At 54.1% G+C, this 60,681-nt stretch overlaps 6 protein-coding genes across 6 annotated transcripts; 3 read left to right on the top strand and 3 right to left on the bottom strand.

The window, feature by feature from the left end:
- The first annotated feature begins 19,479 nt into the window (after positions 1–19,479).
- LOC136021894 (C-C motif chemokine 4-like) lies at positions 19,480–20,505 on the top strand. Its single transcript, XM_065694570.1, has 3 exons — positions 19,480–19,584; positions 19,722–19,836; positions 19,981–20,505. Exons 1-3 carry the CDS (start codon positions 19,512–19,514, stop codon positions 20,084–20,086), a joined length of 294 nt encoding a protein of 97 aa, XP_065550642.1. The 5' UTR covers positions 19,480–19,511; the 3' UTR covers positions 20,087–20,505.
- Positions 20,506–21,286: 781 nt separating this feature from the next.
- Positions 21,287–22,521, top strand: LOC136022008 (C-C motif chemokine 26-like). Its single transcript, XM_065694812.1, has 3 exons — positions 21,287–21,418; positions 21,840–21,957; positions 22,316–22,521. The coding sequence occupies exons 1-3, from the start codon at positions 21,346–21,348 to the stop codon at positions 22,407–22,409; spliced, it is 285 nt and encodes a 94-aa protein (XP_065550884.1). The 5' UTR covers positions 21,287–21,345; the 3' UTR covers positions 22,410–22,521.
- Positions 22,522–30,375: 7,854 nt separating this feature from the next.
- Positions 30,376–34,933, bottom strand: LOC136022122 (coiled-coil domain-containing protein 183-like). The gene is made up of 15 exons (XM_065695055.1): positions 34,867–34,933; positions 34,644–34,765; positions 34,404–34,478; positions 33,836–34,030; positions 33,641–33,745; positions 33,339–33,461; positions 32,840–32,968; positions 32,639–32,699; positions 32,458–32,558; positions 32,223–32,369; positions 32,011–32,171; positions 31,481–31,640; positions 31,071–31,340; positions 30,876–30,972; positions 30,376–30,485 (listed from the first exon to the last, which is right to left on the bottom strand). Exons 1-15 carry the CDS (start codon positions 34,931–34,933, stop codon positions 30,376–30,378), a joined length of 1,923 nt encoding a protein of 640 aa, XP_065551127.1.
- A 7,516-nt stretch (positions 34,934–42,449) lies between these two features.
- On the bottom strand, positions 42,450–42,945 carry LOC136021972 (vitamin K epoxide reductase complex subunit 1-like). The gene has a single exon (XM_065694739.1). It carries the CDS (start codon positions 42,939–42,941, stop codon positions 42,483–42,485), a length of 459 nt encoding a protein of 152 aa, XP_065550811.1. The 5' UTR covers positions 42,942–42,945; the 3' UTR covers positions 42,450–42,482.
- Positions 42,946–47,300: 4,355 nt separating this feature from the next.
- Positions 47,301–49,082, bottom strand: LOC136022121 (uncharacterized). The gene is made up of 5 exons (XM_065695054.1): positions 49,016–49,082; positions 48,793–48,914; positions 48,553–48,627; positions 48,293–48,373; positions 47,301–48,205 (listed from the first exon to the last, which is right to left on the bottom strand). Exons 1-5 carry the CDS (start codon positions 49,080–49,082, stop codon positions 47,573–47,575), a joined length of 978 nt encoding a protein of 325 aa, XP_065551126.1. The 3' UTR covers positions 47,301–47,572.
- Positions 49,083–52,445: 3,363 nt separating this feature from the next.
- On the top strand, positions 52,446–53,245 carry LOC136021946 (C-C motif chemokine 3-like). Its single transcript, XM_065694670.1, has 3 exons — positions 52,446–52,591; positions 52,816–52,924; positions 53,049–53,245. The coding sequence occupies exons 1-3, from the start codon at positions 52,519–52,521 to the stop codon at positions 53,134–53,136; spliced, it is 270 nt and encodes an 89-aa protein (XP_065550742.1). The 5' UTR covers positions 52,446–52,518; the 3' UTR covers positions 53,137–53,245.
- Positions 53,246–60,681: the final 7,436 nt, after the last annotated feature.

Here is a 60,681-nt window from a genome sequence, read left to right as displayed (position 1 = left end):
CGCCACCACTGCAGTGCAAGGGGGTAATAAAATGGGGGTCGAGGACCTCCCAGGGTGGCTGGGGGGAGCTGAGAGGTGAGGAGAATGGGGAGCGCACCCCTTGTCACCGCCGGGATGGAGACATCCAGCTGGGATTGGTCACTTCTCACCATCCTGGGGGGATTGGGTCCTTTCCCCATCCCCACTGCAGCCAGGGTGCCCCTTGTCTCCCCGGCCCCCTCTGCAAGTGCCACCGAGGGGGTTCAGCCTTGTCACCCCACTCCCTGCAGCACTGTGCATACAAGGCTGCAGCCCCCACACACGGCTGCAGGTGGCTGGGGACCCCCTGTGCCCCCACTGGGGATGGGGGATCAGTCACTGCATTGCCCCTCTCCCTTGTGGGCTGCCTGGTCCCCTCCACACCACACATCCAGGGACCTTGTAGCAGGGCTGCGCAGGGATTCTCTTTGTTCTGGGTTCCTACGGCCGATATGGAGCCATGGGAGAGAAGGGGTTTTGGGGAGCATCACTGACTTCACACCCTGGGAATGAGGGTATATTCCCCTCAACTGCATGGCACAAAGCAGGGATGCCAGTATTTGGGGACCAAGTCCCTATTGCAGCCATTCCCTACATGGTTCACATACCGCTGTGAACATGGAGCAGGGTCTGGTGCCCAAGCGAGTGGGTTTTCCTGCCCCCACCAGCTACAGAAGCATCCTGGGTGCCTTCGCCCTTCTTGCTCTCCTGCTGTATATTTCCAAATCTCCCTTCACCAGGAAATATTGGCCAGCACGTTCATCCTGGCAGCCTCATTTACAGTGGAAGTGCATGAGACATCTCCATTAATGCCAAAATAATTCACAGCAATTAATGGGATTGACCTTGAGCAGTGACAGGAGCTGAAGATACCCCAAGAAGCTGCAGCCTGCTAGTGCTGAGGAAAGGGGGATAGACCCTGGGCAGAGCCCCTATGTACTCCCAGCACCTTTGGGTGCTGCTGGGAGGTCTTTGCAAATGATGCTGGGGGGTGGCAGAGGCCAAGATGAGGAGGGAGATGGGGTCTGCCCCGCAACCCACCTCCCGGAGCCCTGTGGGAAGGGTAGAGCATCATTTTAGGCAGACAGAAAAGGTCCATTTGCAGCAGCGAGCAGCCCTGTGCCACCACCCAGTGCCCGCCGCCTGTGTACGTAAACCCCATGATTTATAAGCCAATTTCCCGATTGCTTTGGGGAGGGGAGGGCTGACTCAAGGGCCTGAATCCCCAGGGATGCTGGAGCAGCAAAGAGAGGGAAGCAGTGGCCGGGCCATGATTCATCCCTCCCCAGCCTGCCCAGAGAGCAAAGGCGCAGAGCCTCAGTTTCCCTACCCCAAACCAAGGATTTGGATGACGTTGGGACCATGCCGCATCCTGTCCTGTCATGGGAGCCTTTTCTGGCTGATGGATGAGGGCTTTTAAAGCAGGGTGTTTGGGTGCCATCCCTCCTGCCTTCCCACACCGCCGCTGGCAGGTTCTTGGCACCACTGTTGGGATATTTTTCAGCTCTTACAGAAATCAGTATTTTTACCCCAGTTGGATTTTATTTATGGCTCCTGCTTTGGCAGACAGAGGGGCTGGGGTGGGAAGGAAGCTGTAATCTCTCTTTCTCAAGTGAGGACCGAAGCTGGGGTTGCCACTTGTACTGGGGAGATGCCGGAGACAAATCCTGCTATTGCAGTGGGAGGCTGGGCAGGGAAGGTCAAAATGTGACTCCAGGGGAGAGTCCTGTGTGTCTTTGTGGGGACCCACCTGAGCGTCTCCTGCTGTTTCAGACATACAAAGCACTGGAAAACCCAAGGATGGATTTCCCAGCACCAGTGACCTCTCACTACACATCGTGCTCACCCCCAGTGGCACTGGATTCACTCCCAGTGACACTGCATCCACTCCCATCACATCCACTTCCATTGCAACATCACCCTACATGGGGAAGGATTTTGGGGTGCAAACCCTATGGGCTGGAGGCACTTTGAAGCCACCAACCTCCATGTGGGTAAATCCTGGCTGTGAGAGCAAACCTGAACCGAGAGCACTTGTGCAGAAAGCATCCACAGTGCCGGGACAGCCCGGCCTCTCCCGGTAATCCCTGGCCTGCATTTCACCTGCGTGTAATCCCGGGGCAGCACTAATCACTGGGATAACAGTGCCTGGTAGGCACTAATCACCAAATCCAGCCCTAATCCCTGTGGGAGCCTTTGTGGAGGTGTCATGGTGGGGACGAGCTGCTGAGGCAGAGGGCACAGGGGCTGCTGAGAAGGGACCACAAGTGATGGATAAGGGGTCCAGGGGGATGCATCTTTCCCCTCACATGGGGAAACTGAGGCACCCACGAGGGTGATGCCCACCATGGCACATCGAAGCTTTCCCCAGCTCCACTGCATGTCTCATTGTGATGACACGATGGAGCCATGAAAGGCATGGAGCACCCGTGGGGTGCAACGGGGAATGGGGCATGGAAAAATGCAGCATTGAACCCCACATTCTGGGGTGGGTTTAAAGCCAAGAGCCAGGGGGTTTGCACCAGGACGGCTCAACCTGGGCTGTTATTTTTCACTCCATAACCTCCAAAGACAATAAATCAGCTATAAACCAGCGGGAAACAAACTGTAAAAGGCCTGGGAATGCCTCAGGACAGTGAAACCCTCAGCCCAAGCCTCTGGTTTTCCCATTATTTTCCAATAAAGATTAATACAGGCAAGGAAGTTCCTTGCCCACAAGCAGCTCTCTCCGACAGCAGCTGCCTTGTTAGTGGCTGGAGCACTCACAGCCTGGCCCCATAGCTAATTCTGCACAGGAATGGCTGATCCTGGAATGTGATTAAATATATATATATCAATTCCCTCCCCTTCAAAGCAGCACCCAGAATACATTTGTATCATCTGCCTTTCCTTACAGAGCTTGGATAGTGACACAAATATAGAAATCCTGTAATTGCCATCAATTAATATTATATTATTATAAAATAAGGGGGGGAAAAGCCTGTTACTGCAATTAATTGTCCAGCCGGCTTCCTCGTGAGGCTCATGGCTTGTTATGTGGCTCCACAGTTCTGTCCTGCTCTTCCCTTCTATCTCGACCCACTTGGGGACTGTCCCTACCCCAGGGCCTCCCCATGGGTCTTTTCTCCTCCTGGGGTGATGCTGGCAGAGGGCAACGGGTGGGAGAAGCAAGAAGCAGGCTGATATTTCAACGCTGAGATGCTGCAGGTCCAGAGCACACCCCATGGCATCCGTGACCACAGATTGTTTTGACTTTCCAGTGCCCCAAATAGTATAATGGTACATTAGATATCAAATGCAATATTTATAATATTAAAATGAATATTTTAATAGCGTATAAAAGTAATGGAAGGGTGAATCAAAGCAGTAGCACCAAAGCCCTTTCCTTCTTGCGAGATAAAAATGTTTCATTTCAATTTTACTGTTTGGATTCGTCTTTGCTTCGAATTTTACATTCTATTAAAATATTAATTCCAGGCTATATCATAAGCCTTTAATATTTTATCTGCTGTAACAAGTCAACATTATCAAAGTTGTTGGGGCTCAGCATGGGGGAATGGGGGAATGAAAGGGTCCCCTGAGCAGAAAACCCTGCAGGCCCAGGGGTTCAGAGGGGAACATCTCAATAGAGCAGCAGTGATTTTCTTTTCCCCTTTTCCTTACAAAAATTTTTACTCCATGAGGAAATTTCTCAATTTCCATCTTTTTTCCCTGTGTTTCCAAGCCAAAAAGGAAAAGATGCTGATGCCAAAGCTCTTCTGTGGCCGGGTACCAGGCTGTGCTCCAGGCACAGGGTGAGAGCATCCATCGCACACTGACACATCCCGTGTTACAACGGAGCATCCCAGCATCCCCACAGAAACGTGACGAACACATTCCCCCAGTGCTGGGGATTCAAAGCAGCTAATTACAGCAGCTCGTTAGGAGGGGGCGGTTATCTTGGCAGCCAGGGATGCCAGCAATAGCGTTTCCTTTCTTGCCTTGCTGTTTGCTTGCTGGGGTGGTTTTTTTGTGTGTCCCCAAAAATACAAAGCCCGGTGGAGATTCGGGGGAGGATTTAGATGTTTGGATGAGCTCAAAAAGCAGCTTCTTCAAAATCATCACTGGGCTGATGGCAGTGCTGAGGCCACGAGCAGCTGGTGCTGGGTGCTGTTAGATGCGGGGAGCAGCATGGGGAGGGCCAGCCTGTCATTTTGTTGTTCTTTTGGAGGGGATGAGAGGATTTGCAGCACTTAAATGCCAAACCATTGAGCAAGGCATCATCAGACACCAGGAAATCAAAGGCAACAGGTTCTGCCTTAAGCAAAAGCACATTTAGCATCCCCAGCCGTGGGATTTTGGTGATGGCTGGATCCTGACCTGCATATCTCCAAAGTCCCTGTGGTGCCTGGAGGTGCAGGAATGCTGATGGGAAAGGTGGGAGCACTGTTAGGCTCAGTGCCCAGGGCCCTATACTCCCTGTGCATACATACCCATATGGAGCAGGCTGGAGGGCAGCAAGGAGGTGCAGGGTAGGTGTCTGCAAGCCCCTGCCTGCAAAGGGACTCTGCTCTTGGAGGAGTTACTTCCACCCAGACCTCACCAACACCTATGCCTATATATAAGACATATAAAAAAAAAAGCAGAATTGCTTCTTTTCCTGCCTCACTGCACATACTGTGGCTTTCTGAGACCTAGCAAGGGTGCAGGAGAGCGTGTAGGGATCATGTCCGCAGGATGGGTCCCCATCAGTATTCCTGCGCTCTCACCAGGGGACACTGAACTGCCTGGATGCATCTTTCCACCCCCGTGTCCACCCTCTTCCCTGTCTCTCTGGCCAAGATGGAAAGACAGGGAAAAGCACTTAAGTGAATGAGAACAGTCCATTTGCTTTGGTTTCCCAGTCACCCCCTCTCAGGCAGTTAAGGGACCACAGGGGCAGGGAGGATTTGGGGCTGCAGAGCCCTTCATGGTGCTGCAGGGATGAGCTCACTGTGGGGTACAGCACTGGTGTGGGTCATGCCTGGCCCAAGGTTGACAGCCTGGCAGTGGCCAAGCAGGATGAGATCCCACCAGCTCTCTGAAGCGGGGGTGCTTACCAGGGGAGCATGTAACGGCCAGTTCAGATGAGAGCAAAGGTCTGTTTGAATCTGGTTGCTGGGACAGTCAGCTGTTACATGTCTAGCCAGCAGCCATTCCTTCCTGTCTATCCTCTCTCTGTCCCTCCATCTACCTACCCATCCATCCATGCATGGATGTACCTATGTACCATTTTCTTGTCTGCCCATCCATCCATCCATTCATCCCTTTCCATCTTTTTCCTGCCTATCCACCCCTATCCCTTCATCCTTCCATCTCTCCATCCCTCACCCTGTCCCTCCACACATCTCTTCACCCATGTCTCCATCCCTTTCTCCCTCTATTCCTCATCCATCCATCCATCCATCCATCCGTCCATCCAGCCATCCCAGCCAAGCAGCAGCCAGGCTTCCCTTTCCCCTTTACTGGACCTGTCACAACAGCACCCATCAGGATGGAGATGGCTCCAGGGGAAGGTGCTGGGAGAAGGGCTGATGCCAACTGAACATCCCACAGCCTGCCTTGTTTTTGGAGGCACTGCAGTGCATTGGGATGAGTTTACTCCTGGGCATGGGGTGATGGCACCTCCAGGGTCTCACCACCACACGCATCTCCTACAGGACCCCCATTACAGAATGGCCCCAAGCTGGGCAATGACTGCAGCCCAAAAGGCACCTAAGCATCTCCAGTGTCAGACGCCAGCAGCAGGAGGGGGGTTTCCCCCGTGCCCCCTCCCTGCCTCCTCCCATGGGATATGGTTCAACACCAGCAGACACTTCTGTGGGGGATCTCCCTCCAGGGCTGACAATGGAGTGCTGGAGCGCTAATTGCAAGCAAGGAGACATCAGCACAGCCCTAATTTCCCCCAGAGGCTTGAAAACGGCTACTGGGGCTCTGCTATGGGTAGATGGGCATCTGCCCACTGCAACTAATGGGAACCTCCCCTGTCCACCACGCTGGGAGGCGAAACTGGAGCCAGGCTTTTATCCCGCAGCTCGGAGCAGCATTCCCGGCTGACGTGTTCAGTGGGATAATGATGGAGCAGCTGCTAATTCATCTGGGTCAGCCCCAGCACTGCCTAATGGCCATCCCAGTAATGGCCAAGGTGTCCCGGGGTTACAGATTCCCATCTGGAGCAGGGCCCACTGAAACCCTTTCCTTCCTGCCATTAGTAGCTCCCAGCTGGGATTTGGGCTGCTCCCATCCCTCCAGGGTGGAAGAATCCCCTGGAAGACCATTTAGGACCATGAATTTTTCAGGAGCTCATTTAGCAGCAAACATTTTCCCATCTGGTTTTGTGCCAAGTGGATTAACCCCTTCCACAGCCCCGGGTGGGGGTGGAGGAGGCAGAGCCTGAGTGGGAATGGGCTGCTGTGATTTGGGGGGGGGTACAGGGGGAAGGCAGAGGTAGGAGCTCTTGGGCTCAGCTCCTTGCTTTGCTCTCTGGGACCTACAGCAACGTGTTGCCTGCATCAGCATGGGCTCAAGCTGGCAGGGAGCAGGCAGCAGCAATTTGGTCTCATCTGAAATATGCCCAAAACCATCATCAAAATCATTCATTTTGCACCTGGGCATTCACAGGGTGCAAAAACCTACCAGAAAACCCGTGCAAAGGGCTTTGCCTGCATCCCCCATCACCTGCGCTGAGCCTTTGGGACCGCATGCAGTCCCGTATCCAACAGAAAGGATCTGCAGGCCAGGGCTGGGAGGCATCAGGGAAAACAGCATTTGCGCCATATGCATTGCTGAAGCCTGAATAATTATAGAGCTGGGGTCAAAAGAGCTTCCTTCAACGCCATTTCTCTGCTCAATATGCAGCAGCCATTCAAAATAGAATAAAGCCCCTAGAAAGTCCACACATGGAAGGGAAGGATGGGGCATGGCCAGGGAAGAGGGAACGTTTTCCAGCAGGATAGTTGCTGGGCTGTCTCTGGAGCTGGCAGGGAAAGGGTCACAATTCTGTGGCAAAAGCCAGTGTCTGAGGCTTCTAGCAATCATTTCTATCAGCTCAGCACTATTTTGAACAAAACACTCCTGACCTTGATGGTATCTGGCCAAAGATGATTCAGTATTTGGCTACAGGTGGTCACATCTCAATTAAGGCCCTTGATGTCTTCAGAGACTTGTCTAATGCATCTTTTACATTGACCTTGCTAATGGGGCTGGATGGGGGGGGGGGTGTTTTTTATGACATCTACAGCCCTTTTTGAGCCTTCTTGAGGTGTCCGATAGATGATCACATCCCACCACAGTGGGGTGTGGAGGGTGAGCAACCAGCTGCTTGCTCCCATAGGAAAGCATTTCCCCATCCTCAACGAGGGCAGATGCTCAAGTCCCCCTGTACAGGGAGCATGGATGCATGAGAGGCTGAACCCTATTTGCAGGCTTCTCTCTGCCTTTCCTCTGGCATCCCCCAGGGTTTTGGTGATGCCATTTTGCCACCATAGCATCCTTTTAACACAGATCTCAGCCATCAGGAGAGCTGTGCTCGTCCTTATAAAAGTGCCCATGAGGGGAACCCCAGGCTGGCCCATGGGATGGCACAACACTGCTGCTGCCCAGGTTTCCTCTCTATCATCAGACATCATTCTGGCACACACAGAACTCTCTCAAACCAGGCAGTGAGAAAAATAGGAGTATGCAAGGGCAAATGGAGGCAGCGGGTTTCTGCTTGTCTGCACAAACAGCATCGCTCCCATCTCCCTGTACCGGTGACATTAAAAGGAGTTGAAAAAACCCTCATTTTCTTCACCCAGAATAGAAAAAATGAAAAAGACATTTGCACCCTTGAAAGATCTGTGTTCCCCCTCCAGAAACCAGTGCGGGCTCCATGGAAGTGCTCAATGCCAGCCCTCCCAGTGGCTTGATTCCCATCAAAAAAAAGCCAGGCCAGTGGGTATGTGAGCCCCTGCTCAGTCCTGCTCCGCCCATTAGTGATCTTAATTAGTTCTTGTACTACCTGCTCTTAGTTATAAGCCTCTGAGACCCATAAGCAGCAGCAAGGGCTGCAGCTGAGCAGAGGGACCCCAATACCAGTTTCTCTGCACTGCAGAGCTGTGATTTGAGCACTGGGTCCCTGTGGATGCGCTGGTCCTGGATGAACCCAGAAGAAAACCCTTCCTAATCCCAAAAGCAGAGCTCAGTGGGAGTGGAAAGGACCCAACCACCCCTCAGCCCCCATCCTCCTTACGGGCTATAGGACCCCCAGACCAGGACCAGCCCAGCAAGCAGCCCCCAAGGCCCTGCATCTCTAGTAGTAATTAGTGGTGGCCCCTGATCAATTCTGGCCCTGGGCCCGAGGCTCACCTCTCCATTGTGGCAAGCTCTACTTCCTTCAGGACCACAGGGCTCGCTGTCTCCCCATCTGCCTCCCCAGAGCTCTCTGGAAAACACACCGGCGCCAGCGTTATCAGCCCAGCCGCGAGCCAGATCTGCTGGAGCGTTAGTGCCATCCCAGGAGCCTGCTCTCTATTTTTAATCCCACTAAAAAGCAGGCAATTTGTCACTTAAGTCTCCATCCCAGACTCCCACTTACCCGGGCAGGAGGTGAACAACAGATCCGGCAGCATCTCCTGCATGAGCAGCCCTAAAACCTGGCTATCAGGAGGATGCTTTCCTCTTCAGGGTGGTCCCAGTCCATGGGGCTGGGCTAGGACCCTGTTCTAGTCCTCATCTCTTATTCCCTATTCCTCATTCCTTATTCCTTATTCCTCATCCCTTATTCCTTATCCTTTATTTCTTATCCCTTATTCCTCATCTCTTATTCCTTACTCTTTATTCCTTATCCCTTATTCCTCACTCTTTATTCCTTATCCCTTATTCCTTATTTCTAAGTTCTCGCTCTTCATTCCTTATTGATTTTCTCATTCCTTCTCATTTCCATCAGGCCATAATTTGGGGAGGGGGGACAAGCAGTAGTTTCCAACCATCCCAAAGCAGATTTTTCCTCTCCCTTTTCTAACACTGGTGAAAACTTGGGCAAGAAACCCCATTTCCCATCACTCTGCTGCTGGCCCATCTCAGGGGTGTAGTGTGGCCTCCTCTAAAGCTCCTGGAACAACCTCCAAAGCACATCGGGTTTCCTTGGCAAACCCAATCTGATCACGGTGCAGCCTGTCCAGGCGGGCGATGGCAGATAAGGGCTCGGTGCTGCAGAGAAGGGGAAGCTCTCCAGAAGGAATATTAAACCTCACGACAGATGGATTGCAGGTTTATCAGCGGCTTTTGATGGTAATAGATTTTTGTAATAACCCAGCTTTATTACTGGAAACAATGTGAGGATGCAGAGTGGCTTTAAGGCTTTGCTAAAATCATTTTCCAGCCACTGAAACTCCCTTCGCCCATCACTAGTGCTTCATCTGAGGATGCTGAAAGGGCTGGGCAGAAGATGGGGAGGTGAAGAAATCCCAGCCCAGTAAAACCACTGCTTCAGTGGAGTGGGATGCACTGGTGAAGGAATGTGTCCCCAAGCAGCGGGTACACATTTGGGTGGCACAGGGACAGGATGGGTGCATCCCACCGGGGCAACTTTTGGACCCTGCCCTCACAAGGCACTGCGAGTGTCAGGGAATACACTCTGGCAAATAACTGAATGCCCATTCCTCTTGTCCACATCCCAGGTTACGTGCTTGATAGGAGATACTTGCTCCTCTTTTAGTCAGTAAACTGCAGCCTCCAGCCATCCCCAAGGGATGCTCCATCCCGCAGCACCCTCAGACCCTCCTCAATCCTTGTGATGGAGGGGGAAGAGGCTGCTCAAGGGCAGCACTGCAGAGTGGGGCAACAGCCAAAATCCTGGAAACTGGGGATGGAGTGAGAAAAAGGGGCAGAAAAACAGGCAAGAGCCAAGCAGCAAGTGTGGGGCATCAGTGTCCCCCAGGAACATGCGGCTCCATGACTGCAACCAGCTTCTGGCTCTGGGTTTGGGCAAAGAGACGAAAGAAAATCCCCCTCTGGGACCATGAGGTTGGATGATTTTAATCACCCACATAGGGTTGTTTTTCTGGGTTTTTGGCTAAAGCCACCAGAGCTTGACCTTGAACCAGTGTCTTGTTTCCAACCCAAAACTGCAGGTTTTCAGCAAAACAGAAATAGCAGCCGGATGAGTGCTGCTCTTCTCCAGTACTGGAGCAAAGGCAGCTTTACTGGTACCCAAAATACTCTGAATCGCCTCTATGGCCCCAGACTTGGGGGGAGATTCGCATGTGCCACATCTGGCTGGAGACACCCAGGAGCAGTGGAAGCAGAGCACCCATACCCATTCCATCACTACTGATGTCCCACATCCATCCCTTTAATGCTGACACCCTATTTGGAGCCTAATCATGGTGGGGAATGAGGAATCAAGGACCCCCTTTGGTGTGTCCCAAGTGGCTCCAAGTGGTCCAAGCCTGGCTCCAATACAGCGGCATCACATAAGTGCTATTGAATTTTTTCCCCACCGTTTCTGGGAATTGCCGGTTAAGGCTCTTAGATAGTGCACACACAGCTCCTAATCTTATTCACTTGCCATTTACCCTGGGAGCAGAGCATGAAGCAGCAGCTCTTCCGGGGTGCGCAGATACGGGGTATCACATTGTTTGTGAGAGGGAATAATTCATATTAATACGAGGTGTTAGAAAATGGGTCTTTGCACCCCAAAATAACTCAAAGGAAAGGGAAAAGCAGAAGCCAAGCTGTGCTGTGCACAAGGATTAATCTGCTCCCTGGCTTATAAACATCATTCCACAGATACCCACCTAAGCACCAAAATACCTGCCTGGTACGTGGGAGATGCTGTGTCTCCTGGAGAGAACACTGGGGGTGAAATATTCCCTGTTCCCTAGGATTTCTGGGCCCAAAGACAGATCTGGTGACACCAGAAGCATTCCCACACTTGACTGAACTTCTTCAAGTTGCTCGTGAAAGTAAATAAGAAGGGAGGAAAGCTCAGATTTGGGTTTTGCATCAGCAGAGAGAGATGCTCTGCCTTGCAATCACTTCTTCTCTTTGAAGTGGCCTTCAGGGATGCTGGAAATACCCTGAAATCCAAGCAGCCCTCACCAAAAGGTTTCCTTTCAGCCCCTAAAAAGTTATCATTTAATTAAATCCAAACGAAAATGCTTTGATTAGAGCTCAAGACAGAAGATTCTCTTTCTTTTAAAACCTTCCTATTAACAAAAAAACCCCAAAGGCCGTGGGGGTGTGGGAGCTCCTGCTGGGTTTCAGGCAGAACAGTGATGAAGCAGCATTGGTGGTGGATTGATGTGGTACCCAGCCGGGCATCATCCTCAAGGGGCAGATGGAGGAGAGGTTTGTAAGTGAAATCCTTTCTGCCACATTCTACCTTTTGCTAACTTTCCATTCTTTTTTGGCTGGAAAGCTTCAAACACAGACCCAGGTCCTGTCATTCCCATCCATCTCCTCCCGGTGGGGTTGGCAACCCTCTGTGGGCTGAGCTCTGCTCACACTGATGGCAAACCAGGGGTGTAGATCCCAGCAGTAATAGCAGGAAAGGTGCTGACACCCACTTTACAACTTCTCCTGACCCCAGCTCCTGGTTTTTCCTTATTGATACGATTTTCCTCCTGGCTCATTTCAAGCCTGAGTTCCCCAGACGCTCCCTGACATCTGCTGATATCCCTGAAACTGGAGCCCGAAGCAGCTGGGAGGCTTTGCAACCACAAATGATGCTATTTTCAGGCCATGATGGGATCAGGAGGGGTTTTCCCACCCTGAGCTCAATGCCTCACAGTGGGGTGCTCGCATCAACCTAAGGGATCCGGGGCATCATTTGGGTGAGTTTCCCACTTCCATTTTGTACAGGGACAGCACAGCCCCATCACAGGCTTAGGCCTGGCAGGAACCCCTCCAATCTATGTACCAAATGAATCTAGGATTGTGTTTGCAGGCAGGAGAGAAGCTCCTGAAACAGGGTGTGTGGGTGAAACCTAACTTACCCCAGACTGTAGGGCTGGCCTGTCCTGGATGAGACCAGTGGTCCCATGCCTCATCATTCAGAGATGCAGTCGATGAGGGGAAGAGGAGCCACCGGCACCCAGCACATCCCACAGGCCTGCCACCTTCTCCACATGCCTTCTCATCCTGCTAATTTCAATCATGGAAAACTCCACCTGGTTAAAATAGAAAGTCAGCAATATTATTTTTCCTTTTTCCCCCCCCTTTTTTTTTTCTCCCTGTGTGCATATTGAGTGTGCAGTGGATGTAAATTGCGTTATCTGGATGGCTTGCTGGCTTAGCACAGCCTGCGTTTCACCGTACTAATGACTTTTTACACTCCAGGTAAAATCAGAACAAGACAAGAAGGTTTTAGAAAGCTCGTTCTGACAAATTCCTCACTGTAATTACTGGAGCAGAAAGAACTCATCAGCAGTACATGCCATTGCTCCGGGCACTGAAAGTCTCGAGTGGTGAATGGCCCAGATATGGAAACTGCAGCCACCGCCGCATCGCTGTGCGGCACAGGGCCCGGCAGGTCTCCACGCCGAGGCAGCGAGTGGAGCTCATCCCGGCTTTCCCTGCTGACAGGCCCCTCCATGGACCAGGAGCAATTTTATACATGAGTGATCCGGCATAATCCCCGTCCTCCTGGGGCCAGGGAATGCTGTGCGGTGTGCAGGAGTGTCAGGTCCCATGCTGGCTTTCTTGGTGATTAAAGACACTGAGATGGGCTTTGAGACTATGGTTTTATTCTCTGGGTACCACTCACTGCTTCAGGGGATGGAGAGTGGGGACCCCCCATGCCTGTTCCCACTGCTTGCCCAGGCTCCAGCTCTGCTGCAGAGGGGAGGAAAGGCATGGAGGGCTTTTGCTGCAAATACATCACAAACAAGAGGGGGGAATAGATAAATTCCCTTTCTGGCTGGTGGGAAAGTGTCTGGCAAAGCAGTTTGCTGGCTGCAGGCTGCCAGCAGCCACCAGCAGGCATGAAATGCCCTCCCTGTTTCACGGCATCCCTGGCTCAGGAGGTGCTGGAGGACCAGGTTGGCCACAAAACCTTGGCTGGGAGGGTAAAGCCAGTAGGATGTCCCTGGCTGCAAGAGGACAGGGCAGCACAGCTCACCGGCCTGCTGGCACGGGCTTTTGGGATGGAGAGAGGAGATGAAGCATTGCAGGGCATCCCTGGCATCATCCCAACCCCAGCATTGCATCCTCACCTCCAACACCTGGTCCAGACCCAGTGCCCACATCCAGACACCAGTTCCAGCACCCACGGGGTGCTTCGCTTGCACAAGCAATAGTTTGCCTAAGGAAGGGGTCGGGAGGCGTTCTGGGGGCTGCGAACAGGCTGCAAATGTGCCTCTCCCGCATCCCCCAGGTCCTGCCAGCGCCTGGCCCAGCAGGCGAGGAAAACCCATCACGGCTTGGCTTTTACCGCCCTCTCCAGTCCCCCTCCAGCTAAAGCAGCTCCCAGAGGGGGAAAGAACCTCAAAGCACGGGAGAGCGGGGCCCAAAGCCCAGGGCTGAGCTGTGCTGGGACCCCCAGCTCTGTCTCCAGCCCCAGGGATGGCCAAGACGAGCCCTCCCCATCCCTGACCCTCTCCCAGCGCCCATCCCCATGCTGGGGACCGCGGTGGCAAAGGATGAGCCTTGCACATAGGATGGGAGACGTGTGGTCAGGCTGGAGGCTGCGGATGTCCCCCAGCACAGGGGCATGGGGACATGGTCTAGGAGGGGACTACAGTGGCACACGAGTGCCCATTCCCTCCCCTCCTGCCACCCCTGGCCATTGCTGTCACCTAAAAGTCATTGGGGATTAATAGTGGATTAGACTCTCAGGCACATGTGGCTTTAAGCACTGAGAGTGAAGCATTAACAACACAGAGCCCCACACATTAGAGCAGCGGGGGGCAGGTCGGGGGGCAGGTAGGGGGCAGGCAGGCAGCTTTCTGCCCCACTGCCTGCAGCCAAGAGGGTTTCACAAGCACCAGGGCAGGAGGGCAATTTCCGGCCCAGAGGAGGATGAGCATGGACCAAAAGCTGGATGGATCCAGGGCTCCATTTGCTGCCCTTGGTGGCCAGTTCATCAGAACGGGGGGGTGGGGGGTGCCGTAGTGCTGATGAGCAAAGATGCTCTTTTTGGAGCATCCTGAATCTCCAGAAAGGTTTTCCTGGAGATTCTCTTGGATCGCTGGTTTGGAGATGTAGCACCCAGGCCAAGCACAAGTTATCCCACCCCTCTCCAACCAAGCTCCAAACAGGGGGATAGGGAAGCAGAGCCTTTCCTTTCAGGAGACTCCTTCCCTTCCTTCAGTGTCCCTGCACCCCAATCTTGGTACTGAGCCCTGCTGCAGGCAGTGCTGTGCCTCCCACGAGCCCCCATGTACCTACAGAGCAGCGCTGGAGCCCATGTGGAGGATGGATCCCTTTGCTCTTCATCTCTCTCTATCTGCTAATTAAATATTGATGGCACTTAAATATTCATAGAACATTTTGGCTCTGGGTTTTTATCTGTCTTCAGGCATACACGAGGTCTTTGATGTGTTATTTTTCTGGTCACCCCAGGTCCCCGAAGCCTCCAGACGAGTCAACACTCTCTTGACATTCCGCCCCTTCCCTCTTCCATGTGTGGCTGATAAGAGTTTCAGTTCTTTCATGCCCAGCTTCTTTTCCCGCTGTATCCCCTCTCCTATTCTGTTTTCCCCCAGCATGGAGCATCTTGTCTCCCCTCGAGGGATGCTGGCACCAGGAGAGCTGCTCTTCATTCCCCACACACCACAGGGACGGAGAGGATGGCCAGCGGCAGTGATGGTGGTGCTATAGGATGTGGGGAATGGATCTGATCCCCCTCCATCTTCCTCTTCCGTCTGGATTTCTCCCCAGATGGCTCCCATAGGGCTGGGAGTGTCTGAGAGCATTGTGGAGTCTCCAAAGGAGAAGGACCTGAGGCCATAGGGCTGGCTGAGCCCTGCTGCTCTCGGTGCACCTCCATCGAGCAGGAGAAGCCCCGGTGGGTCCCTGACGGCGGTGTGGGCACATCCGGACCCCGAGAGCACCGGAGCAGCACCCCGTGCTGGGGACCCCGAGGTGATGGAGCAGGAGCACCCACGCACTGGGATGGCACTGGCTGCCGTTCCTTGTGCAGCACTGACATCTTGTGTCAACCGGAGGAAAAACATCACCAAGGCCCGGAGGGATGCAGGAACCCCTCCAGCGATGCTGTGCTCCAGGCCAGCACCGCAAACCCTGCTCTGCCCTCCCATGCCCAGCCCGGCAGAGCCAGCGCATCCATCCAGCAGGAACATGGGCTGGAGCCTCACCCAGATCATGGTCAGGCCGCTGGTGGAACCCAGCCCCACACAGCCAATGCTCATCTCCATCACCGGCGTCACATCCAGTGCTCCCCACTTTCAGTTTCCCTCAGCTCCCCCAGCTCAGGGATGCACAAGGGAAATACCCCAGGCTGGTCCCAAGGGAAATGAGTTCATCTTTCACTGAGCGCCTTTTCCTCCCCGGGCCGGTGGTTTCACAACGTATGTGTGAAAATACCAGCCACCAACACCACAGACGCAGATTGAAGCTGCTGATAGCTGCAGCCCACGGAGCTGGGGCATGACTGGAACTGGGGTGCTGCAGCAGAGCCCTCACGTCCTGGTGATGCTGATTCCATTGCCCATCACCACCTCCCCACAACCCACCAGCACTGCCCAGCCTTCAGCCTTGTGCCTGCAGAAAACCCAGAGCTCAGCAGGTCCCTAATGTGATTTCTTATTGGGTTTGCCTCCAGCTCCTGGGTGCAGATGATTTTACGAGCATTTACTTGCTCTTTTAGGGTTTCTTCTCTTTTTTTCCACCATTAAATGCCACTTCTTGCCTTTCAGGCTGTTGGGAAATGGTGAGGCGTGTGCAGCCTGCAGATAAGGAGGCAGATGGTGCTTTGGGTTTATTTCAGTTTTACACTTTGGGTTTCAAAGGCCAAGGTTGGGAGCAGGGGAAGAGATCACTCAAACCGAGCAGCGCGGCCCTGACCGCAATCGCAAGCAGAGGAGTTTGGTGTGAAATCAGCTTTCCAGCCAGGGCTGCTCCTGGTGTGGAGGCAGCAGCCAGGATACTGGGGCCAAAGGCCACAGGAAATGAGTCAGGCAGCACACAAGGGATGCTGAGGAAGGAGGAAAGTTCAGCCTGGGACACTCGAGTGATGATGGAACATGATGATGGAATGCCGGGAGATGAGCCTCGTGGCCAGCACAGCGTGGGTACCACAAAGCTCCTTCCCCCCATGATGTGGACAGGAACCATTGTTCCAAATGAAAGCTTTTAGCACTTGGGATCAGCCCTGCCATGGATGCTCTGAGCCTCATCAATGTTTACAAATATGTAAAGGGTGGGTGTCAGGATGATGGAGCTAGGTTTTTTTCAGTGATACCCAGTGATAGGACAAGGGGCAATGGGTGTAAACTGGAGCATAGGAAGTTCCATGTTAACATCAGGAAGAACTTCTTTACTGTAAGAGTGACAGAGCACTGGAACAGGTTGCCCAGGGGGGTTGTGGAGTCTCCTACACTGGAGATATTCAAGGCCCGCCTGGACAAGTTCCTGTGTGATGTACTGTAGGTTACCCTGCTCTTGCAGGGGGGTTGGACTAGATGATCTTTTGAGGTCCCTTCCAACCCTTGCGATTCTGTGATCTACATCAGAGCCACACGATCCCACTTGGTTCACTGGGTTCCTGCAGCCATTGAACATCGCTGCTTTTCCTCCTGCCCCTGTGAGGCAGGAGAGATTCTTCCAGCAACGCCTGCCCCCAAGTGATTGATGTGTCTGAAATCGGGACTTGGCCATGATTTTCCTGGTGAACCCTATCCTGCACAAGGATGCAGCATCCCATCCACCTTATTTCTATAGCTTGCATCTTCTGACAGCAGGAGACGGGCCCATCCCTGCAGCCACAGGGCAGCCAGGTACCAGGTGATGGCTCAGCACAACCCACTCCCATCCCAGCCAGCAGTTCTGGGGGTGAGATGCAGATTCCCAGCCTTGGGCACACAAACAAAACCCCAAACCCCTCTGCTGCTTTTTGGGGAAGGTGACGGCACCTGGGCAGGATCCAGGTTCCATATGGGTAGGAGGTGGTGGCAGGGGACGACACTGAGCCACCTCTTCCTGGGGACAGATGAGGGCAGACCAATCACCCATCACACACAAACTGTCTCTGCAAGCAGCTGGGGCCAGGCAAGGACCTTACAGAAGGAAAGAGCACACATAGGGTGTGTATTTAGTGGTTATCTCACCATCAGCCCCAGCGAGGTAATGGAAAGGCTGATCTGACAGAGACAAAAGCCAAACAAATCCTGCCTAGAAAGCAGACCTGACCTGGAAAAGCTGCTTTGATCGTGTTCATGGCTCTGGCTGCCCCAGCTGCAACAGCCGTCCTGTCCCGAGGATGCTGCACTTAGGTCTTCACACCCACCCCCGGAGTTATTGGTCAGCTGAAGTGCCCCAGCATCAATAACACATCTGCAAACCCATCTGGAAGTGCAGCTCTCACCCAAAGGCAAGCGGCATTCCCATGGGAGCTGTGCCACCAAGCATGTACCCCGGAGTTTCCAGCAGCTCCCTCTGGCAGCCCCAGCAACGCCCTGTGAGATGGGGCTGGTTGTGAGCATGGAGAGTGGTGAATCACTGAGAGACTCCTGGAGGAGGTGGTGGTTATCCCAGGAGCTGCTTTTGCTTTCTTTTCAGGAAGGCAGAGGAGCTGTGTGGAGCAGCAGCCATGTGGGGTGCCCATGAGAGGCTGGGGCCACAGCATCCACCAGCGCCAGTGGGGTCAGGGGCCCACTCAGGGCTGAAAATCCCCTGTGCTCCAAAATCCCCTGTCCACAGGGTTCACTTGCCCCATGGGACAGATGCTGGTGCCTGGGGTCAGGTCAGAGGGATGTTGCAGGTGCTTGGAAAGTCATCCCTGGACTTCCCCAGCACGATGCATCCCAGCATTTTGCCTGGGAATCTTTAACAGGGGCCTTTCCCAGTCCAACAGAACCTTTTTGCTTGAGCTTCTGTTTCATTTTCTTATTGCAGGGAATATTTTCTGCCTTTAAAGGGACACATTTATCCCAGCTAGGCCAGGACCTCCTCTGTGCAAGGGGATGAGAAAGGGGGTAAGAGGAAAGGATGGATCCAGGAAGAGAAAGACGAGCCAGGCAGCTGCACCGGACCAGGACCAGAGTCATCCACATTCCTGCACTTCCTACGGTCTCTCCAAGGAGAGATTAAATGGGATTTGGGATGATGACGTGACTGTGCTCTGCCCCACCAGCCAAACATGGAAACACAACCTCGTCTGCACCCACAAGCCCTGGGGAGTCACTCAGCCCCACTTGCTCTATCCCACTGTTATCCCACATGCGTGCCCAGACAGAAAGAGAGGCTGATTTCTGGGAAGTGGCTTTGGAGAACAACACATGGAAGCACACACATGACCCCACCATTCCCACCTTTCCCTGCTTGGACCAGCACCCCATGCCCTCCCCAGCCAAGTCTCTACAATAGGGGTGCACTGCAGACCAGGGTACCTAGAAAGCCACTGGGGTGCCAGCAGCATCCCCATCCTCATGCAGCGCAGCCGGGCTGGTGGGGATGCACATCTGCATCTTCCCATTGCCTCTCACTGCTTCCCACCACTCACCAGCTGCCAGCAGCTGGGATGCGCTTGGGATTTGCCAGGGCTTGGGAGGGGGGAGAGGGGGCTTTTTGGACAGCTGCAGCCAGGCCAAATCCACTGAGGAACCCCAGACTGGCCCCTGCCTTTCCCAGCTCAGCGTGGCCAAGAACACGAGCTGCTGCTTCGGCGCCGTGGGGAGAGAAGCGGAACCACCTGCACGGCCTCTCCCAGCCCTGACAAACAGCCCCAAACCCAGCACAGAGCTGTGTACGTGCCTGCTGCAAACAGGCAGGAGCTGGTTTCTGTGGGGTTTTTTTTGGGGGATATTTAGGTGTTTGTCCCAGGGCTGGGGTGCAAAGCAATAGGATGTGAACCTTTGTGGTGCAGGGGGAGGACATGGATCATTTGGGGGGGGAGGGGGGGGGCTGCTGGGGACCCTGCAGGTTGCTGAATCTGGCCTGGCCCCATCAAAAAGGAGATCTCTGTACTCTCTGCCCACCCTGGGGCTCCTACCATGGGACATTCAGCCTGGCAGGGGAATGAGGATGCGGAGCCAAACCTTGGGAGCAGCCTGGCCACCAGCCTGAACACTGCTCAGGGAAAATCCCACTTAGGGGCCCAAAGCATGGTCTGGGAGCAGATTTCCCCCTTCTCGGGGCCGTGCCGGGAGGGGATGAGCATTGCTCACCCTCTGTGCTTTGGGACGTGGCAGGGGACCAGGTCCTCCCCCTGCACACGTAACTGCTGGCCCTGGGGGAAGCCAGCCCTGCTGCTGCTCCATAAAGGCAGCCCCTTGGCCCTGACCCCAGCTCACAGCAGCCTCCCGCAGCCCAGCATGGCGAAGGCAGCCACGGGGCTCTGCGCCCTCCTCCTGCTCGCTGTGCTGTGCTGCCAGAGCCCGGCACAGAGTGAGCGCTCTGGGGACATGGGTTTGCTTTGTGCATGGGGGACAGGGGGGTCCCCCTAAGGAGCTGCTGTGGGGATGGGAGGGATGAGATGGAGAGGGGGGTGTCTGAGTTAAGCTGAGCTTGTGCTGTGTCCCCAGGAGCCCCAGCTGTGCCGGCCAAGTGCTGCTTCAACTTCCAGATGAGAAGGATCAAGAGGGACAACATCGTTGCTTGCTACCCCACCAGCCCCGAGTGCCCGCACAAGGCTGTGATGTGAGTACCCTAAACCCAGCCCAGGGGGTGAAGCCTCTAGACCCAGTGCCTTGCTTTGGGGGGTTCAATCCTGAGCCCCTCAGAGACTCAGTGCTGGGGTCCCTGTACCAGCACCTTGCTAACCATATCTTCTCTCTGCCCCAGCTTCAGGGTGAGGAGCGGGAAGGAGATCTGCACCCAGGCAAGCAGGGCCTGGGTAAAGAAGTACCAGCAGAGCTTCCCGGTCAGCTCCTTCTCCATTCCCAGCTAGCGGGGAGGTCGGAGGCAGCACAAGGAGTCCCTTCCATGGGGGACAGGACACTACAAAGGTTATCCCTTAGCAGAGGTGGCTGCAGGGACCCCATGTTTGGGTATAGCAGCTCATCAGGGACATCCTTCCCATCACATTCTGAAAACCATCACCACCTTCCCACAGGCAAAGGGCAGCATCCCACTGGGATGGGGTGCGCTGAGCCCGTGGGGTGGTGGGGTCCAGCCCTGCTGTCAGCCCTATGCTTTCAGCCTTGCTTTACATGTAGGCAGCTGCCTGTACCTCTCGCAGGCAGCAGTGGTGTGTCAAGGCTGTGCTCACTGGCCTGGCAGCAGCAAGGGAGTTAAGGGGAAGCAGCTCCATGGTTCTATGTTGTACAACACACAGAAGGGAATTAAATGTCATCTCATGCATGCAAACATCTGGCTGTGCAAGTGTCTTGGGAGTGGGCAGATCCTGCTGCTGGGTTTCCTACCTGGTGTTAAGCCATATATGTAAGTGCTGGAGTCAGTAAGGAGCTGGGAAGAGCTGAAGTGAGGGAAATAGGGGGGTGCATGGAGCCCAATCAAATCCATGTGGGCTCTGGGGAAGCCACCAGTGAGAGGCACAAGAGACAGGCACAGCCCATGCTCTTTGTCAGACACCTTAATGAGATCTACCCAGTTAATCTACCAGGGATGCCTGCTTGGTCCCCAGTGACAGTTCCTGGGATGCCACAAGGTGATGTGATGGGCACTGACATGGTGATGCGTGCCATGATGGGCACAGCCACCACGATGGGCAGCCAGCGATGGGTCTCAGGGCAAGCTGGGCTGAAGCCCAGCCATTGCCAAGCCATTCACCCAGTGCAGAATTACAACAGAGGCATTGCAGCTGAGCTGACAAGGGCTGGGTTTGAAACATGAACTCACCCGGGGCTTTGGCAGGCGCGAGCATCATCCTGTGTGGTTTAACCAACCCCAAAATAGACTGCCAGCCCCAGCGCATCACCCACTACTGCTGCTGCTCATCACGCTTTGCAGCAGCCCTCAGGTACCGCAGGGATGGAGGCGCTGGGACAAGGAATTTCCATTCACTGGTTGCCCTTTATCAGTGTCTCAGGGCGGTTCTTTCCCGGGGAGAGTCCAGAGCTGTCATGGAAAGCCAGGCCGAGGGGTATATCATGTCGAAGCGCAGGCAGCAGAGGCAGGTAGCTCTTGGTGGACCTGAGTCAGCAAGAGCTGCCAGCTTATAGGAGCTGACCGAGCCCTGAGTTGAACATGAAGGTCTCCTCCTTGGCCCTGCTCACCCTGCTGCTGGCAGCTCTCTGGACTGGAAGCCAGGGTATATCCTGTAAGTACGGATATTGAACCATTCCCCATGGCTGCCCCAGCATCATTCCTGACTCCTCCACTGACGTGGGTCTGGGACCTGGGGAGGTGGATGAGAGCTTTCAACTCCTGCTTCTGCCATGGGTCTGGGGGCCTGAGAGGCATCACCAGTGACCCAAGCACACTGGTGTCCTGGTCTTGTTCCAAATGAGCAAAACCAGGATAGGGGATGGCTTCAGACATGGCACCAAGGCTGGGGAAATCAGTAATAAGCCCTCCATGGGCAGGGAAGCAGTTGGTTCGTACCCTGGAGCAAAGCAGCACTGCCAGGGATGTGAGAGGGGACCCCTTGTAGTAGAAGGGAGCAAAAGAGTCCCAAGGGGACCCCCCCCCATCCCTTGTGGCAGGGGTGGGAATGCACCAACCCCTTTGGCTCCTGTCAGTCCGCAGCCCCTATAGCGCTTGCTGCTACAAGGACATGTTCATCCATCAGAAAATCCCTGCCCTCCTCATCAAGAGCTACCAGGAGACACCTTCCCACTGCTCCCACAGGGCTGTGCGGTGAGTACCCCAACCCAGCCTTCCTCCTTGGCTCCCCGCTCCTCACCCTCACTCACCCACCTTCACTATGGGTTGTTTTGCCTTTGAGGATGCTCCAGCACAAGCCACCCCAAAGGTTGCAGTGGTGGGGGGACTGCTCTGCCTCTTCCCGTGCACTTCCCTTCTCACCGCTCTATCCCAAATAGCCCCAAAATTCCCCGTTTCAGCTGTCAGCAAGAAGAGCAGGAAGGAAGCCAAGGCTCCAGACTGCTTAATGTCAGACCTTTGGGGGGATGTGGGGAAAGGATGCTGCAGGGAACCCCAGGGCACGGCTGGACCCTGCATTCCCCCACCTAACGCAGGCCCTCTCTCCCCGCAGCGTGGAGCTGCGGAATGGGAAGAGGTTCTGCGTGGACCAGCACTGGTTCCAGCAGCACCAGCGGCAGAAGCAGTCAGCCCGCACCTCCGCGTGAAGCTGCCCTCCCCATAAGCTCTATTTATTTGCATCCCATGGTTATCTCTATGTTCTTGTTACATTATGGAGCTGGCTCTGTTCCCTTCCCTGCTCGCACCCTCTCCACACTACTGTACATTGCTGAATAGGTTTAATAAAACATCTCCTGCACATCTGCTGCTGCAGTGAGAGTGGATAAATCCTGCGGGATAAACGGGTCACATCAGCGTTGGTTATCACCAAGGGGAGCCAGGAACAGTCCAGGAGCCCTGGAAGGGCAGAGAAACCCAAAGGGCCACGGCTGATCCCCTCCAAGATGAAGCAGCCCGTGCCCAGGCGAGGTCCACCGAGGCTCAGTGCTGATGCTGCACTTGGGTTGCAACAGCCCCATACACCAGGGAAAAGAGGCTGGTGGAAACGACTTGGGGTGGTGGTCAAAAGGCAGCTAAAGCTGAGCCAGGTCTGTGCCCAGGTGGCCAGGAAGGCCAGTGGCATCCTGGCTTGTATGAGCAAGAGTGCGGCAGCAGGGCCAGGGAAGCGATCATCCCCCTGTGCTGCTGGGTCCTGTGCCGGTGGGTCTAGCGCCGGGGCTGCCTGCAGGGCAGGCACTGTGAGGGGCAGGGGGGTCATGATGAGCCCAGCCAGCCTGTGCCACGCTCCCTGCCTCCATCCATCCCTGGATCACAGCCCTGCGCCTGTCCCCGCGTGCCAGATGCCCCGTGCGGAACCCTCGTGCGGTGCCGCGTCACAAACACCCTGCACGGCAAGGGTGCCCCGCCAGCAGCCCCAGAGCAGGAGGGTCTTTGAGCAGAGCCACGTCCCCAGGCGCAGGCATCTCCTTGGCTGCAGCCTCTCGCTACGATGAAGCGCAAATCACGGCGCCGCACGGCCCAGTGTCCGGCAGCGCTGCCGGAGGAGGACGAGCCCTCCTGTGAGCCTCCCCCGTGCAAGAGGCAGCGGGATGAGCCCGGTGAGGAGCGTGAGTGCACAGCACCCCGCTGGCACCCTGCCAGAGGGGACTGTGGATGCAAGCAGCATAGGAAGGCGGTCGGGTGTCTCCCCGTTCCCGCTCCCAGCATTACACTGGGACCTTGTCACAGGGCAGGCGGTGACGCTGCTGTCCCCCTGCAGTGTGCGGGTTCTGCCAGCGCGCAGATTGCAACCCCGAGGTGCTGGGGCAGCTTTGCCGTCAGGATGGGCTCTGCGTCCATGAGAACTGCCTGGTGAGTGCCTGGTCCTGGCACCCCCTGCTCCCCGGCCCCGCACCGCCGGCAGCCCCTGGCACGTCCCCTCTTCTCCCCTCTTGCAGTACCACGCCAGCAGGCTGAACCAGAGAGGGGCTGATGAAGAGGGCTTCTATGGCTTCCTCTTCCCTGACATCCAAGAGGAGCTGAAGAGGGTGGCACGGAAGGTGAGGCCTGAGGGCATGACGGTCCCCATTGCCTATGCCCAGCACTGCACAGGCCAGCACTCCCGCAGGGACGCTCTGGCAGCTGGCTGCAAGCAACCGCACAGACACCCCTGTCATCCCCAGAGGTGCTGCATCTGCCACCAGCCGGGCGCCTCGGTCACCTGCAGAGCCCGGCGCTGTCCCCGCACCTTCCACTACCCCTGCGGCAGCGAGCGGGGCTGCGTCTCCCAGTTCTTTGGGGAGTTCAAGTGAGTGTCCCCGCCCCGGGGTACCAGAGCCAGGGCCGCGATGGAGGAGAGCTGGCGCTGAAGCATCACCTCCGTCCGCAGGTCCTTCTGCTGGAAGCACCGGCCGGTGCAGCGGGTGCGGGCGGTGCAGCAGGACCAGACCCTGTGCCTCATCTGCCAGGAGGCGGTGGCGGAGCGGCCGTGCTTTGACACCCTGGTCTGTCCCACCTGCACCAGCGCCTGGTTCCACCGCCGCTGTATTCAGGTAGGCGGCAGCCCCCGCGGTCCCCGACATCATCACCCCTGCGCTCACCCCGGCACCAAGCTGCGGGGGGTGAACGGGACCCCAGCACCGCTGGTGCTGACGCTGTGTCTGCCCCAGGGCCAGGCGCTGCGCTCTGCCCTGCACCACTTCCGCTGCCCGCTCTGCCAGGACACGGTCACCTTCCGAGAAGAGATGTTCCGCCTGGGCATCAAAATCCCGGACAGGTGGGTGCCCTCCCGCTGCCTCCTTCCCCTCCGGGATGCTCCAGCCGATCCCCTGCTGCCTCCCCACATCCCCAGGGCTGAGCCCTCCTCTGCTCCCACAGGGATGCTGCCTGGGAGGAGGACGGAGCCTTTGCCGACCATTATCGGCGGCACAGCTCCTGTGACAGCAGCCGGTGCCTGTGCCCCCTGGGACGGGAAGCGGCAGAGGAGAACGGGTGAGTGCGGGTGGTCCCCGAGGTCACCCCCTTTGGCTGGGGATGGAGGTACCAGGCTGGCACCCCCCATCCATCTCAGGGGCCTTTGGTGGCAATGTGTCCCATTGCCCCCCCAGGCCCTGGCGACTGCTGCTCTGCCAGTCCTGTGGCTCCCGCGGGACCCACCAGCGCTGCTCCAACCTGGGAGGAGAGGTGCATTCCTGGGAATGCTGTGACTGCAGCGGCACGGGCACTGGTGAGGGCTGCAGCTGGGGGTGGGACACAAGGTCCCAAGAGCCATGTGGCCACCACTGCTACTTGGGACGCGGGGACAGGCTCGGGGCCGTGATCCAGGGCTGGAGGGAGGGAGCGTGGCACGGGCTGGCTGTGCTCATCATCCCCCTGCCCCTCGCAGCGCCCGCCTTGCAGCCAGCCCAGGCGCTGGACCCAGCGGCACAGGGACCCTCGCACAGTGGCCCAGCTCCGGACACCTCCCCTGAGGACGAAGAGGCCGGCATCCCTGCAGGACACCCCGACACCAACCTGCCCTCGCAGGCCCTGCCCTAGGCATGGGCAGGTTCCCTCTAATAAAACTTGGACCCTCACCGACGCGGCTTTGCTGCTTGTGCCTGAGCGCTGCGCGGCAAGAGGCGCTGCCGCGGCCCCAGCCTCCTCCTGGCATCACAGGGGATGCCGGGCTGCTTCCCAAAGAGGAGCTGGCGCTGGGCACCCGCTTGAGAACCTGGTGGCACCCGATGGGTGGCACCGGAGCTGAACCCAGGCTGGGGAGGGGGAGGCACCGTGGGGGATGCTGTGCGGCTGAGGCTGCTCTGTTCCAGAGAGAGCAGTGACCCCAGGATGCGTGGAGAGCAATGGGGTCCCCGTGGGTCTTGTCTCTCGCATCGGGGCTCCAGCAGGGACTTCAGAGACACACAAAGGGGTTGACAATGCAAACACTCTACTCAGGCATCGAAGCACCAGATTGTTCATTAACAAGCAAGTTGATACGGTTTAAATTATTTTCAGTTTAAAGCAGGGATTTTATATAATTTATTTTGGGTTTTTTCCCCCCCTTTTTAGCAGAAAATAGTTTGTTTAAATAAGTTAAATAGAATAAGCTTTCCCATTGAAGAAGGCTGCCATCCAAGTGCTCTCCTGCGTACCTGGGTCTGGGGAAGCACCAGGGGCATCAGGGGTGGCAGTGGGGAAGGATCAGTTCTTCAGGCTCTGGAAGTGCTGCACCTGTGCCTGCACCCAGCCCGCCCGGGGGTCTGTGCACAGCTCCTTCTTGGTGACCATGCTGCCAGGACAAGTCCCACGTTAGAGTGCTCGGCCGGGGCAGCGGGCTGCCTGCAATAGGTCCCCAGCCGTGTCCCCATCCCTCTGCCCCAGCCATCGCCCCCTTAGCCCCCAGTGGTACTCACATCACTCCCGGCTGGCTGCAGCCAAAGAGTCCTTTAAATCCAAGACGGCAAAGCATTTCTGATTAGTGTTCAATTTAGTCAATAAGGTGTACGGATTAGCTATTACTGGATGAATATCCTCTACAAATTTGTTGATTACTCTGAGATCTTGAACCAATCTGCAACTTTATTTCTTTACTGGCGAGATAGGAGTATTATATTCCAATTCACACTCAATTAATAATGTAGATTTCAAAATTTATCAACGATTTTTACTTCCCTTTCCCTGCAATTTTAGGGGGATGTTGTTTTATTCTAATTGGGCAGGCCCCCCCTTTTTATTTCTACTTGAACAGGCAAAGCATTTTTCGCCTTCCCTGGAACTTCAGACGCCCATACTCCCAGATACACCTGCTTGAGGATTTCTTCTATTTCAGGAAGCTCCTCCTGTTTGCTTCTCTGTTGAATTAAAGAGAAACTCAAAACTAAAACTAATTGATCGTTTTTAACTCTTCATTCCGTTTTGCCTTCTTTCAGTGTTGCTTCTCACCCTAATACAGAGTTGGGAGAATTTAGCATGCATAAAAATTCATGCATTCCTCTTTGTTTTCCGAATTTGTACTTTACGGGTTTCAGAAAGAATAGAAAGAATGCCTCTTTTTGCCTTTTTTTGGGGTCTTTTAATTTTTTTTTTTTTTTTCTTGGTGGCCAGTAGCTCCCATGTCTGTAACAAATTCTTTTCCCTCTGATTTAACACCGAATAAGTTGCTCCTGCATCCACTAAAATTCCACTTTATTTCCTCTAGTCCCTAGGTTTAATTTAACCAGTGGATCTGCTGGGGTAGATTCCCCAGGTCCCCGTCAGTCTAGTTCCAATTCAGCCACAGGAGCCACCCCATGGCACTCCCCCCAGGGCAGTCCCACTTCCAACGTCCAAACTCCCCACAGCACACACGGATCCGGTCCCATAGGAGAAGAACCCACTCCCCCACCTCCGCCCGACATCCCTCCACCTCTGCCTCCCCAGCACTCATCCCACGCTCAAACACAGGAGCTGCCCGAGCTCCCTTGCTTTCCTTCTTGCTTTGCTTAACATCTTTCCCCAGTATCCCAATCTGAACATCTCTCCAGCTTAGCTTTCAGTTTTTCCCTCTCCTTTTCCAAAGCCAAAATTAAGGGATCTGACGGAGGTATATTCATCTCGCATTCCGTCTGTCACTTGGGGTGGTTTCTTAGAGTGAAAAACATATCTGCGTACAGCCTTTATTCAAAATGTCCCAGGAAAGCCAGATTGTGGACCACACGAATGTACCCTTCTCAATCTAACTACCATGACTATTGGAAAATGGAAAAATAAGAAAATTAAGGAATTTGGAATTAAAATATGGGCTACAGGAAAGGGTCCAGGAGCTAAAGTCCAAATTCAAATTACGGAAAGTGTTAAGGAATCAAAACAACATCATTTATTATTCAACTCATTTTGTCATGAAATGGAAACAGGAGTCCAATACGAAATTCCCACTGTTGCTAACAATCTCTTTGTAAAATATAGCTAAAGCATTGAATGTAAGCAACTGCTATGTTTGTGGGGGAGCTAACCAGGGAGAGAGATGGCCCTGGGAAGCGATGGAGAGTAACATAAGCGATCCTGTGATCTGGAGAAATCAAGAAGGAAATAACAGAAGGCAGCAATGGATCTTACAAACAAATGTAATTGGAAAAGGTGTTGGCAAAATTCAGAAAGTGACGGCAAACCAGTAGGAAATTTGCTTTGTGAAGGAGGTTATCTATGGAAGAGAACAAAGAAAGGCTGGGAAAAATGGGGAGATCCTATAGAAATGAATCACCAATTCCGTAACTGGACTAATGGAACTAATATACCAAACGGTTGGCCCACTCCAGACGGACATTATTGGATCTGTGGTAAAGCAGCCTTTGCATTTTTACCTAAAACTTGGACAGGATCACGTGTATTAGGAACAATGAGACCGAGTTTCTTTTTTACCAGCTATGAGCCAAGGAGAACGTTTGGGAGTCCAGTTATACACAGAAACAGATGAACTAAGAAGGAAACGATCTAAAAGGGAACTACAAATTGGTAACTGGAAGGACAATGAGTGGCCACCCAAACAAATAATCTCTTAGTATGATCCGGCAACTTGGGTGGAAGATGGGTCCTGGGGATACCGGACCCCTATATATATGCTGAATAGGATCATAAGATTACAAGCTGTAGTAGAAATAGTAGGAAATAAAACGAAAGATGCATTAGGATTAATTGAGAAACAAAATACCAAAATGAGAACTACAATATATCAGAATAGCCTAGCCTTAGATTACTGGTTAGCTCAAGAAGGAGGGGTTTGTGGAAAACTTAATCTTAGTAATTGTTGTTTCGAAATTGACGATGAAGGAAAGACCATAAATGAACTTCTAAGAGAGATGAAAAAGATAGCTCATGTTCCAGCACAAACATGGAATGAAATCAATTTTGGAGGACTAGAATCTTGGAGACAATTTTTAACAGGGATTCGATTACCAAAGTTGGTATAGTGGTGTTGGGAATATGTGGGGTATTGTTAATTATTCCATGTATAATCCCGTGTTGCACCAAACTGATACCTATGGCTATACAAAACATCAATTAACCGCCATACCTTTAGAACCGGAATTAGCAAATAAGGGAGGAACTCGCTCATTAGTGATACTAAAGACCAAAACAACTCCCATACTATCCGCGGCTCGAAAAGCAGTTATTAGATTAGAAGCCAAAACACGAATCAGTGAGTTACAAGAAAACAAGGGGGGAATTGTGAGGTATACAGGAATGATTCGTGTCAGCAACTTAGGAGTTCTTGTCGCCATTGCACTTTATGTGGAATCGGAACCCCTTGTGACCATTTTACCTTGTGGGGGATGTATAGGAATGTTCATGATTATGGTAAATGTTCCTGTCAATACACTGATGAGAGAGAAGAAGAAAAAAAGGAATAACCCCTTTTACTCTACCACTTTGTTTTCTAAGGGTGCTTTGTTGAACTGCTTGAATGCTTTAAGGGGGCTATGTAACTAAGAGATACGTACATCCCGTTACAGGATAAGTAACCAGAGAGCGAATGGAATTTACGGGGCTAAGATAGTGGTTAATTGCATGGGAAAGACATCTCCCCGGTGTGCGTCTCTGGTGCGGCGGAGACTCCCCGGCGCACCCAGCGCTGATTGCTTATTGCCTCTCGATAGTAATCAGTTGTAATAAAATAATAGAATCAGATCACGGCTAAGACGAAATCTTTGTAACAGTCTCTACCACCTGCAATTGGTGGTAGAACTCCTGCAGGCACTGCGAGAAGCCCCTGGCCCTGCCAGCTTCACACAGGGTGAAGACGGTCTGCAGGAATTTCGTCTCGGCATCGTGCTGGCCAGCCTCCTTGACACCAGTGGATGAAGAATTGCACTGCGCGTCACTTTTGTTTTCTGCCCCCCTCCCCTTCCTCCGTGCTCCTCTCGGATCTCCGAGAGCCATTCCTCATGGATGCCGCTGTCCACCCCACTGTGGTGGGGAGAGTGTGCCCAGGTGGGGGCCAGACCCACTGCTCCTCAGTCCCTCAGCCCAGTGGAGCGGCGGTCCTCTCACACAGGCCTCCTTGCTGCCTCAGCACCCCAGGGCTCCCATTCTGCCTGCCGCCAGTGCCCACATGGCACCCTAGGTTTTCCTTGGTTCCCTTCCACGTGGAGGGATGGAGTTTTAGGGGGCTAAGAAAGGGCAGGTTGGCATGTCGGTGGGGCCTATCTGGTGCTCACCACGTGTAGGTGATGCTTCTGTAGAGAAGAGAAGACGGCCTGTGAGCTATGGGCAGGGCTGAGGTTCCCGTGCTGGAGCCAAAGGCTTGGCGTAGTGCCCTCTGTGCCAGCCCGTCGGGGTCCGGGAAGTGTGCAGAGGGCCCAGGAAGGTGTTGGACCCACGGCAGCAAGGGGGAGAAAGCCAGCCTGCCCCCAGCTGTGCTCTGCCCAAGAAAGATGGCCCCAGCCCAGCCCATTGCCACCACTGTGGGGAGAGGGGCAGGGGATGTGGCTGCCTGCAAAGCCAGCTCAGCTCCCCTCCACCTTTGAGCCACATGTTCCGTGGACAGAAGTGACTTGCGACCTCCTCTTTCGGCTCTAACACGAGCTTTGGAGGAATGAAAAGCATCTCCTCTATTAAACCAAGGGGAAAGTGTACAAGGGGTGGTCTGGGGCGTCCCCAGCTCTCGGGGAGCGAGCGCTACTTCCTCTTGCTTTTCTTCTTGCTTTCGATCAGCCGCAGCCCTTGCTTCTTGATGTCTTCTCTGCTGAGGACAAGGCCGCTCTGGTTGTCCCCAAAATCAGAATCGTCTGCAGGAGAGAGCGCAGAGGAGCGGGCTGGGGAGGGACTGCGGGGCTGCCTCTGCTGTGCCTGTGTCCCCAGGAGGAGCCGGCACAGTTTGGAGGGCGGCTGGCATCTGCTGCCCAGTGATTTTGAAGACGACGAGGGTCTCCCCGCTTGCCCCACAGCATCCCTCCTTGCTCCTGCGGTGGTTCTGCGCTCCCCAGCCCACCGCCTGCCTTCGCTCTCCCACATCCACACATAAAACCAGCCCCATGCTCAAAGCCCTGGAGACAGCCGAGGTCAGCCCCAGCGCCCGGAGCAACTCCTGGGTTGGGCTCTGCTGGGACACTGGGAGGTGGGCAAGGACGCCCAGAAATGCCTGGGGCAGTTGCTGTGGGATGTGTCCCCTTTCCTACCTTGGACCCTCATGCACACGTCCTCCAAGGAAACCTTCTGGTTCTGCGGCTCGTTCAGGAGGGTTTTCTCCAGCAGCTGCCTGACCTTCACAAAAGTCTGTGAAAGAGACGCTGTGTTCACAGCTGAAGGGGAGGCGGGTGTTCCAAGCAAAGGGGTGCCCAAGCTCCATGTGCCCCTGGTAGGGAACAGCCCACAGAGCCCAGGGCCACCGGGGCCTGAGCTGCTCCGTGGCTCCTCCCTCGAGCACCTCCATCCTCCAGCTGGGAGGATGGCTTGGGCTGGGCCACCCGGGAAAGCCTGTGTGGGTCCCCAGAGAGCGCAGCAGGGATGGAGCCCCCGGGCACCTCATCGTCCTCGCTGTGGCTGCAGGGGGGCAGGTGAGCCACCCGCTGCACCAGGTACTGCAGCTTCTGCTCACACTGCTGGAGCTTCTCGTGCGCTCCCACGGCCTTGACAGAATGCTCCTGGAGTCAGAGAGAGAACAGCCTCGGTGGGGAAAGCGAGCCCCTCGGGGTGATGGCTGCTGCACCGAGCGTCACCACACGGAGCCGTTGCAGCAGCGAGCAGAGCCTGGGCTGTGCTCAGCCCGGCCCTGTGCGGGTACCTGGCCAGGCACGGTGATGCCCCGCAGACGGCCCCAGAGGCTGTCGAGTCCGTTTGCAAAGTCCAGCAGCGTCTCCTGGCTCCTCAGCAGCTGCGCTCGCCTCTCTGCCAGCCGAGCCTCCTCCCACTGCAGCCTCGTCCTCAGCTCCTCCTCCAGCCCCCTGGAGCCAAGCACGGTCACATCCATCCAAGTGCACAGGGCTGCAGACGCCCCAGAGCTCTTGCAAAAGCTGCTGCCCACGTTCTCCCCTGCCCCAAGCGCAGAGCAGAGGTGCTGCCTGCAGCTCAACCCCGTGCTGCTGCTGGGCCCACTTCCCGTGCCAGGCAAGGAGCAAGGCTCCTCGTTGGGTGCTCTGCCAGCGCCAGAGCTGGGGCAGCACTCTGCTCAGAAACCCTCCCAGTGCGGGAGGGGTGGGCAGCCGCAGGGTGACAAAGGAAGGGGTGCCCTGTTGGGACACCTGCCATGCACATGCCCCCCTGCCCCCAGGGCTGGTGGCCCCTTTGGCATGGCTGTCCGGAGCCCAGCAGCACCTGCTTGTGTCTGCGGGCTGGCGAAACTTCAGCTCATCCCGCTGCATCTCCAGCTCCTTCAGTGCCTTCTTCAGCTCCTGCTGCTTCTCCTGGCGCCCTCTGAGGTACTGTTCGAGTGCCGCCAGGGACTTCTGCTGTGCCAGGAGCCTGCCGGGGACGTCCTGGCCGGGGGAGAGCACATGGACTCAGCCCAGGCCACTCCTGCAGGGTACAGGATCTGGGCCGCGGTCCTGGGGAGGTTTCTGCCCCAGGAACCACAGGAACCGCTGCAAGTTCGTGTCGTGGAGCACAGCAGTTCCGTCCCTGCCTGCACAAGAGGGGCCCTGGGGGGCTCTGGGGACAGAGGAGGGCAGATAACCCTGCAATGGACCAAGGTGAGCAGACAAGGCTCAGCTCCCTGGGGCTGGAGCAGCCCCAGCTTCTACCAGAGATGGGTTTTCAGCTCACCCAGAGGCAGGAGCACTGCACCGCAGCCTTGGCCTTCTCCATCTTCTCCGTCAGCCAGGCGTCACGCTCCAGCCGGGACTTGGTGGCCTCCGGTTTGGCAGCTGGGGTGGAAAGGTTGTGGCAGGGAAGGATGCCTGCGGCTGCGCCCGCATCCCCCCCCTGCACCCTGACAGGCACTCACCCACCAGCGGGTCCTGCTCGGGCAGGCTCAGCAAGTCCCTGGCGACGTCATGCCTGGCTTGCTGCAAGGATGTTCATCGTCACCGCTGAGCTGCTGGCACCCTGGGGGAGCTGGCCCTGCAGCCCCTCGCCCACGGGAGGCTGGGCACCGATGCCCGCCCTGTGCCTGCAACCCTGCCTGGGCCAGGTCCCCCCAGCTCACCGCTTTCAGAAGCCTTTCTTCTGCTTCCTTGAGCCAGCGTCTGTCTACGCGCTCTTTCCGAGCAGCCAGGGTGCGGGCCTTGAGCTCTCTCTCGGCACGGAACTGGGCTTCCATCCTGGCCTTGTGCTCCTGGAGCAGAGCAGAGCAGAGCAGGAAAGAAGTGGCTCCCAAAGCTACAATGGACCTCTGTGGGCTTCTAACATGGGCACGGCCAGCACCAAAAATGCCCCCCCCTACCCCGAGTAAACAGCCCCGGAAGGAAACTGAGCAAGGACAGCTAGAGAATGGAGAATGCCACCTTCCCCACGGCCAGTGCTTCAGGCAGCTGTCCCCAGCGCAGGGCAGCCTGGCCCGAGAGCCACACACGGGAGGGTGCTGTGGGGAGGCCAAGCTCAGTCTTGCTTTTCCTCGAAGGAAGACTCAGCAGCCTGGGCACCTGGTGCCACCTGTGGGCTCTGCAGGGCAGGAAAGCACCCTGAGGTGCGCTGGACCGTCTCACCTTGGCTACACGAGCAGCTCTGAGACCATGCGAGGCCCTGAGCTCCATGTCTTCCACCTCCCCGTGCTGCAGCTCGGCCGTCTCACTCAGCACGTCCAGGTGCAGAGGCAGGTGGGCCAGCTCCTGGGACACGGGGAGCCACAGCCCACTGAGTCCCAGGGGTGCCCTGTGCTGGGACAGAAGATGGGGGGGAGCAGGAGGAGCTCCTGCAGGAGGGTGTCCCACCAGCACAGCCCCTTGGGCACTTCAGGGCCTTTGCAGGGGGAGCGGCTGAGAGCACGGCGCAGTGAGGATGAGCTCACCTTCCTCAGGGCATCCCGCACCGCCACGTACAGGGCAGTCACCTTCTGCCCAGCGTGGACTTTTGTCTGCGTCTTCTCAATGCTGCTCTCCAGCGTCCGAACCACCTGGGGCAGAGATGGTTGGGGACAAGGGGTGAGCCCATGTGCTGAGACCGGCGCCCACCCAGGGCTGCAGGCTTGACTGAACCCCCCCACGGGTGCTGCCACCCCAGCAAGGGGCCCTGGGACCTGTGCCTGGTGCTGCTTCTCGTCCATCCGCACATCCTGCAGCTGCTGCAGCCGCCTCTGCAGCTGCTCCTTGGCCCGGCTCCGCTGCTTCACCTGGTACAGCAGCATGTTGCACGTGTTCACCCGGCCATAGATTTCGGCCCGCAGCTTCTCCTGGGCCACCTGCGTGGGATGTGAGCATTTGCCAGGCTGGAGGCAGGGCTCGCTGGGCACCCACGGGAGAAGGGGTCCTGCCCGCACAACTCTTTGCCAAGGCAGAGCTGGTGATGCTGGCACCTGCTCGCTCCCTTGGCGGGACAGGAGCCCTGCTGCGGCAAAGGTCCCGCTCAGGGAGCTAACGGAGACACTGATGGGTCCTGCAGTGCAAAGGGTTCCACGGGACCACTCATGGACACCCGGTGTCTCACTGCACCAGCCCTGTGGGGCTGTCCTGGGGCTGGCACCAGGTCCCTGTTCCCTACAACCGGTCCTTCTGAGCATCCCCTGAACCCCAGCCCGCTGCGAGCAGCCTGCGCCCGCTGGACTCTGCTATTACCTCCACCGTCTTACTGGCCAAAGCAATGCCCAAGGGCTGCTCCGCTGCGCAAGCCTCAGAGAGGGTGAGCTCATGCTGTGGGCAAAGAAGGGCAGAGAGCACATCAGTGCCAGGCTGGGGACGGTCCCAGCCTCCTGCTGCCCTGCACTTCCTGCTCCCGGAGAGGACCAGTGGAGAAGCTGGCTCTGCAGCTCCGGCAGAGCCACAGTCACGGAGGCAGCAAATGGGACCTGCTGGTACCTTCCGCACACGGCCCAGGACACGGGTATCCTCCTGCACCGCCTCTCGCAGCTGGGGCAGCAGCTCCCGGTTCTCATTGAACTTTTCTTCCTCTGGCTTGGAGTAAAACGTCCTCGCTAGCCCTGCAGGACATTGAGGAGCTGTTGGTACCGTGCAGGACGATGCGGGGACCAAAAGCCCCCGACTTGGCCCAGTCCATAATGCAAAGCCAACGGGGCAGCACCTTGCAGGGCTATGCTGGCCCGCATCTCACGGATGCGCTTGCTGAGGTTTGGCTTCTGGCCCAGCATGATGCTGCTCCTGCTGCCTTGGCTCTCCAGCCCCACTGCGTACGTAGCAGCCACTGCAGCTCTACTGCCCGCTGCAACGCTCACGGAGCTGTGGCCAAGCCAATGGAGCCTTGCGACCTATGTGGTCATAATTGTCGCAGGGCTGTAACCACAACACGGAGCTGAGCTCCCTGCGCCCTGGCAACTGTTGCCGGGCTGTAACCACAGCAACGGAGCAAGAGCAGCCTGCTGCTGCCCAGACATGTCCCTTTGGAAATGTCAGTTAAGTGGTCAGCAAACAGCCGCGCAGCGAGTTACGCTCCTGTTGACACGGGCAAGAACCCACCGGCTCTCCATACTGGTGTTTATTTTGACGCTCACCGTATGCTCTTGCTCACCTACAAACGGGACAAGAAACGCAAGCACATGCAGCTGTTTGTTGGTCAATAGCATCAAGTTCCCGCCACCAGAGAGCTGCAGAAAAAGACTTTTAAGGAAACGGCCTTCCCAGCACCAAGCTCGTACATCAGCTGAGATCAAGTTTCCGTAACGCGGGACCTTTAGCCTGAAAACAAAGAAATACGGGATTGCCAAATACCCTCTGAGGCCGTCACTCAGCATCTCCTGTGCAGATTTATAAATGGCGGGCTAGTGCTAATAGCCAGTGACAAGCTAAATACCAACGTGATCATCTCCAGTGCTTCATCAAGCCTGCATGAAGAGATGGCCTAAGAGTCGCCAACCGCAATCGCTTATCGCTTATGCAAACATAGCAGATGTTGCCTAAAGATAGCTGTAAGATGTTCCAGGAAATGGCAGAGATAAGACGAACAAAGGACATAGGAGTAGAGGGGTCAACAATGGGACAAAAGAGGAAGACTTCTCGCTTCGGCCTCAACGACCATCAGGAGGCAGAAAACGACCCCCTAACAACAGCTGAAGCATGCGCAGAGTACCTCCACTACTTCATGAACACGGAAGTAAAGATGTATAAAAAGGGACTGTTTGAACTGCTCAGCACGGCAGTTGGCGGAGCGCAGACTCCCCTGTCGTCCAGCGCTGTCTTTGCTCATATTCTACTTGCTATAATTAATAAAATTCCAATTGGATTATGATCCGTTGTGGTCTCAATTTATAACAATTTCTGGTGCCGTGACTCGGATAAGGAACGGTGGGCTTTGGTCCTCCGGGGAGGCGCCCCGCGGCGTTTCGCGGCCCCGCGACCAACAGCTTACCTCATCCTTACCGACGAACCTAAATGCTAGAATATGAGCAAAGAAGGAACCGGTAAAATCCCATAAAAATTCTGTGCACGGGAGTCCGGACGAAGACGCAGGACGCGTAAGTATATTGCGAAACTTTCCGCAGAGCGAAATAGTTCGCGGCGGAGGACTGCAGAGTGAAATTGTTCACGGCAGAGATTGTTCGCGGGTTTACCGTTCGGGCGGGATTGGGTTTCCTGGAATATAACGAATGAGAGGTTCGATATACTGAACCAAGCGAGTGTGGACCCTTAAGTACTGCGGTTCCCATCTCCCGCGAGGGATTGGGCCAGGAACAAGGGGGAGCGAGCGAGTGCGTGTTCGGAGATGTTCCAGAAGATGGGGGCGAAGGGCAGCAAGCCTTCGACTCCCATGGGATGGGTACCCATTGTACCTAAGAATACCCCTCTGGCATATATCTTAGACAATTGGAGATGTCTCCCTGGAACCTTAGGGAAAGATAAGCAAAAAATGATAGAATATTGTACTAAGATATGGGGAGGGAAGAAGATTTTTAAAAATGTTTTTTGGCCAATCTATGGGTCAGAAGAAGATTGGGTAAGACAGCAATTAAACCTCTGGGTTAATAATAAAAAACCCCTTAACCCTGAGGAGAGTCAATATGCGGAAGTGTGGCTAAAAAGACCGGGAGCTAGACTTTACCCGCTGAATGAGATAAAAAAAAACTAAACAAAAGAAAAAGAAGGTATAATATGAAGCGGGGACAGATACTAAATATGTATAGGCGTAAGGGAATAAATGTAAAGGAAAAACGACCCTGGGTGTGCATACTTTGGAGGAACGATCCCCATGCACCTCAGCGCTGAATAAAGCATACCTACTTTACAACTTTAACGAGTTGTGGAGTCAATCCGCGTATCAATTTGGCGAGCCAGCCAGGAGGCCTCTGTTCGGCTGCAGGATCGGGTGAGGAGCGGATATCCTAAGCCCCACCCCAGGCCGCTTGCCTGGAGGAGCTCCGCTTCTCATCCGCTCACTGCGGGGACAGACAGCGACCTGCGCCGGCTGCGGAGAGGCGGTGTGCTTGGAATTTAGGTACTTTGGGGGGCCTGTAGGGCGTACGCGTGGCCGGGGCTGCTGGTAAGGCGTGCAGAGACGTCTGGCGCACAGCGGAGTTCCCCTTGGCAGGTAGGGCTTGCAAGCTGGGGGCTCGTCGACCGATAGCGCGGCTGCAAGCGATCCTGGACGCGGATCGGGCGAGCCCGGGTTTTCGCTGCATCCCAAGTTTTGGGAGCCAGGGCGGACCTGCTAATGACCGTGTAGGAAGCAGGAGAAGGGCAAGCGGAACCATAGCGTGAGTGTGTGGGATCCCATGTGTTTCTGTGTGACTGAGACGTAGCGTAGCTACGAAGCGAGTGTGGAGTCCTAATCCGCGGTTCCGTGTCTCCGCGAGGGGAGCGGCCGGAGACGGACGAAGCGTTTATGTTTTTCTGTCCTGTGTCTTGTCTGTGTATAACCATCAAGCAGCTCAGAAAGCGGGGGAAGGTCCGACTACCCCTCCCGCAGTGGATAACTTTACGAAATACAAGGGCAAGGGAATTTCCTATATGCCCTGTGAGAGTATGTGCCTTGTAGGAGTGTAACTGTATGTGACGGGTGGCATTTCACGTGGACTCAGGACACCGGTGGGGCAGATACTGCTCGGGGTGTCTTACAAAACACTGCCAGGTAGAAAATTATAATTATCTAATCGGTGACCAGAAATAAAAGATTACTTTGTGGAGAAAAACCACAAAATCCTGGCGGACTTCCGGGAAGTTAGAATGGAAAACTGAGAAAGGGTTTATAAAAGGTATCAAAGAAAATTTGAGAAGATGTGATTACAAAGGAAAAAAAAAAAAAATGAGAATACAACAATTAATGTCTCTCTTTTTGGGACAATCAACGTGGGATATCAGGAAAACCTTCGTAACCTGACATATGAGTGCATAGTAAGTTTTGAACAGTGGAACCTGTTGTGGATACTAGGGCAGTGTAAATTTTGCTGGAACTGAAACTATGTTCTAATGACAGGGGAGTTGATCTGCAGAACCCAGAGATACTATCTTACTGAATCCCCTGAGAATATCATAAAACTTGTGTGTAGGTGCTCTCATATTTTAAGTGCATTTGCAGAGCACTGGGAAAGAGAAGCTATAGAGATTTGTAAGAGATTGTTTGAAATGGGAGCCGGTCAAAACAAGGGAATTGTGAAGAAAAGCCCATTGGGTTACATTTTGGCACATTGGAAAGAACTGGGAGGTTCTTCTGGGGGCTCGGTAAACAAGAAAACATTGGTAAAATATTGTAATCAATGGTGGCCTTTATAAACTTTGGAAAATCAGGAAAAATGGCCTAAAAATGGAACTCTGAATTCTAATGCATTTTTTTACAATTTATGTTGGTTTTGAGGTGGCCAAGAAAATGCAATGAAGTAATGCACGCAGATATGTTTCGCTTTAAGAAAGCACCTGGAGTGGCAGACAGAATGTGAAATTAATATAACTCTGCCAGATCCCTAATTTTCGTTTTGGAAAAGGACAGGGAAAAACAGAAAGCTAAGCTGGAGAGATGTTGTTCAGCCTGTGATATTGGGACAGTCATCAAGAAAATTATATACCACAGGTACCTCCGAGAGGAGCACCCTCTGCCTCTGTCCTATCAGGTATTGATAAGGAGGAGGAAATTGCTGTCACTGGCAACAAGCAGCACATTCACATTCAGGGTTAAGAAGGGGTTAAACCAGAAGTGCTGTTGCAGAGGCAGGCATCTGTAGCCCCTGCAGAGCAGGGTGAGCACCTGTGAAAAATAATAAATAAATAAATAAAAAAGGGAAAACCAAAGGGGAAAGGAGGGAAGCTGCCGCAGTTCCCGTGTTTGAGCATGGAGAGTGTATAGGAATTGGAAATAGGTAGAAAAGAAAAAGCTGGGTCGTGCTACAGCCACGGCTGCGCTGGTTGCTTTAAAACTGGTGGAGGACGAATGTCGGACAGAAGTGGGGGAGTAACCTCCTCTTCTGTGGAACCGGATCGGTGTGAGTGCTATGAGGAGTTTGGACGCTGGGAGTGAGACTACCCTAGTGGGAGTGCCATGGGGTGGCTCGGGTGACTGAATTGGAACTAGGCTGACGGGACCAGGGGAATCTTCCCTAGCAGATCCACTGGTTATAATGGAATTTTTGGTTGATACAGGTGCAATGTATTCAGTTTTAAACAAAGCTTTAATACCTTTGGGGATGATTATATGATGATAAAAGGGGCGACTGGCCAAGGTGAAAAGGCTTATTTTTGTAAACTACTAAAATAACAATTGGGAAAACAATGGGGCATCCGTAAGTTTTTGTATATGCCTAACTCCGCAAAAGCTCTTTTGGGGAGAGATTTGTTAGAACACTTGGGAGCAACCATTACTTTCAAAGGAGGCGAGATCACTTTAAAAGTAAAGGACCAACAGTATATAGAGATGTTAAAAGCTTAATTTTGATCACTAATCATGTCGAGGGAGAAGTCAGATTGAAGATATATTGGATCAGGTATTCCCAGGGATATGGGCTACAAACATACCTGGAAGAGCTCTTAAAAGAATACCAGGTACAAACGGGGAACGTGCTGTTACAGTATGTAGATGATCTGCTCATAGCAGGGAATAATAAGGAGGATGTAAGAAAAGAAAGCATTCAATTTCTAAACTTTCTTGCACAAAAGGGCCTACGGGTATCACAAGAAAAGTTACAATTTGTGGAGGAAAAAGTGAAATATTTGGGACATTATTTGTTTAATGGCCAGAAAATATTGGAGCCAGTCTCATTAAAGGCCCAGTGACGAGACCCCACTGGAAAGTAATCAGTACTCCAGGGGACACCAAGAAAATCCTGAAAAGATAACGTAATGATAGAGACTTTATTTAATTATTTTGCCGCATTATCTTTTGGTATAAAGTGTGTATTGCTGTTTATATTTGCTATAAGTATTTCTCCTCTTTTCTATTATTTATGGAAACGTAGAAAGTGTGTTGAAGGAAATTGCTAAACTTATGCAACCACACAAGAGTGAATATAGAAGATATGCTGATGTAAATAATGTATGTACTCTAGATATACGAATTAGGTGTAATAATTTGAATTGCAATTGTTATCCATTTGCTTGTTTTAGGTGTAAGGTATGTCAGGATAAATGGTGGACACACTGTGAATGTGGATGCCCTCCAATAGGAGTTTGCACACAGTGTTGGAAAATCCAAAGAACTCTCACTGAGTGGAAATTAAAACAATTAGAGTCTAAAACAAGAAATTATTTGGGAATCCCATGAGTGGTGGGAGATTTTTGCCAACGGAATAAACCCTCAATATTATTGTTACCACTCCAATGAACCAGTCCCCTTTATAGCCGAAATTTTGATTATAAAGCGTAGAAGGGAAGTACTAACTGTATCTTGCTTTGCCCCATTAGTTAAGGCTGCAAAGTGGGAAGCCTATGTAGACAGGCAGAAAGCCCGAAACAGCTGTTCTCCTGAAGAATTCCCTTGCTGCCGAGAAGATGGTACACCCCGTGGCTCGAAGCAACCGAGTCGACGGGCAAGGCAGAGGAGGAATAAACTGTGGAGAAAAGAACCAGAACAATGGGATGCAAAAACAGCAATGGCCGAACTTCCCCAGGACTGGTAAAAATATACTTAAATTGGCAAAATTGACAGACACCCTTTTTCCTGGTATACCGTTAGTTTTGTTATTGATAATAACCCAAGCAAATGGAAACCCGCATGAACCATTAAAGTGGGAATTAATATCCTGGGAAACTTCCAAAGTGATAACCACTTTCACTGGGACGGGACAACCTGAATTCCCTGTACAACCTTTATGTAGAACTCCGGAAAAGGTTAGATCAACGTAAGAAAGACTGTGAGGCGGGCAGGTCATGGTATGAAAATTGGTTTAATATTTCACCTTGGCTAACCACTTTGTTGTCTGCTTTAGCAGGACCGCTTATTATGTTGGTTTTGGGACTTATGTTTGGGCCTTGTATATTCCGCTATATTTTACACTTTATTAGAGAACGGTTTGACATAGCAAAACTGCTCATTTTAACTACGAGATCTGGGGTAAAATATAAGAGTGTATCTATGGATGAGGATGAAGATTGTTGTGAATGTGTCATGCCACGTAAAAAAATATACCTGTGATTGTAAGGAATTACCTTGTGAGTGTTATGATAAATGTTGGGAGTGTGGAACAAGGTTGGCTTACAATTCTGAAAATGAAAGCAGCATCTAATAAACAATAATAGGATAAAAGAAAAAGGGGGGATTGTAAGAAACTATGAATTAGGATATTGTTTATTAAGATTTATGTTAAGCCCAATGTAAAGGTTAGGTAATAAAAAGTATGAAATTGCTTACTCAAACAGTCACCGGACACAGCTTACATAGACTAACAGTCGCCAACCGCAATCGCTTATCGCTTATGCAAACATAGCAGATGTTGCCTAAAGATAGCTGTAAGATGTTCCATGTGAGAAACTATAGACTAGTGTATTGTTTATTAAGATATATGTTAAGCCAAATGTAAAGGAACTGACAGAGATAAAACACAGCTGGCCAAGATAAGATAGCCGCAAGATGTCCCAGGAACTGGCAGAGCTAAGACTAACAACTCCCTGCAAAGACATATGGATGAAGGATCAAAGGAGGAAGACTTCTCACCAGGAGGCAGGAAACTACCCCCTAACAACAACTGAAGCATGCGCAGAGTAATTCCACTATTTCATGAACAACGAAGTAAAGATGTATAAAAAGGGGCTGTTTGAAATACTTAACACGGCAGTTGGCGGAGCGCAGACTCCCCTGTCGTCCAGCGCTGTCTTTGCTCATATTCTACTTGCTACAATTAATAAAATTTTAATTGGATTATGATCCGTTGTGGTCTCAATTTATAACATAATTTATTTTGGGTATTTCCCCCCCCTTTTTTAGCAGCAATAAGCTTTCCCATTGAAGAAGGCTGCAGTCCAAGTGCTCTCCTGTGTGCCCGGGGCTGGACACTCTTTTTCATGCAAGTCTGATGGCCTTCCCTCCCCACATCTCCCCCTTCTTTGTTTTGTGTATCCCCTATCAACACCTGCTTAAGGGCTCGATTAAGAATCATAGAATCATAGAATCACGGAATAGTTAGGGCTGGAAAGGACCTCAAGATCATCCAGTTCCAACCCCCCCGCCATAGGCAGGGACACCTCACACTAAACCATCCCACCCAAGGCTTCAAAATAATTTTTTTCCCCCGTTGCTGTGATTGCTGGCCCCGTTTTGGGCTGAATTCAGTGGGTTTGGGGGCGCTGGCGCCAGCGGCGCAGGTTGAGGCGCAGCAGGAGCAGGTTGAGGCCGTAGGTGCTGAGGCAGACGGGGCAGAGGTCATGCAGGGCGAAGGCCAAGATGGCCGCCAGCCACAGCGACGCCAGCGCCGACGCCAGCGCCGACGCCAGCAGCACCGCAGAGGCCCCGCGGCCACGCACGGGCCCCAGAACCCCTTGCAGGAGGCAGAACACGACCCCCACGGCCCCACTGGGGACGCTGGCGGCGCTGTCCCGGCCCAGCAGTGGCTCCACCAGCCCCAGGCCATGCCCCCACCGGGACGCGATCACGCGCGTGCACGACACCGCCTCGGCCAGGTCCCAGCGTGCGCAGTACCCGGGGCCCTGCGCGCGCGCCCGCTCCACATGGAGCGCGTACAGGGAGAGCGCCGCCCCGGGCACGCACAGCGCCGCGCGCGCCGCCATCGCCTACGTGACCGTTGTACCTTGTGGGGGATGTACAGGAATGTTCATGGTTATGGTGAATGTTCCTGGCCATACACTGATGAGAGAGGAGAAACCAAGGAATAATCCCTCTTACTCAACCGCTTTGTTTCCTAAGGGTGCTTTGGTGAACTGCTGGGAACCCCTCTGTTGCTTAAAGAGTGCTTTGATTAACTGCTTGAATGCTTTAAGGGGGCTATGTAACTAAGAGATACGTACATCCCGTTACAGGATAAGTAACCAGAGAGCGAATGGAATTTACGGGGCTAAGATGGTGGTTAATTGCATGGGAAAGACATCTCCCCGTGAATGTACTACCAAGACGGTCAGCAAGGTCTTCACCGGAGAATGGCCCCAGCAACGAGAACAGAATAATGGAAAGGGGCCACGTCGGCATCCAGGTACAGAAGAAGGGATTGGCTGAGACCCCGGGCCAAGAAGTGTAAGAGACTAGACACCAAAGACCCCGGTGTGCGTCTCTGGTGCGGCGGAGACTCCCCGGCGCACCCAGCGCTGATTGCTTATTGCCTCTCGATAGTAATCAGTTGTAATAAAATAATAGAATCAGATCACGGCTAAGACGAAATCTTTATAACAGTCTCTACCACCTGCAATTGGTGGTAGAACTCCTGCAGGCACTGCGAGAAGCCCCTGGCCCTGCCAGCTTCACACAGGGTGAAGACGGTCTGCAGGAATTTCGTCTCGGCATCCTGCTGGGCAGCCTCCTTGACACCAGTGGATGAAGAATTGCACTGCGCGTCACTTTTGTTTTCTGCCCCCCTCCCCTTCCTCCGTGCTCCTCTCGGATCTCCGAGAGCCATTCCTCATGGATGCCGCTGTCCACCCCACTGTGGTGGGGAGAGTGTGCCCAGGTGGGGGCCAGACCCACTGCTCCTCAGTCCCTCAGCCCAGTGGAGCGGCGGTCCTCTCACACAGGCCTCCTTGCTGCCTCAGCACCCCAGGGCTCCCATTCTGCCTGCCGCCAGTGCCCACATGGCACCCTAGGTTTTCCTTGGTTCCCTTCCACGTGGAGGGATGGAGTTTTAGGGGGCTAAGAAAGGGCAGGTTGGCATGTCGGTGGGGCCTATCTGGTGCTCACCACGTGTAGGTGATGCTTCTGTAGAGAAGAGAAGACGGCCTGTGAGCTATGGGCAGGGCTGAGGTTCCCATGCTGGAGCCAAAGGCTTGGCGTAGTGCCCTCTGTGCCAGCCCGTCGGGGTCCGGGAAGTGTGCAGAGGGCCCAGGAAGGTGTTGGACCCACGGCAGCAAGGGGGAGAAAGCCAGCCTGCCCCCAGCTGTGCTCTGCCCAAGAAAGATGGCCCCAGCCCAGCCCATTGCCACCACTGTGGGGAGAGGGGCAGGGGATGTGGCTGCCTGCAAAGCCAGCTCAGCTCCCCTCCACCTTTGAGCCACATGTTCCGCGGACAGAAGTGACTTGCGACCTCCTCTTTCGGCTCTAACACGAGCTTTGGAGGAATGAAAAGCATCTCCTCTATTAAACCAAGGGGAAAGTGTACAAGGGGTGGTCTGGGGCGTCCCCAGCTCTCGGGGAGCAAGCACTACTTCCTCTTGCTTTTCTTCTTGCTTTCGATCAGCCGCAGCCCTTGCTTCTTGATGTCTTCTCTGCTGAGGACAAGGCCGCTCTGGTTGTCCCCAAAATCAGAATCGTCTGCAGGAGAGAGCGCAGAGGAGCGGGCTGGGGAGGGACTGCGGGGCTGCCTCTGCTGTGCCTGTGTCCCCAGGAGGAGCCGGCACAGTTTGGAGGGGGGCTGGCATCTGCTGCCCAGTGATTTTGAAGACGACGAGGGTCTCCCCGCTTGCCCCACAGCATCCCTCCTTGCTCCTGCGGGGGTTCTGCGCTCCCCAGCCCACCGCCTGCCTTCGCTCTCCCACATCCACACATAAAACCAGCCCCATGCTCAAAGCCCTGGAGACAGCCGAGGTCAGCCCCAGCGCCCGGAGCAACTCCTGGGTTGGGCTCTGCTGGGACACTGGGAGGTGGGCAAGGACGCCCAGAAATGCCTGGGGCAGTTGCTGTGGGATGTGTCCCCTTTCCTACCTTGGACCCTCATGCACACGTCCTCCAAGGAAACCTTCTGGTTCTGCGGCTCGTTCAGGAGGGTTTTCTCCAGCAGCTGCCTGACCTTCACAAAAGTCTGTGAAAGAGACGCTGTGTTCACAGCTGAAGGGGAGGCGGGTGTTCCAAGCAAAGGGGTGCCCAAGCTCCATGTGCCCCTGGTAGGGAACAGCCCACAGAGCCCAGGGCCACCGGGGCCTGAGCTGCTCCGTGGCTCCTCCCTCGAGCACCTCCATCCTCCAGCTGGGAGGATGGCTTGGGCTGGGCCACCCGGGAAAGCCTGTGTGGGTCCCCAGAGAGCGCAGCAGGGATGGAGCCCCCGGGCACCTCATCGTCCTCGCTGTGGCTGCAGGGGGGCAGGTGAGCCACCCGCTGCACCAGGTACTGCAGCTTCTGCTCACACTGCTGGAGCTTCTCGTGCGCTCCCACGGCCTTGACAGAATGCTCCTGGAGTCAGAGAGAGAACAGCCTCGGTGGGGAAAGCGAGCCCCTCGGGGTGATGGCTGCTGCACCGAGCGTCACCACACGGAGCCGTTGCAGCAGCGAGCAGAGCCTGGGCTGTGCTCAGCCCGGCCCTGTGCGGGTACCTGGCCAGGCACGGTGATGCCCCGCAGACGGCCCCAGAGGCTGTCGAGTCCGTTTGCAAAGTCCAGCAGCGTCTCCTGGCTCCTCAGCAGCTGCGCTCGCCTCTCTGCCAGCCGAGCCTCCTCCCACTGCAGCCTCGTCCTCAGCTCCTCCTCCAGCCCCCTGGAGCCAAGCACGGTCACATCCATCCAAGTGCACAGGGCTGCAGACGCCCCAGAGCTCTTGCAAAAGCTGCTGCCCACGTTCTCCCCTGCCCCAAGCGCAGAGCAGAGGTGCTGCCTGCAGCTCAACCCCGTGCTGCTGCTGGGCCCACTTCCCGTGCCAGGCAAGGAGCAAGGCTCCTCGTTGGGTGCTCTGCCAGCGCCAGAGCTGGGGCAGCACTCTGCTCAGAAACCCTCCCAGTGCGGGAGGGGTGGGCAGCCGCAGGGTGACAAAGGAAGGGGTGCCCTGTTGGGACACCTGCCATGCACATGCCCCCCTGCCCCCAGGGCTGGTGGCCCCTTTGGCATGGCTGTCCGGAGCCCAGCAGCACCTGCTTGTGTCTGCGGGCTGGCGAAACTTCAGCTCATCCCGCTGCATCTCCAGCTCCTTCAGTGCCTTCTTCAGCTCCTGCTGCTTCTCCTGGCGCCCTCTGAGGTACTGTTCGAGTGCCGCCAGGGACTTCTGCTGTGCCAGGAGCCTGCCGGGGACGTCCTGGCCGGGGGAGAGCACATGGACTCAGCCCAGGCCACTCCTGCAGGGTACAGGATCTGGGCCGCGGTCCTGGGGAGGTTTCTGCCCCAGGAACCACAGGAACCGCTGCAAGTTCGTGTCGTGGAGCACAGCAGTTCCGTCCCTGCCTGCACAAGAGGGGCCCTGGGGGGCTCTGGGGACAGAGGAGGGCAGATAACCCTGCAATGGACCAAGGTGAGCAGACAAGGCTCAGCTCCCTGGGGCTGGAGCAGCCCCAGCTTCTACCAGAGATGGGTTTTCAGCTCACCCAGAGGCAGGAGCACTGCACCGCAGCCTTGGCCTTCTCCATCTTCTCCGTCAGCCAGGCGTCACGCTCCAGCCGGGACTTGGTGGCCTCCGGTTTGGCAGCTGGGGTGGAAAGGTTGTGGCAGGGAAGGATGCCTGCGGCTGCGCCCGCATCCCCCCCCTGCACCCTGACAGGCACTCACCCACCAGCGGGTCCTGCTCGGGCAGGCTCAGCAAGTCCCTGGCGACGTCATGCCTGGCTTGCTGCAAGGATGTTCATCGTCACCGCTGAGCTGCTGGCACCCTGGGGGAGCTGGCCCTGCAGCCCCTCGCCCACGGGAGGCTGGGCACCGATGCCCGCCCTGTGCCTGCAACCCTGCCTGGGCCAGGTCCCCCCAGCTCACCGCTTTCAGAAGCCTTTCTTCTGCTTCCTTGAGCCAGCGTCTGTCTACGCGCTCTTTCCGAGCAGCCAGGGTGCGGGCCCTGAGCTCTCTCTCGGCACGGAACTGGGCTTCCATCCTGGCCTTGTGCTCCTGGAGCAGAGCAGAGCAGAGCAGAGCAGAAAAGAAGTGGCTCCCAAAGCTACAATGGACCTCTGTGGGCTTCTAACATGGGCACGGCCAGCACCAAAAATGCCCCCCCCTACCCCGAGTAAACAGCCCCGGAAGGAAACTGAGCAAGGACAGCTAGAGAATGGAGAATGCCACCTTCCCCACGGCCAGTGCTTCAGGCAGCTGTCCCCAGCGCAGGGCAGCCTGGCCCGAGAGCCACACACGGGAGGGTGCTGTGGGGAGGCCAAGCTCAGTCTTGCTTTTCCTCGAAGGAAGACTCAGCAGCCTGGGCACCTGGTGCCACCTGTGGGCTCTGCAGGGCAGGAAAGCACCCTGAGGTGCGCTGGACCGTCTCACCTTGGCTACACGAGCAGCTCTGAGACCATGCGAGGCCCTGAGCTCCATGTCTTCCACCTCCCCGTGCTGCAGCTCGGCCGTCTCACTCAGCACGTCCAGGTGCAGAGGCAGGTGGGCCAGCTCCTGGGACACGGGGAGCCACAGCCCACTGAGTCCCAGGGGTGCCCTGTGCTGGGACAGAAGATGGGGGGGAGCAGGAGGAGCTCCTGCAGGAGGGTGTCCCACCAGCACAGCCCCTTGGGCACTTCAGGGCCTTTGCAGGGGGAGCGGCTGAGAGCACGGCGCAGTGAGGATGAGCTCACCTTCCTCAGGGCATCCCGCACCGCCACGTACAGGGCAGTCACCTTCTGCCCAGCGTGGACTTTTGTCTGCGTCTTCTCAATGCTGCTCTCCAGCGTCCGAACCACCTGGGGCAGAGATGGTTGGGGACAAGGGGTGAGCCCATGTGCTGAGACCGGCGCCCACCCAGGGCTGCAGGCTTGACTGAACCCCCCCACGGGTGCTGCCACCCCAGCAAGGGGCCCTGGGACCTGTGCCTGGTGCTGCTTCTCGTCCATCCGCACATCCTGCAGCTGCTGCAGCCGCCTCTGCAGCTGCTCCTTGGCCCGGCTCCGCTGCTTCACCTGGTACAGCAGCATGTTGCACGTGTTCACCCGGCCATAGATTTCGGCCCGCAGCTTCTCCTGGGCCACCTGCGTGGGATGTGAGCATTTGCCAGGCTGGAGTCAGGGCTCGCTGGGCACCCACGGGAGAAGGGGTCCTGCCCGCACAACTCTTTGCCAAGGCAGAGCTGGTGATGCTGGCACCTGCTCGCTCCCTTGGCGGGACAGGAGCTCTGCTGCGGCAAAGGTCCCGCTCAGGGAGCTAACGGAGGACACTGATGGGTCCTGCAGTGCAAAGGGTTCCACGGGACCACTCATGGACACCCCGTGTCTCACTGCACCAGCCCTGTGGGGCTGTCCTGGGGCTGGCACCAGGTCCCTGTTCCCTACAACCGGTCCTTCTGAGCATCCCCTGAACCCCAGCCCGCTGCGAGCAGCCTGCGCCCGCTGGACTCTGCTATTACCTCCACCGTCTTACTGGCCAAAGCAATGCCCAAGGGCTGCTCCGCTGCGCAAGCCTCAGAGAGGGTGAGCTCATGCTGTGGGCAAAGAAGGGCAGAGAGCACATCAGTGCCAGGCTGGGGACGGTCCCAGCCTCCTGCTGCCCTGCACTTCCTGCTCCCGGAGAGGACCAGTGGAGAAGCTGGCTCTGCAGCTCCGGCAGAGCCACAGTCACGGAGGCAGCAAATGGGACCTGCTGGTACCTTCCGCACACGGCCCAGGACACGGGTATCCTCCTGCACCGCCTCTCGCAGCTGGGGCAGCAGCTCCCGGTTCTCATTGAACCTTTCTTCCTCTGGCTTGGAGTAAAACGTCCTCGCTAGCCCTGCAGGACATTGAGGAGCTGTTGGTACCGTGCAGGACGATGCGGGGACCAAAAGCCCCCGACTTGGCCCAGTCCATAATGCAAAGCCAACGGGGCAGCACCTTGCAGGGCTATGCTGGCCCGCATCTCACGGATGCGCTTGCTGAGGTTTGGCTTCTGGCCCAGCATGATGCTGCTCCTGCTGCCTTGGCTCTCCAGCCCCACTGCGTACGTAGCAGCCACTGCAGCTCTACTGCCCGCTGCAACGCTCACGGAGCTGTGGCCAAGCCAATGGAGCCTTGCGACCTATGTGGTCATAATTGTCGCAGGGCTGTAACCACAACACGGAGCTGAGCTCCCTGCGCCCTGGCAACTGTTGCCGGGCTGTAACCACAGCAACGGAGCAAGAGCAGCCTGCTGCTGCCCAGACATGTCCCTTTGGAAATGTCAGTTAAGTGGTCAGCAAACAGCCGCGCAGCGAGTTACGCTCCTGTTGACACGGGCAAGAACCCACCGGCTCTCCATACTGGTGTTTATTTTGACGCTCACCGTATGCTCTTGCTCACCTACAAACGGGACAAGAAACGCAAGCACATGCAGCTGTTTGTTGGTCAATAGCATCAAGTTCCCGCCACCAGAGAGCTGCAGAAAAAGACTTTTAAGGAAACGGCCTTCCCAGCACCAAGCTCGTACATCAGCTGAGATCAAGTTTCCGTAACGCGGGACCTTTAGCCTGAAAACAAAGAAATACGGGATTGCCAAATACCCTCTGAGGCCGTCACTCAGCATCTCCTGTGCAGATTTATAAATGGCGGGCTAGTGCTAATAGCCAGTGACAAGCTAAATACCAACGTGATCATCTCCAGTGCCTCAACAAGCCTGCATGAAGAGATGGCCATTTGAAGGACAAGCAGGGAAGGGTTTGTACACGCAAGGAATCTCCCCAGTCTGGCCATGCATGTTTTTGCCATGTTTTGGACCAGAAACTCTTACCCTGATGTGGGCTTTCAGAGAAGCTTGTGACTGTAGGGATGACCCAGAGCTGAGCTTCTCCCTCTCTCCCTGGTCTTTTCCAGCACGTTTGTGCAGCCTTGCCTGGAAACTGCAGCTGCTCAAAGCAGAGGCAAAGTGCAGAAAAACAAGTAAAATAGATAAAATCACTGCTAATAGCACGAACAAGTACTGTTCAACCCCACAGGTGTGGTTCAAGAGTGGGAGCAAGGACCCGCAAGTGCAGTGCTGGGAAGTGGCCCCTGAGCCATGCCCTGAGCTTCCCGGCTCTTCTTCACTTGGTCTCCTTCACTGCTCCCTGCACTGGAAGAACGAGGACGTGGTGGGCACCGTGCTGCAGGAGCAGGGTTCAGGCTTCAGGTGTGTCTGGCATGCTCACCATCTCCCCTTAACCCAGACCCACAAACTCTCTATTGTCTGCCCACCTGTGCCCAGACAGAGTTTCATACTCTCCAGCCTATCCCTAACATAAATAGCAACTCCCCCTCCCCGTCTGCCGGGCCTGTCTTTTCTAAAGAGCCTGTAACCTTCCATTCCAACACTCCAGTCATAGGAGCCATCCCACCATGTTTCTGTGATGCCTATTATATCATACCCCCGGAGACGTGCACACATCTCTGATTCCTCTTGTTGGTTCCCCATGCTACGGGCGTTTGTATAGAGGCATCTGAGCCGAGCTCCAAATGAAGCCGGCTCGTTGGCTGCAGCGGCTGGAGTATCTCTACGTTGCTCCAAGCATTTAGGATAGGTGCTGGCAACTGACTGGGTGTGTTGGGATGGAATGATGCCCCCCTCCCCCAACACATCTAGTTTAAAGCCTCCTTGCCCAGTCTGGCAAGCCTTCTACCAAAACAGCTGTTTCCCTGCTTTATCGGAGCAGCTTCACCAGCCCCCAGTAGACCTGGCCTACAAACTTGGGTCCAGGGTTCGAGACACCCAAACCCCTGACTATGGAACCATTCGTCCAACCATTTATTGACCTGGCCAACCCTCCTGGCTTTTTTAGGGTCCTCCCCTGTCTCCTGGAGGATTGACCAAAAGACAATCTGAGCTCCAGAGCCCCTAACCACCTCTCCCAGGGCTCTGTAGTCCTTCTTTATGTTACAGCGGCAAGCGCTGTAGGGCCTGCGGGCTGAGAGGAGGCAAAAGGGGCTGGTGCTTTCCCACCCCTGGCACAAGGGATGGGGGGGTCCCCCTGGGACTCTCTTCTTGCTCCCTTCTGCTACTGTTGGAAAGAGCAGAATTTTGTATGATAAAACAATTGTATAAAATAGTAAAAATTATTATGTTTGAGAAATTTATAAATTAATAGTGAGGTTTTGTATATTAGAAAATGCTGTGACTTCGTGGTTTTGTATCACGGCGGTTCTAATGTTGCAATATATCACAGCTGTCTTGTACCCAATGCTACAAAAACATAGCATAACCAAATATGGTAAAAGGAGTATAAAAGGATTTAGAAAAGTATGTACTGGAGACTATACCCAAGTGGAACCTGTGTATAAGATAGCTGGAAGAGCATACCAGAAAGAAGATAAGAGGGTGCTAACGTTTGGAATATACTCAAGTGGGGGAAAGGTGAAAAGGACAACCTGAGGAAGACTTCTTACTTCATCTGAGGAAGACTCTTACTTCATCGGAACGACCACCAGACGACCACCAGAGGGGGCCGCGCAAGCGCAGAAGAGGCTGATGTCGTAATAGATGGATATGGCAATCCCTTATGCATATGTATTAGTTAAATGTTGTAACCTATGCTGAATATGTATCAACTGTGAAACTTTTAGGATATAAATTGTGGACGCGATGTGACGAGGTTGAAGCCAGATTTGGGCGAGTGCCCCTGGTTTCCCAGCGCTGCAATAAAGCACCTCATATAACCATTCCGGTGGTTATGTGTTTAATCTTACGCTAACACTACAAGGGGTCCCCTCTCACATCCCTGCCAGTGCTGCTTTGCTCCAGTGTACGAACCAACTGCCTCCCTGCCCATGGAGGGCTTATTACTGATCTCCCCAGCCTGGGTGTCGGGTCTGAAGCTAACTCTGTATCCCTGCTGTGAGCAGGGGAGCAGGGTGAGAAGGGCTGTTTGTGCCAAAACTGGGGCTAAGGTGGGAGCTTTCTCCTGGCAGTGGTTTTCTGCCAGCAATAGCAGCAGAGCCTGGCGGTGTCCATCCACAGAGCAGCTCCTCAGCCCCCCAGCACAGCGATGCTGCAAAGCAAATCCCTGCCTGGAGCTTGCTGCCTGCTTGGGACTGCCACTGGGGCTCTGGCCATGGAGCTTTGTGCCCCAGCCTGGCTCATGGCTGCTGGGGGATCCTTGCGGCAGTGGCAGCGTTGGTGCTGGGGGGTTTGGGGCACCCAAAGAGAATCTGAAAGTTGCAGCCCCATGGCCAGCGCTTCCCTCTCTGCGGCTTCCTTCTGCAGCTCAGCAAATCTGCGTGCTCTGACAGGATTTCCCTGCTAGCATGGACTCTTTTTCTCTCCTTGAAAACCTGCGCCGGCCCTGCGGCCGGGGATAAAAGCAGGGCATGGCCACAAGGCCGAGCATTGTGCAGAGCCCTGCAGAGCCCAGCTCCAGCCCTGCACGCAGATCCCTCAGCTCCACAGCACCATGAAGGTCTCCGCAGCCGCTCTGGTCGCTCTCCTCCTCGTGGCCGCCTGCTCCCCATCTGAGGCCCATCTCGGTGAGTCCGGCAGCACTGCATCCTCCCTGGGGCTCACTGTGCCATTGCTCCATAGGAGCGGCCGGGGCAGACTGAGAGCTCCATCCCCATCAGCAGGGGGAGGGCTGGGACCAGGAGGCCAATGCTGGCACCGAGGGAACAGGACACAAGAGGGGAGGCAGCAAATCCCCTGGGAACCCCTGTGCCTGGGGTCTCACCAGGGCTCTCCGTCTCTGCCCTCACAGATGCTGTCCCCACCACGTGCTGCTTCACCTACCACCAGCGCCCCATCCCGCGGCGCCTCATCACCTCTGCCTATATCACCAGCAGCAGCTGCAGCCAGCCGGGAGTGATGTGAGTACCACTGGGGGCTAAGGGGGCGATGGCTGGGGCAGAGGGATGGGGACACGGCTGGGGCCCTATTGCAGGCAGCCCGCTGCCCCGGCCGAGCACTCTAACGTGGGACTTGTCCTGGCAGCATGGTCACCAAGAAGGAGCTGTGCACAGACCCCCGGGCGGGCTGGGTGCAGGCACAGGTGCAGCACTTCCAGAGCCTGAAGAACTGATCCTTCCCCACTGCCACCCCTGATGCCCCTGGTGCTTCCCCAGACCCGGGTACGCAGGAGAGCACTTGGATGGCAGCCTTCTTCAATGGGAAAGCTTATTCTATTTAACTTATTTAAACAAACTATTTTCTGCTAAAAAAGGGGGGGGGAAAACCCCAAAATAAATTATATAAAAACCCGATTAACTTGGACAGTATTACCTCAAAGGTTTAAAAACAGTCCCAGGAGTTTTCAAAGTCAGTTAGCACTGGCACTAGGATCATGGAAACCACCCACTCAGACGGGGACTCTGTTACAATATGTGGATGACCTGTTAATTGCCACAGAAACAAAGGAAGAATGTGTCCAGTGAATGGTGGGATTATTGAATTTTCTGGGACTGAATGGTTATTGGGTATCCAGACAAAAGGCACAAGTAACCCAAACCCCAGTGTCCTACCCAGGGTATGAAATAACAGGAGAACACAGAGTACCTGGAACTGCTAGAAAAGAAGCCATTTGTCAAACTCCACGACCGTCGAACATCAAGGAGCTCTGGACGTTCCGGGGAAGGACTGGGTGATGCAGACTTTGGATGCATGGTTATGGTGCTCTGGTAAGACCACTATATGAGCTGTTAAAAGAAACCCCTCTCTCTTTGCAATGGACTGATGCAGCAGAGGGCTTTAGAAATTTAAAAGGCAGAGCTAATGAGAACTGTTGGTTGGTATTCTAGGATCACCTACTGCCAGCGCAGGAGCGTTGCATCCCAACTAGAAGGAAGTGCAGCAAGAGGGCCAGGAGACCTCCTTGGATGGACAAGGAGCTGCTGAGGAAAATTCAAAGGGAAAAAGAGGCTTATAAAAGGTGGAAGCAAGGTCAGGCGGCCTGGGAAGAATGCAGGGATGTTGTCCGGGAAGCTAGGGACCAGGTTAGGAAAGCTAAGGCCCAGTTAGAATTAAACTTGGCTAGGGATGTTAAGGATAACAGGAAGGGATTCTATAGGTATGTAGCGAATAAAAGACAGACCAGGGACAACGCAGGCCTTCTCCGGAAGCTGTCGGGAGAGCAGGCTACCGTGGGTTTGGAGAAGGCTGAGGTTCAGAATGACTTCTTTGCCTTGGTCCTCACTGGCAAAGGCTCTGCCCACACCACTCAAGTCTTGGAAGGCAGACGCAGGGACTGTGAGAATGATGATCCTAGGCCCACTGTAGGAGAGGATCTGGTTCGAGACCATCTTAAGAACCTGAATGTACACAAGTCCATGGGACCTGATGAAATCCATCCGCGGGTCCTGAAGGAGCTGGCGAATGAAGTTGCTAAGCCACTGGCCATCATATTTGAAAAATGGTGGCAGTCAGGTGAAGTTCCCGACGACTGGAAAAAGGGAAATATAACCCCCCCTTTCAAGAAGGGGAAAATGGATGACCCGGCGAAATACAGAGCAGTCAGTCTCACCTCTGTGCCTGGCAAAATCTTGGAGCACATTCTCCTGGGAGGCATCCAAAGGAGCGTGACCAGCAGTGCGAAGGAGGTGATCCTGCCCCTCTGCTCTGCTCTTGTGAGACCTCACCTGGAGCATTGTGTGCAGTTCTGCTGTCCTCAACATAAGAAGGACATGGAACTGCTGGAACAAGTCCAGAGGAGGCCACAAGGATGATCAGGGGACTGGAGCACCTCCCGTATGAAGACAGGCTGAGGAAGTTGGGGCCGTTCAGCCTGGAGAAGAGACGGCTGCGTGGAGACCTCACAGCAGCCTTCCAGTATCTGAAGGGGGGCTATAGGGATGCTGGAGAGGGACTCTTCAGTAGGGACTGTAGGGACAGGACAAGGGGTAACGGGTTAAAACTGAAACAGGGGAAGTTTAGATTGGATATAAGGAGGAAATTCCTTACTGTGAGAGTGGTAAGGCATGGGAATGGGTTGCCCAGGGACGTTGCGAATGCTCCGTCGCTGGCAGTGTTCAAGGCCAGGTTGGACAAAGCCTTGGGTGACATGGTTTAGTGTGAGGTGTCCCTGCCCATGACAGGGGGGTTGGAACTGGATGATCTTAAGGTCCTTTGCAACCTTAACTATTATATGATTCTATGATTCTATTCTAAGACTAGCCATCCCCAAAGGTTGCAGTGGTGGGGGGACTGTTCTGCCTCTTCCCGTGCACTTCCCTTCTCACCGCTCTATCCCAAATAGCCCCAAAATTCCCCATTTCAGCTGTCAGCAAGAAAAGCAGGAAGGAAGCCAAGGCTCCAGACAGCTTAATGTCAGACCTTTGGGGAGATGTGGGGAAAGGATGCTGCAGGGAACCATCAGAGGGGATGCCAGGCTGCTTCCCAAATAGGAGCTGGCGCTGGGCACCCGCTTGAGAACCTGGTGGCACCCGATGGGTGGCACCGGAGCTGAACCCAGGCTGGGGAGGGGGAGGCACCGTGGGGGATGCTGTGGGGCTGAGGCTGCTCTGTTCCAGAGAGAGCAGTGACCCCAGGATGCGTGGAGAGCAATGGGGTCCCCGTGGGTCTTGTCTCTCGCGTCGGGGCTCCAGCAGGGACTTCAGAGACACACAAAGGGGTTGACAATGCAAACACTCTACTCAGGCATCGAAGCAACAGACTGTTCATTAACAAGCAAATTGATACGGTTTAAATTATTTTCAGTTTAAAGCAGGGATTTTATATAATTTATTTTGGTTTTTTTTCCCCCCTTTTTTAGCAGAAAATAGTTTGTTTAAATAAGTTAAATAGAATAAGCTTTCCCATTGAAGAAGGCTGCCATCCAAGTGCTCTCCTGCGTACCCGGGTCTGGGGAAGCACCAGGGGCAACAGGGGTGGCAGTGGGGAAGGATCAGTTCTTCAGGCTCTGGAAGTGCTGCACCTGTGCCTGCACCCAGCCCGCCCGGGGGTCTGTGCACAGCTCCTTCTTGGTGACCATGCTGCCAGGACAAGTCCCATGTTAGAGTGCTCGGGCGGGGCAGCGGGCTGCCTGCAATAGGGCCCCAGCCGTGTCCCCATCCCTCTGCCCCAGCCATCGCCCCCTTAGCCCCCAGTGGTACTCACATCACTCCCGGCTGGCTGCAGCCAAAGAGTCGTTTAAATCCAAGACGGCAAAGCATTTCTGATTAGTGTTCAATTTAGTCAATAAGGTGTACGGATTAGCTATTACTGGATGAATATCCTCTACAAATTTGTTGATTACTCTGAGATCTTGAACCAGTCTGCAACTTTATTTCTTTACTGGCGAGATAGGAGTATTATATTCCAATTCACACTCAATTAATAATGTAGATTTCAAAATTTATCAACGACTTTTACTTCCCTTTCCCTGCAATTTTAGGGGGATATTGTTTTATTCTAATTGGGCAGGCCCCCCCTTTTTATTTCTACTTGAACAGGCAAAGCATTTTTCGCCTTCCCTGGAACTTCAGACGCCCATACTCCCAGATACACCTGCTTGAGGATTTCTTCTATTTCAGGAAGCTCCTCCTGTTTGCTTCTCTGTTGAATTAAAGAGAAACTCAAAACTAAAACTAATTGATCATTTTTAACTCTTCATTCCGTTTTGCCTTCTTTCAGTGTTGCTTCTCACCCTAATACAGAGTTGGGAGAATTTAGCATGCATAAAAATTCATGCATTCCTCTTTGTTTTCCGAATTTGTACTTTACGGGTCTCAGAAAGAATACCTCTTTTTGCCTTTTTTTGGGGTCTTTTTTTTTTTTTTTTCTTCCCCTTAGTGGCCAGTAGCTCCCACACCTGTAGCAAACTCTTTTCCCTCTGATTTAACACCGAATAAGTTGCTCCTGCATCCACTAAAATTCCACTTTATTTCCTCTAGTCCCTAGGTTTAATTTAACCAGTGGATCTGCTGGGGTAGATTCCCCAGGTCCCCGTCAGTCTAGTTCCAATTCAGCCACAGGAGCCACCCCATGGCACTCCCCCCAGGGCAGTCCCACTTCCAACGTCCAAACTCCCCACAGCACACACGGATCCGGTCCCATAGGAGAAGAACCCACTCCCCCACCTCCGCCCGACATCCCTCCACCTCTCCCTCCCCAGCACTCATCCCACGCTCAAACACAGGAGCTGCCCGAGCTCCCTTGCTTTCCTTCTTGCTTTGCTTAACATCTTTCCCCAGTATCCCAATCTGAACATCTCTCCAGCTTAGCTTTCAGTTTTTCCCTCTCCTTTTCCAAAGCCAAAATTAAGGGATCTGACGGAGGTATATTCATCTCGCATTCCGTCTGTCACTTGGGGTGGTTTCTTAGAGTGAAAAACATATCTGCGTACAGCCTTTATTCAAAATGTCCCAGGAAAGCCAGATTGTGGACCACACGAATGTACCCTTCTCAATCTAACTACCATGACTATTGGAAAATGGAAAAATAAGAAAATTAAGGAATTTGGAATTAAAATATGGGCTACAGGAAAGGGTCCAGGAGCTAAAGTCCAAATTCAAATTACGGAAAGTGTTAAGGAATCAATACAACATCATTTATTATTCAACTCATTTTGTCATGAAATGGAAACAGGAGTCCAATACGAAATTCCCACTGTTGCTAACAATCTCTTTGTAAAATATAGCTAAAGCATTGAATGTAAGCAACTGCTATGTTTGTGGGGGAGCTAACCAGGGAGAGAGATGGCCCTGGGAAGCGATGGAGAGTAACATAAGCGATCCTGTGATCTGGAGAAATCAAGAAGGAAATAACAGAAGGCAGCAATGGATCTTACAAACAAATGTAATTGGAAAAGGTGTTGGCAAAATTCAGAAAGTGACGGCAAACCAGTAGGAAATTTGCTTTGTGAAGGAGGTGATCTATGGAAGAGAACAAAGAAAGGCTGGGAAAAATGGGGAGATCCTATAGAAATGAATCACCAATTCCCTAACTGGACTAATGGAACTAATATACCAAACGGTTGGCCCACTCCAGACGGACATTATTGGATCTGTGGTAAAGCAGCCTTTGCATTTTTACCTAAAAATTGGACAGGATCACGTGTATTAGGAACAATGAGACCGAGTTTCTTTTTTACCAGCTATGAGCCAAGGAGAACGTTTGGGAGTCCAGTTATACACAGAAACAGATGAACTAAGAAGGAAACGATCTAAAAGGGAACTACAAATTGGTAACTGGAAGGACAATGAGTGGCCACCCAAACAAATAATCTCTTAGTATGATCCGGCAACTTGGGCGGAAGATGGGTCCTGGGGATACCGGACCCCTATATATATGCTGAATAGGATCATAAGATTACAAGCTGTAGTAGAAATAGTAGGAAATAAAACGAAAGATGCATTAGGATTAATTGAGAAACAAAATACCAAAATGAGAACTACAATATATCAGAATAGCCTAGCCTTAGATTACTGGTTAGCTCAAGAAGGAGGGGTTTGTGGAAAACTTAATCTTAGTAATTGTTGTTTCGAAATTGACGATGAAGGAAAGACCATAAATGAACTTCTAAGAGAGATGAAAAAGATAGCTCATGTTCCAGCACAAACATGGAATGAAATCAATTTTGGAGGACTAGAATCTTGGAGACAATTTTTAACAGGGATTCGATTACCAAAGTTGGTATAGTGGTGTTGGGAATATGTGGGGTATTGTTAATTATTCCATGTATAATCCCGTGTTGCACCAAACTGATACCTATGGCTATACAAAACATCAATTAACCGCCATACCTTTAGAACCGGAATTAGCAAATAAGGGAGGAACTCGCTCATTAGTGATACTAAAGACCAAAACAACTCCCATACTATCCGCGGCTCGAAAAGCAGTTATTAGATTAGAAGCCAAAACACGAATCAGTGAGTTACAAGAAAACAAGGGGGGAATTGTGAGGTATACAGGAATGATTCGTGTCAGCAACTTAGGAGTTCTTGTCGCCATTGCACTTTATGTGGAATCGGAACCCCTTGTGACCATTGTACCTTGTGCGGGATGTATAGGAATGATCATGATTATGGTAAATGTTCCTGTCAATACACTGATGAGAGAGAAGAAGAAAAAAAGGAATAACCCCTTTTACTCTACCGCTTTGTTTTCTAAGGGTGCTTTGTTGAACTGCTTGAATGCTTTAAGGGGGCTATGTAACTAAGAGATACGTACATCCCGTTACAGGATAAGTAACCAGAGAGCGAATGGAATTTACGGGGCTAAGATAGTGGTTAATTGCATGGGAAAGACATCTCCCCGGTGTGCGTCTCTGGTGCGGCGGAGACTCCCCGGCGCACCCAGCGCTGATTGCTTATTGCCTCTCGATAGTAATCAGTTGTAATAAAATAATAGAATCAGATCACGGCTAAGACGAAATCTTTATAACAGTCTCTACCACCTGCAATTGGTGGTAGAACTCCTGCAGGCACTGCGAGAAGCCCCTGGCCCTGCCAGCTTCACACAGGGTGAAGACGGTCTGCAGGAATTTCGTCTCGGCATCCTGCTGGCCAGCCTCCTTGACACCAGTGGATGAAGAATTGCACTGCGCGTCACTTTTGTTTTCTGCCCCCCTCCCCTTCCTCCGTGCTCCTCTCGGATCTCCGAGAGCCATTCCTCATGGATGCCGCTGTCCACCCCACTGTGGTGGGGACAGTGTGCCCATGTGGGGGCCAGACCCACTGCTCCTCAGTCCCTCAGCCCAGTGGAGCGGCGGTCCTCTCACACAGGCCTCCTTGCTGCCTCAGCACCCCAGGGCTCCCATTCTGCCTGCCGCCAGTGCCCACATTGCACCCTAGGTTTTCCTTGGTTCCCTTCCACGTGGAGGGATGGAGTTTTAGGGGGCTAAGAAAGGGCAGGTTGGCATGTCGGTGAGGCCTATCTGGTGCTCACCACGTGTAGGTGATGCTTCTGTAGAGAAGAGAAGACGGCCTGTGAGCTATGGGCAGGGCTGAGGTTCCCATGCTGGAGCCAAAGGCTTGGCGTAGTGCCCTCTGTGCCAGCCCGTCGGGGTCCGGGAAGTGTGCAGAGGGCCCAGGAAGGTGTTGGACCCACGGCAGCAAGGGGGAGAAAGCCAGCCTGCCCCCAGCTGTGCTCTGCCCAAGAAAGATGGCCCCAGCCCAGCCCATTGCCACCACTGTGGGGAGAGGGGCAGGGGATGTGGCTGCCTGCAAAGCCAGCTCAGCTCCCCTCCACCTTTGAGCCACATGTTCCGTGGACAGAAGTGACTTGCGACCTCCTCTTTCGGCTCTAACACGAGCTTTGGAGGAATGAAAAGCATCTCCTCTATTAAACCAAGGGGAAAGTGTACAAGGGGTGGTCTGGGGCGTCCCCAGCTCTCGGGGAGCGAGCGCTACTTCCTCTTGCTTTTCTTCTTGCTTTCGATCAGCCGCAGCCCTTGCTTCTTGATGTCTTCTCTGCTGAGGACAAGGCTGCTCTGGTTGTCCCCAAAATCAGAATCGTCTGCAGGAGAGAGCGCAGAGGAGCGGGCTGGGGAGGGACTGCGGGGCTGCCTCTGCTGTGCCTGTGTCCCCAGGAGGAGCCGGCACAGTTTGGAGGGCGGCTGGCATCTGCTGCCCAGTGATTTTGAAGACGACGAGGGTCTCCCCGCTTGCCCCACAGCATCCCTCCTTGCTCC

The sequence above is a fragment of the Lathamus discolor genome, chromosome 14 (assembly GCF_037157495.1).
Source record: "Lathamus discolor isolate bLatDis1 chromosome 14, bLatDis1.hap1, whole genome shotgun sequence".
Taxonomy (NCBI): Eukaryota; Metazoa; Chordata; class Aves; order Psittaciformes; family Psittacidae; genus Lathamus; species Lathamus discolor.
This window is presented reverse-complemented; position numbering and strand designations above follow the sequence as displayed.

What these genes read in the sequence shown, in the direction of transcription:
- LOC136022008 (XM_065694812.1), top strand. Translation starts at nt 21,346, where the DNA reads ATGAAGGTCTCCTCCTTGGCCCTGCTCACCCTGCTGCTGGCAGCTCTC. An exon ending in TGGAAGCCAGGGTATATCCT is followed by an intron (nt 21,419 to 21,839) that starts GTAAGTACGGAT and finishes GGCTCCTGTCAG; the next exon opens with TCCGCAGCCCCTATAGCGCT. An exon ending in TGCTCCCACAGGGCTGTGCG is followed by an intron (nt 21,958 to 22,315) that starts GTGAGTACCCCA and finishes CTCTCCCCGCAG; the next exon opens with CGTGGAGCTGCGGAATGGGA.
- LOC136021946 (XM_065694670.1), top strand. Translation starts at nt 52,519, where the DNA reads ATGAAGGTCTCCGCAGCCGCTCTGGTCGCTCTCCTCCTCGTGGCCGCC. An exon ending in CCCATCTGAGGCCCATCTCG is followed by an intron (nt 52,592 to 52,815) that starts GTGAGTCCGGCA and finishes CTGCCCTCACAG; the next exon opens with ATGCTGTCCCCACCACGTGC. An exon ending in TGCAGCCAGCCGGGAGTGAT is followed by an intron (nt 52,925 to 53,048) that starts GTGAGTACCACT and finishes TTGTCCTGGCAG; the next exon opens with CATGGTCACCAAGAAGGAGC.
- LOC136021972 (XM_065694739.1), bottom strand. Translation starts at nt 42,941, where the DNA reads ATGGCGGCGCGCGCGGCGCTGTGCGTGCCCGGGGCGGCGCTCTCCCTG.
- LOC136022122 (XM_065695055.1), bottom strand. Translation starts at nt 34,933, where the DNA reads ATGCTGGGCCAGAAGCCAAACCTCAGCAAGCGCATCCGTGAGATGCGG. An exon ending in TCCTGGGCCGTGTGCGGAAG is followed by an intron (nt 34,479 to 34,643) that starts GTACCAGCAGGT and finishes CTTTGCCCACAG; the next exon opens with CATGAGCTCACCCTCTCTGA. An exon ending in TGGCCAGTAAGACGGTGGAG is followed by an intron (nt 34,031 to 34,403) that starts GTAATAGCAGAG and finishes CATCCCACGCAG; the next exon opens with GTGGCCCAGGAGAAGCTGCG.
- LOC136021894 (XM_065694570.1), top strand. Translation starts at nt 19,512, where the DNA reads ATGGCGAAGGCAGCCACGGGGCTCTGCGCCCTCCTCCTGCTCGCTGTG. An exon ending in CTGCCAGAGCCCGGCACAGA is followed by an intron (nt 19,585 to 19,721) that starts GTGAGCGCTCTG and finishes CTGTGTCCCCAG; the next exon opens with GAGCCCCAGCTGTGCCGGCC. An exon ending in TGCCCGCACAAGGCTGTGAT is followed by an intron (nt 19,837 to 19,980) that starts GTGAGTACCCTA and finishes TCTCTGCCCCAG; the next exon opens with CTTCAGGGTGAGGAGCGGGA.
- LOC136022121 (XM_065695054.1), bottom strand. Translation starts at nt 49,082, where the DNA reads ATGCTGGGCCAGAAGCCAAACCTCAGCAAGCGCATCCGTGAGATGCGG. An exon ending in TCCTGGGCCGTGTGCGGAAG is followed by an intron (nt 48,628 to 48,792) that starts GTACCAGCAGGT and finishes CTTTGCCCACAG; the next exon opens with CATGAGCTCACCCTCTCTGA. An exon ending in CCCGCCAAGGGAGCGAGCAG is followed by an intron (nt 48,206 to 48,292) that starts GTGCCAGCATCA and finishes CCCTGACTCCAG; the next exon opens with CCTGGCAAATGCTCACATCC.